Source organism: Hyalella azteca, unplaced genomic scaffold, assembly GCF_000764305.2.
Source record: "Hyalella azteca isolate HAZT.00-mixed unplaced genomic scaffold, Hazt_2.0.2 contig9964, whole genome shotgun sequence".
NCBI classification, from domain to species: domain Eukaryota; kingdom Metazoa; phylum Arthropoda; class Malacostraca; order Amphipoda; family Hyalellidae; genus Hyalella; species Hyalella azteca.
Window position 1 is genome coordinate 35441 of NW_025940020.1, and position 72089 is coordinate 107529.

At 39.1% G+C, this 72089-nt stretch overlaps 3 protein-coding genes and 1 non-coding gene across 6 annotated transcripts; 3 read left to right on the top strand and 1 right to left on the bottom strand.

Moving 5' to 3' along the window:
- The first annotated feature begins 11785 nt into the window (after window positions 1-11785).
- Window positions 11786-24465, top strand: LOC108665158 (neuropeptide F). 2 transcript variants are annotated; one of them, XM_018151883.2, is made up of 5 exons: window positions 11786-11843; window positions 12841-13046; window positions 19648-19761; window positions 22507-22555; window positions 23659-24465. In XM_018151883.2, exons 2-5 carry the CDS (start codon window positions 12862-12864, stop codon window positions 23704-23706), a joined length of 396 nt encoding a protein of 131 aa, XP_018007372.1. In that variant the 5' UTR covers window positions 11786-11843; window positions 12841-12861; the 3' UTR covers window positions 23707-24465. The 2 variants fall into 2 exon arrangements, with proteins under 2 accessions (XP_018007372.1, XP_047738188.1); XM_047882232.1 differs by lacking the exon at window positions 19648-19761.
- Window positions 16673-16778, top strand: LOC125178468. Its single transcript, XR_007156912.1, has one exon. It is a non-coding gene; the product is annotated as a U6 spliceosomal RNA (small nuclear RNA).
- A 310-nt stretch (window positions 24466-24775) lies between the features above and the next one.
- LOC108665157 (atlastin) lies at window positions 24776-46583 on the bottom strand. Of its 2 annotated transcripts, XM_018151881.2 has the most exons (9): window positions 46429-46583; window positions 45926-46018; window positions 45529-45667; window positions 31291-31475; window positions 30228-30302; window positions 29777-29929; window positions 28907-29121; window positions 28438-28504; window positions 24776-28134 (listed from the first exon to the last, which is right to left on the bottom strand). In XM_018151881.2, the coding sequence occupies exons 1-9, from the start codon at window positions 46558-46560 to the stop codon at window positions 27988-27990; spliced, it is 1206 nt and encodes a 401-aa protein (XP_018007370.2). In that variant the 5' UTR covers window positions 46561-46583; the 3' UTR covers window positions 24776-27987. The 2 variants fall into 2 exon arrangements, with proteins under 2 accessions (XP_018007370.2, XP_047738187.1); XM_047882231.1 differs by lacking the exon at window positions 30228-30302 and having other exon boundaries at window positions 29777-30004.
- Window positions 32650-37385, top strand: LOC108665160 (protein O-linked-mannose beta-1,2-N-acetylglucosaminyltransferase 1). The gene is made up of 5 exons (XM_018151885.2): window positions 32650-33133; window positions 33502-33576; window positions 34069-34129; window positions 35050-35145; window positions 35545-37385. The coding sequence occupies exons 1-5, from the start codon at window positions 33057-33059 to the stop codon at window positions 37153-37155; spliced, it is 1920 nt and encodes a 639-aa protein (XP_018007374.1). The 5' UTR covers window positions 32650-33056; the 3' UTR covers window positions 37156-37385.
- Window positions 46584-72089: the final 25506 nt, after the last annotated feature.

A 72089-nucleotide genomic window follows, 5' to 3' on the forward strand; every position in this document is an offset into this window, starting at 1 on the left:
GAAGTCCGTGCCCGAAATTTGAGAAGGTTTGATATAGCAGCAGCGTTCTTCATTGTGGCGTTAATTGTAACGCCGACGGAGGAGAGTGAGCAATCATGCATCAACACCGCCACTTATTGCTCATATTCTGCGCACCATCATTCATGTGGCATCATCACCCTCATCTCAGTCAACACTGTCAGCCGCCATCGTCAATTTAATGCCCGATTTCGGCGAATTTACCAGGAAAATTGTATGACTGCGCAAAACATTAGTTTGCTTCCTCCAGAGAAATCCATCTGTGCTGTTACTATAGATAAAATAGTAAAATCTCATATTAAAAGTTATAAAAAAAATCTCATAAGCAATGTAAGTGACTCAGGTCTAACAGGTGTTTGCTCCTTACAAGGATCGATCAGCACCATGCAGAGACGGGCCGAAATCGAATTTCATTTTCAACCAAATTTAACGCAGGATATTGGAAGAACATTTAATGCGTACGGTCACGCTCATGAATTTTTTAGACATCGTCTAGTTTTAATTTTTGCCGCAAAGGTTCGTGATTCGCATCCGGGTGCGGTGAAAATGAGTCATTTTGGGTTACGATGATGAGGGGAGCGAGGGCAACCACACGCCCCCTCTGCCCAGAGCATGCATGACCGACTATCAAACGGAGATCACGAGGGGCCAAAGAGATGTAACAGTGTGCGGCCTGGTGGGAAGCCCCCTCTCCCCCTTAAAAAGCAGAAATAGAAACATTTATTCTCAATTATTACGAAAATAAGCAACCATAATAAACCTGCATTTTAATTTTAACAGTGAACATCGAATTTGTTGTTGTCTTTGCCTATCGTTCGATTCTCTCCCGGCATTAAATACAATTTGAAAATATTCCTTGAAAGCACAACTCTAACTTAATGCTCCAACCTAAACACAAAATGAAGTAATCATGAATTGAAATTTACAACAGGATTCTCAAACTCGTTACTGGTTAATATTAGGTGCCGGTGTGCTTAGATTAAGGAAGTTCGTGAGCGAAATTAGAGAAGGTTTGATATAGAAGCAGCGTTCTTCATTGTGGCGTTAATTGTTATGTCGACGGAGGAGAGTGAGCAATCATGCACCAACACCGCCACTTATTGCTCATGATCTGCGCACCATCATTCATGTGGCATCATCACCCTCATCTCAGTCAACACTGTCAGCCGCCATCGTCAATTTAATGCCCGATTTCGGCGAATTTACCAGGAAAATTGTATGACTGCGCAAAACATTAGTTTGCTTCCTCCAGAGAAATCCATCTGTGCTGTTACTATAGATAAAATAGTAAAATCTCATATTAAAAGTTATAAAAAAAATCTCATAAGCAATGTAAGTGACTCAGGTCTAACAGGTGTTTGCTCCTTACAAGGATCGATCAGCACCATGCAGAGACGGGCCGAAATCGAATTTCATTTTCAACCAAATTTAACGCAGGATATTGGAAGAACATTTAATGCGTACGGTCACGCTCATGAATTTTTTAGACATCGTCTAGTTTTAATTTTTGCCGCAAAGGTTCGTGATTCGCATCCGGGTGCGGTGAAAATGAGTCATTTTGGGTTACGATGATGAGGGGAGCGAGGGCAACCACACGCCCCCTCTGCCCAGAGCATGCATGACCGACTATCAAACGGAGATCACGAGGGGCCAAAGTCGTTAAAAGGTCCATCACGCACTTGAAAAGCTCTCACCGCGTCAGATGAGCTGAAAAAAAGCTTCAGGCCTGTTAAATGGTTCTAGAAATTACCGCGTGCTCGACAAAAATAATCGACTAGCCAGTTTCTTTCAAAAGTACCCTTTGTGAGGGCACACTTTTAGAGCTTGTGTGGGATTTTAATTTAATTATAAATTGCAAACCACCAGTCATGACCATTCCTGCATGACGGTCGGGCTTTTCCGCCGCGGTTTCCTTTGAAAGTGATTAACAGGTATTTGTATAACTCAAATCACATCAATGAAAGACCATTACACTTTAATAAACTCAGCTGATCTCAGGTTAATAGCTAATTACGTCATCAGGAAAGCGCAGTGGCAGTAACCTAGATGTATCCTTTCCACTTCGATCCGGTACGAAGAACCGGATACCAAACTTCGCCGCCCGCTCATCATCAACTCGAAAACATGAAAGGACCCAGTATATGTTGTGCGGTATGATATTTTATCACTGTTATTGAGCCAGCCGTGAACTAAATGATCATTACATGAAAACTTCCTTTGCATTCTTCATTTATTTTTTCTAGTTCATTAAGTGAGATGTCAACGTGAAAAACGCATAGAATTCTTAAGAACATAAGGTATGATTCTTTTTGTGAGATTTTGTTTTAAAACGAGGACTAGTGAAATGATGTGATCTGGACATCGTAATAATTGAGATGGTTGAACGACGGTATTTCGGTCGAGAAACTAAGCTCACGAATTTTCGAATTTTCGGAAAAACTCCATTTGCGATTGACGGCAGCTGCCTTTTACCGGATTTTTTGGCCTGCACCAAATATTCTGAATTGCTTTGATAATCGAAGGTGGTTTAAAAAGTCGTTAGTGGGATTATACGAGTATCTTTGTCAGGACCACTTCAATCACGCCTTGAATTAACCACATGACATTTACAATAAAGATTATGTATCTGCACTGGAAACCACGCACAATTCGTCCAAAAGGAAACAAAAATCGGAAACTTTTTAAACTCAAACTTGAGCATATGCAATTTAGCACATGTACAATTTTTATTTGTTAAATAAATCAAATTTTTTCTTCGCTATCTGAACACAAATTCAACGAATAATTTCGATATGTAATAGATGGCTGCGATTGGAAAGAATGAAGTTTATACGGCCAGTTTGGTAACAAAACTTGAAGTACAGCGGCTACCAAATTTTTATTGTAATGAAACAATTAATACTGTTCAACGAAACTAATCTTTTTAACTTTGTTTTCTTACGTAAATTGAATTATAGATTTTATTGCCGTTTACTCTATCGTTCGAACAACGGAGTTAAATTATTCAAGTCGTGACTGTTACCAATGCCGTCTGTTTAATAAAAGCTTGAACACTTTAAACGATTTTATTATAAACAGTACGTAAAAAATCGTCACTTTCAGATAAAGGAGTGTGATCGTTTCACTGAAGGTTATTCGGTATTAGCGTAGAAGTTTTTAGAATGTTTAATTTCAATGGCGTTGAACAGCTTGAAATACATTAGGACCAGTTCAATATGTTGAACAGTAAACGATACATACTCAACGCGCAAAAATTTTGTTTCGGAAAAATTTGTCATTAATATATCTTCGAGTTTTTAATTAGTATTAAAAATTAATTTTAATTACTTAATATCAACATAAAATTTTTTTAATAACATTACTATTTTTTCAGTTCGACAAGAAAATCAGTCGGCTGGGAACTTTGTGCAATAGTGTTATCATAAAAGTTCCGAAGTGTGGAATTTAACTGACCACTGGACTTGAAACTCAGTGATCGCTGAACTTGAAACCCCCCGAACTCTAGTTCAAAGGAAAAACTTTTCCAATATCTTTTACTTGTTAGCTAGCAATTAAATAAAAAAAATTAGATCAGTACTCATAGCAGTGAGTGACAGAGCGCATTATCTCACGTCCGTCCGTCCGTCACGGACGGACGGACATGACGAGCACAATAGCGCCTTTTTTTAATGAGAAAATGCGCTAAAAAGTGGCGTTCTGATTTTAAACGCAACAACGTGCAATTAAATGGTCATGTCATAGTCGCCCGACGAAGAAAAAATAAAAATAATAATTATATTGGTCCCTATTGCTGGGTTTGCAAAATATTACAGGCGTGATACACCCCATAAAAATATTGTAGTGCATTGTTTACCTTATGTGTTTACTTACATAGACGTTGAGTCGATATTTACCTACTACAGCAACGATCGCTAAGGTGTGCTACACATGACATATTTCTAGCACAAACTTCCCCCCCCCCTGCCTGCTGTTAAATTTTTTCATGGGTTGTTTTTGGATTAGCTTTGAGGGAGTCTATCCTGTTGACGATGGTCAAGATGGAAGCTATATCCTTCGGCCCCACCTCCTCCTTCTCCCACGCAACTTTCCCAATTAGGCAGCAAATGATTTTTAATGCTGAAGTAGGCGCTTTGCTTCCAAATCAAACTGGGCGAATCTTCGTTAGATTTCTTTAGCTCTGCTGTTGATCACAACTTTACTTGGATGTTCCCGGAACCAAAATTCTTCTTCTGCTACAATTTCTTCACAGTTTGTGACGAGAATGAGATAAAAGTGTGAGTCGAACTTCATGCAGCAAGATGATTGGGTGTTTTCGGTTGTAAATTTTCGACCTAATTACATAGTTCATATGAACAACTTGAAGACAATTTTTTATTCCTAATATATTAGATCATTAGCCCCAACACTTGCTTGATATAATACAACATTTGTTATCGTAGAGTTTCATTGACCGTTCAATTGCACTTATCTAAGAAATTAGTTTGTCTTCGAAGTGAACAGGAACACAAACTGATGAGAAACGTTTACAGACGTTCCCATGGCAAAATCAGTTTGAGTTTTCAACCAAAATTACACAATTTCAGCTAAATGAACCTGAGGAATATTGTGCCTCATTATTTAGTTACTTTTAGGCATTAAAGAAATTGGTGTCATCAGCAGTCCTCCACTACGTATTACAGTGCAGTAGGAGTATTTTAAGTTAATTAACCTCGGTATATGCATTTATGAACAAAATCTAGAACGGATGAAATTGTAAGCATTGGTTTTATTTCATTAATGAATGGAGCTCGTTTTCTTATAGTTAGAACGTAGCTACGCATCGACAACGCTTGTGTATCGCAGGTGATGTGCAATGTTTTTGTATTATATATTTGTATTATTGGTGTTACAATAGTATATTACCGGTGTTGTAATGTCTCTATTGTTGTTGTATCAATGTTAGTGTAGTGTATTTATGTTTAATATCGTGAAGGCTGCCCATTCTATAGACTGGAAATATTATAGTGAGTGCTCTTTCTGTAGTTAAACAGATGCAGTAGTTCCTCAGCTATTGTTCCTCCGATGCAGTAATTCCCCAGCTATTGTTCCTCCGCTGCAGTAGTTCCACAGCTATTGTTCCTCCGCTGCAGTAGTTCCTCCGCTATTGGCTGGATTCTTGAAGGACACAACAGAGCGGCTTATTTGCATTTGATGCTTGTCTTCCTGACCGACTAGAGATCTGGTGATCATGTGGGCAGAGTTTACCAAAACATCGACATTGAATACAGATCAATTCAAAGGGAGTTTGGTTACATAATCTGCACACAAGTGGGTCTCTCTACACTGCCAGTTGCAGGCAATTGAATGCATTGAAGTATCCCTGGAAATCAAATTGACAACGTGATTTCCACAATTTCTGGGATACACAGAATTTTGTAATGAAATGGGTCAGATCCAAATGGTCAGATCAGAATCCGAATTCTCAATGGGCAGAAAACACTTTGCATATAAATGCGTTATGAAATTATTGCAAATAACATCTTATGGTAAAGATTTTTTGTTAATTAAGATCGGTATTACATAGTCGTTAAGATGAAAAATAAGAGTATAAATATTATTGGACATTCGAGGACCTATGATGTACGCGGTGCATTCTGTTTTCATATTTGTTTTTATAGTTTACTAAATCAAAGAGTTCAGTAAACCAATTAGTGCATCATAAAATTCAAAGCCTGCAAATGCCACTGACAAGTTTAAACTATATTGATGTAAAAGAGCTGAGTTTAAAATACTCGTCTCTAGTTCAACACAACATTCGTTGGCAAGGGGTTGAAATTACTTATTACATGTGCAATTCAAATACCTCTCATGCATTAGTCAACAGAGAGACTATTCAATTTTGTCAAAAAATCGACAGTGAGCCGCATACATTTTGCCTATTATTCTTGACAAGAAACATCACGCTTCTGTTAACATATTTTCTTATTGCGCAGAGGCCATACTTTCAAAAGTCGCTAAGTGAACGTAAGTACTTACGCTCTATTTTCTTGTCTATGATTGGTGAATTTTGCTTGAAAGGCCGTCAATGATTGGCTGATGAACTTACGATCACTTAACTTTTTTTTGAAAGTATAGGCCCAGGATCCACCAATTTTTTTTCAACGACATTTCGCGGCGACATGAAATGCTTCATCCTGCTGACATCCCTGGGACCTGGCCGGTCATGGGTTGTCCTTATCGTAGCTCTGGGGTGACTATGTCATCTTATATTCCTTTGTTCCCAGTGATGGGTCAGGCCACTACTATTATGAGTAATGCCTGTCGAGACAAAGACGAGCAACGCACCGTGGGCACAAATATTGGGTCATGTCAGTTTATTACCGTAGGATACTTAGGTCGATAGACGGAAGTTTTTCAACAGGAAGTAAAGGCTTTGTGTGTTCCATGGGGAGATATGAAAACCTAGTCTGAATTACATGTTTATTTTATATCTGCATAAAATTGTGAGATTTTCTTTTTTAGCGTTACTTCGTCAATGGTTAATATGATAACAAGACGATCATGCAGGTCACGATATTATTTATAAAAACCTTCGGTAATGAAAGGTTTTAACGATCCCTGGACGAAGCTCTATTAATGAAAGCGGAGGCCAACTGAACCGCAATCTCCAGTTCATTCCCTCCACACATCTGAGGTGGAAGAAACGCTGAATAAACGTTCTTCTAACGGAATAAACTAGTAATAAACGTTGTTTTAATGCAATTTTCCTGGACGAATGATACTTGGCCCTTGAACGTGCCTCTTCAGCGTCCCCTTTGCCATTTCAATGCATTTCCTGCGCTTTAATGCGGACTCATTGTCTCCTTCAGAAAAGGATTGGGATCATTTCTGCAATATTTTAATACTTGATAATAATAATTTTTTGTAGTTGCATCGCTTTTCAAGATTGTTCTTTCTGTACCGGAATTGCCGCCATGGCATTGCACAGACGGCCGATGCAAAGTCGTTGAATTTATAACAATCCAGTGAGGGGATTTGTCCAAAGTATGTTGTCATCCACTAAAATCTTCCGCTGTAACGCGAGTTGACCAAAGATAGAATAGAAGGCACAACAAATTTAAAAGTGAAAGCAATTTCGCCCAAATAACATTTGAATGGATCTTCAATCAAAAACTAATTCAATAGTTACGGTTAAAATAATTCATTTAATTCCAAGGCTATGAAGCAAAATATTCACAGTATTTTCATAGTTGAAGTGACTCCCGAAAAATTCCATTAAATTACGTTCCATACAATTATCGTTTCTTTAAAGCCAAGTGATCAATAAACCCATAATGGTTTATTGATTAAAAATTAATGTCACATATTATGGTCAATGCCATTAAATTATTATATTTGCTTAATTCACTTCAAGATAATTAACTTCAAAGTCATAGATGCAATCATCATTTGCAAAGTTGAGGTTGGGTTCACAACGTCTCACCCGATGGAGCGAACTGCAGTTTCAGCGTTTAAACGCTCAGATTTTTTCGTACGCGTTCTGATTCTCGGTAGCGCCATTCAGCGATCCCATACCTCGGTCGCTGCCGACGACTTGAAGCTCAGAAAGAAACGACGGCTGCGAAAAAGAAAAAATTATCACCAAGTTGGCGGGTCTCAAAAATTCTGCTTATAATGAACTTCTTGGAATTCTATCGGACGTGAAAAGAAGCTTTGTGACGTCGGCTTTCTTTACGGTTACCCTGTTGGTTTGCGGGAATTTAAACAACAATGAGAAACCTTAAATAATTTTTACGTTCGGAGTCAAAGATGGTAGCTATATGAAATTTAAAAAATTGTTAATAAAGATGCATTTTAGTTAGAAAAACAATCATTACGCCAAATTTATCGTGATAAATAGGCTCCTTCTCTCAGATTTGATTAAAATAATATGATTTTAAAGATAACACTCAAGTAGAAGACAAAGTGTAGAAGTGTTTACATCATAAATGCTGTTCCTATTTCCAAGTCAACGGTGCTGGATGCTACTTTGCATTTAAAGTCAAACTGTGTGATGGTAAATGAGTTCTAAAATTAAACGTCAAAAGTGAAGATCTAAAATTAAATACAGTTACTTTTTATAACGTTGAATTGGTATTGGTGATGACGATCCATTAATATCTTAGCCAGGGGTGATTAAGGAGACATGATACAGCGTCCAACATGAGCGGTGCGGTAGACATGATACAGCGCCCAACATGAGCGGTGTAGTAGACGATACAGCGCACAACACGAGCGGTGCGGGTAGACATGATACAGCGCTAACATGAGCGGTGCAGTAGACATGATACAGCGCTAACATGAGCGGTGCAGTAGACATGATACAGCGCCCCACATGAGCCATGCGGTATACATGTTACAGTGTCCAGCATGATCGGCATGGTTCACATGATACAAGCATGATGTTATCACGCTGGGCCAAGTTTCGTGTGCACGCTAATTAAGGTGAGTGCACGCTCTCTGAATGCCTCTATGACTCACCGGTCGGTACGAGTATCGAGTTTATGACGTGATACCAGCAAGCAAGAAACGTTTAACATGTCATCGATCCTCGTTGAAGTGACTGTAGTTCTAGGGATCTCTGCCTTACGTCACTCTTGGCTGCTCACGCACGCTTGAGGCGGACTTTCATTTTTAGTCACGACATTGTGAGGCAATTCCAGAGTTACGTGAATTTACCCGAACTCGCTGCTCATTATAGACTGTAAAGTTTCGTAAGACATTGAATTAAGGTCCATGTACATAGGATAAATGATCCTCGCCATTAAATGTAAACTTCTACAGTTTTATTGAGATTCATTTATTTGTCGATCTGCCAATTTCCTCGTCATTTGTAGATTCCTATCTCATTCGAATTAAGCTGCAGCTGACACATTACTTTGAATACATGGATAATGAAGCACGTTCAATTACTGTTAAACCATTTAATTTTGTTTGCTGTAATTGAATCATTTCGATAAACCCAAGTAAGTATTTAAACCGTGATACTTAAATTCTAGGTCCAAACTCCGTAGATTTTTTACAGAAATACAATTGATTGTTCAGAACGGATCCAGAATGAGATTGGTAGCATAGTTTATGCGGGTAATTGACAGAATTATAAATACTAAGCACATTACTCACGCTCCAGGGTTTTTGTGGTTAAAGCAGTACGTGCTGATTGAGATGCTAGCTGCTCTGGCAACCGACCGACCACAGGGCTTAAGTATAGGTTTTTTCGTTATATTATATTACTTATTTCTTTCAATATTATTATATATGAAATAATTTCATTATATTTGATTACATATAACATTATTATGATGATACAATATTATATTATTATTTTATAAAGTTTAAAATGATTATTTTGATTATGATTACGATATATTATGATTATCCCATATTTATATGACTTTCCAGTTTCGGAGCCCGCAATCATACGTGATTCCAAAATTCCAAAGGCATCACTTTAAAGTTATTTACATTAAGAAATCAGTGAGAAGTCGTTGACGGGAATCAGTTGAGGTTTCCAGTGAAGAGCCCTCAGTCCATTTCAGGCCAGACCATGCATCTTCAACAGATACATCGTTATGTAAAAACTTTTGACAATAGCTTGATTTTACAACTTATTTGGCAACAGGCAATGTTAATGGCAATATTCTTACAACAATATGAAACAAACAAATTATTGACTTTTGTTCATTCGAACTCATTTCTCCCCATTGGTTTCTTATTAGTGATTACAAGATAGTATGCGACTAAAGAGGTTCAAACTTAAATCATTTATTATTGTAAGACTCGATAGTAATTCACTTCACAATTGAGAAAGCAGCTACGAGGTAAAAAAATGAAACACAATAACTCTACATTGTTATGCATTAATATGATTCATTTGAACGATACAATTTGTGAAATCAGAGGCAATCAAATTGTCAGAGATTTTGGTATCGAAATTTCATGTTTTTACCGAAATCGAAATTTCGATTTGGTATCGAAATTTCGATACCAAAATCGAAATTTCATTGCTGACGGCGAGTTGCTGGGGTCACCCAGGTTCGGCCAGCCGTACTTATAGTACTTTAACGTGGGCCACAACAAAGGCTTGCAATAAAAGATACTTCAGAAACCACTCTCTTGAATATGTAGTTCCAAAACTCTCTTTAAGGAAAAAGAACAAAGAATAAATAACCAGAACTAACATATAAACGAACAAAAGACAAAGTATGAACAAACCTTCTCATGAATAAATTAATCTATTTTTACAGAATATAATAGAATAAAGAACATCTCGGAACAACCACTAATAATTATTGTAAAACCTAGGAAAAAACAAATAACCAAGTTTTAACACACCTTGACATTGTGGGTTCAAATGCGAAACAGGCTAGGACGGACTATAACCTACGAATCTAACTTCCGCATTTCTAAACTGAAAACTAAAATTACAAAAATACAAATTATTAAAATACTAAATTCTAATTCCCTAACATTGCCCCCCTCAAGTGCAATAACATTGCACTTTAAAACAATCGGACACTGAACAGTTGAGATACTGTAGGTACAATATATACAATTAGGTGACATTTATTTACTTCTATACAATAAAATACTCTTTATTAAGCCAGCAAATGAAATATAGACAAGAACAGGGCTAGAGATCAACGTATCACGTACAAGTATCACAAGAACGTATCACGCACAGGCAAAATACATATGTTTTATTTATTATTTGTACAAAATCCAAATATACTAAATTCTAATAACCTAACAGAGTAGAGGAGTCGAATCTTCGTAATTATTCTGTTTGGTTTTAATTTAATGAAAACCTTGCAGGTGGGAACTAAATAGTAATGTATATTTTCTGGCATTCGTTCTCTCAATTAAGAAGTTATTTCACAAGCGTCATAAGCGAGCTCCAGTATTATTGAAGCATCCAATCTAACACAACAGCTGGGATGGTTAATTTGGGATGGAAGTTAAGAGATCGTAAGTTCATCAGCCAATCATTGACGGCCTTTCAAGCAAAATCCACCAATCATAGACAAGAAAATAGAGCGTAAGTACTTACGTTCACTATACTTTCAAAAAAGTTAAGAGATCGTAAGTTCATCAGCCAATCATTGACGGCCTTTCAAGCAAAATCCACCAATCATAGACAAGAAAATAGAGCGTAAGTGTTTACGTTAACTTAGCGAGTTTTGAATGTATGGCCCCTGGTAAGTTATTGTTCACGCTATTTTATCGAGTAAGTAAAGAAAAACAGTCTTAATCGAAAAGCGGCCGTTGTGAATAATCATTTCGTGGTGAATTTAGTTTTTTATATTAATCCATTGATTTACATTTAATATTGTAGCAATACACAATGATTATGAAATTATTTTTATAAAATGTGGTGAAAAGCCTACAATATCGTTGCATGTTTTACTATCTCGGTCACGATGATTAGAAAATTTCTCCGCCAAAAAATTACGAACGTTTTTCACCTCCTCTGTACAGGTTAATCAGGTTTCTTGCAAGCTCGCGAAGAAACAGCTGCTAAAATTTAGCCTCACAGATTTCTTTGAAATCTCGATGTCTGCAATCGATGTCCGCCTGACCAATGACTTGCACAAATTCCGCTAATACTCCAGCGTCCGATGGTCAGGTCTCGCGTAGGCAGCCTACGTAGGCCGTAGGCCGGTCAACTGCAGCCGTCGATGGGGAGGAGTCTCAGGCAACCGAGTCTATATAAAGCGGTTCGTAGGAGTCAACGTCCCATTGCAGTCGTCGCTCTGGTCGTGGTCGCAAAGCAGGTGCTTGTGTCCTACCTGAACTCCTCTCTAACGGTACATGTCTAGGGAAGTACGATTACTCGAGTGTTATAGGTATAGTTTGGCCCAAGTTTTTTCTTTGTACTAGTTCGATTGTAGACCAGACAGTGGATTTTATTAGCAATCATATTGTTCGTTTTTTTAAATGAGTCGAAAGATATTTTCTTTCGCTGTCGTTTACAGATCGAAAAATTTTAGGTGCCATTGTAACCAAACCCGCGTCATATACAAAACTTGTAACACTGAGTCAGAATGGAATCAATACCAGCAGGATTTTTTAAAATAACCGATATTTTAATAATATATTCGAAGAATAAACCCATGCACCTGCATATAATTTGCCACCAATCATTATGAAAAATTACGTCAGTCATTCTTGAGTTAGACAGCATTGAATTTTAATCGGAGGAGTAAATAGAGGAAGATCTAAAAGAACCCGATAAATTTAATACGTTTCTCCGTCATAAGAAAGATTGTGCATGTCTTTGTGTCTTTCTATAGCATTTAGCAGATTCAAATTCAATGTTCTAGAAATCCTGTACTCTCATATTTGTGTGCTGATTCGAAATGTCACCTTCGTGGACCTTCTTACAAGTTATCCTCGTGCTATGGCCGTTGATTTTTTTTATGACGAGGCAGATTTTTAACATTGGCTCTCTCATATGATTTTCTTTGCTATGATTTCTGTATACCGACAAAATTGAGAATAATAAGATTGACTTTGCTAGAGCTACTGCATTGCTAGAATATTTTTTGTTGTGATATTGAGCCCCAAACAATACGTATCGTGATTATAATACGTTCTTAATTGTAATTGAAGCTACAGCAAATACATAAAAGCGTACTCTGTTCCCAAAAATTCTGCTTGAGACGTTTTCGCTTGTACTTAAACTGAAGATTTGGTATCGACGAGGCGGTCTGTCAGAGATGAGATATGGTTCAGTCAGGCATGTATATTGAATTCATGGATTTTTATTTCCGGTTTTTGAAACTTTTGCCTCTGCTGCCCCAGGATCTCGCCAACAACAGCACGATGGTGAGCGTACAGAAGGTGCCGGTGAGCGTGAGCGCAGTGTTGGTGCTGAGCGTGGTGCTCAGTCTGCTCAGCGGAACGCTCGTGGACGCTCGACCGGAGCCAGCACAGCTCGTCGCAATGGCGGATGCTCTAAAATATCTACACCAGCTGGACAAATATTACTCTCAGGTGGCACGGCCAAGGTAAGGTCAACTGCTTGCATAAAATTATAAGCCCCTGATGACCGAATGTGGAGGCGAGAGACGTAAAATTGTTAGAGAAACGTTAGTTACAATTTTAAAAATGCCGTTTGTGAGTGCATCGAAACCAGGAAAATTTCGCTGGAGCATAAAATCTTGAATAATGTTTTTAAGGTACCGGGAATATTTAGAACTTGGATTATCACGATGAAATGCTAACTTGCGTTTGCCATTAATTAAATGGGTAGTTTTATTCGCACGATGTATGTCATTAACATTGTTTATTAAATATTCATGCGTGGAAGCGTGACAGGATAAGCAGAAAAAATATTTAGTTGATTTTCCGAGTCCAGAGAAGCGCAAAATAATATTTTCAATTGAAAGGTTAAATTTTCATCCTTGCGTGACTTCGACAGTGATTTGTAAAATTTCTCACTCGATGGCGAACTAGCATTATTCTTCTTGATCATTCTTATCCTCATGAGGCTCAGAGATCACTCCTAATTAGTCGGCTCAGAGATCACTAATAAGCCAGGCTCAGAGATCATTTCGAACTAGCCAGGCTAAGAGATTGATGTTGTTTTAAACACAGTTGGTCGACCGTCGGGTTCACTAGGTTCGCTAAGTAGTTTTTTATTCCGAAGATTATTTACCAAACAATATTGCAGATGGGTGGAACGATATCGTTTTGCAAATAAATTTTGCTTTAGCAAAATTTTGTTTTGCTTGAGCTAAGATTTTTCGTATTTTTTGAACAATGAAAAAAGTCAAAAGACAAAAAGCCTTTAGCAACAGATTTAAATACTGGAAAACGTGTGCTGAGCGACAGCGCAAGCTTTGCAAGAATATTTTATCACTCAATTATAACGATAGAAATATCTCATTTTATCTAATAAATTTGCAATGTAACAGTAATAAAATCAGCTATCTGACACAGTAAACATTCACAGTTTGTTTTAGCGTTGTCTTCCGCTGACTGTAATAGCATATTTAGCTTAACTTTTTAACCTTAACCCTTAACCATTAACTAAACCTTAGCAGCCCATTTAGCTTAATTTAGATTAAACGATCACATGTTCCTATTACCGACAAAGCTGGAGCTTGAAATTTAGAATTTTGTTCATGCATACGTGATCGAATGTTTTATACGTAATTCCTGGCTCAATTCACTAATAAGTTTGCTATTAAAATGAGGGACTCCTGCTACCGGTGCCAGGTTCTGTATCTAGTGACTGCTTCTTACAGCCAACGATGCCTTCGATGCCATATTTTGCAACCACATTAATTCGTTCAATTGGCAAGAATGAAATTTAATGGCGGGCGTGCGATTTTCCTGTGGGAAATGCAATTGATTTTAACTTTCGGCACAACCGACCGCGCGAGCAACCAGCTAACTGCATCAAATTGGCTTTATTTTACTTGACGTAACGTAAGAAATAATAACCTAACACTTACTTCGTATTAAAATTCATTTCGTGGGACTGGCGAAGCCAAGCGCAACAGAAAGCCTTGACTGCTGAAAAAAAAAATTTTTTCATTAGTGAGTAGCGAATTTTCAGAGTAGTTAAGAATGTTATTTATAGTGATTAGTGGAAACGAAGCGCTGTGATTATGCGTTTTAGGATATAATATGCAAACTCATAAAATGTTTGTTCTAACGCAGCCAAAAAGAAATAGGATTTTGAAGACAATCAGCCGCGAATAGACTAATTATTATCGCACGCCAGCCTGAGAAACATGCTTTATGATGCTATTCTCGATGATTTGAACAATGCTAGGTCAATCATTTTCCCGATTTGACAACGGAATTTTAAATTTTGAGATTTTGTTATTCTAAAAGAAGCTAGGCCAATTTAAGAAACTAATCCATGAGTCATTCTTTTGAGCCTCATCGATTAACGATGGACGTCTTCGATACTTTCCTGAAAATCTATTCAAACTTTTATTTATTTTTTTTAGTTCTTTCCTATATGGTCAATCGAAGCTACTGCGCTCCACACGTCTCTGTCACAACATAAGCTTAAATATTAAGTGAGCATTAGAAGAACATACTCTGTAATTTATGTTAATTGAGCGATATAAATATCCATTTTCAGCATTCTTTTGAGTAATTGTCTTCCGAGTAATTGTCTTAAAATTTTAAACAAAATAATAATATAAGAAAATATACTGTATAATATAACATACAGTGTATATAATATATATTTCTTATATGTTATAAGAAAATGTATACTTCTCCTACTGTTAATCAAAGATGAGTACAAAAACTCGTCAGCTTTATGTGCCTACAATGTACAGTAGATGAGCGTTCTCATCCGAGCTGTTAGATCGATTTCCTCCCACGCTAATATTGCATTCTATCTCCCGTAATTTTTCAATTTTTCTCGTGAAAGACCGGACCGTCCTTTAATCATGCCTGAAGCAGCGAAGCGCACTATCACAAACTCTACGGCAACCGTTTGCCAGGGTTCGTCCCCGCGGCCACAATAGCGGTGCCTCGAAGTGACACATCAGCCAACAGAATGATGAGCTTCCGAGTAACTGGAAATATTCTCAGAATTGTGCCACGCCATTTGTGTTCTTTATGCTAAGAAGTTGAATAAAGACTATCCGAGTAATCAAACTAACAGACAATACTGGCGGCCAATACTTGTGGCTTAAAACGTGCAGCGCACAGCAGTAGATTAATTTTTAGATGATAAAAAGGTGTAAACTTTTGGAAATGTTCATATCGCTGCATTGATTCAGCGTCAATAAAAAATTATTTATCGTATATGTTCGCAAAAATCAATGTGAACAAATAGTACAATAGTGTCTTAATAACCAAACTTTGACCTTGTCAACGGTATGATGGTTTTTGTTGACATGGTATGATGGTTTGTACCAGGCTGCGTCTATATTGAATTCCATAAAGATCATCCTACGCGGCAAAGACTATTAGTTTTGGTCCCACGTACATCACATCACGACGAGGAAGAGTACGAGGGTCACGCGATTGTGGGTTCAGTAAAGGCAGGAACTTCACTTAAGATATGAAGAGCCAGCGTCGTCTTCAATGGCGTGCAGGAGCGACCGACAGCAGCACGGCAATAGTTACAGAGCAATTATAATAATTGATATTATGATTCTTCTATTAATTTATACTGAGCTTATCTTTTACCCTGAACCGCGTGGTAACACTAACGTAAAAACGTAGAAGGCAATTCTCTCCTCAATTAAAACTGGGATGGCCTTTTTACTGTAGAAAGTGTAGTAATTACTGTGGAAAATAACTCTCGCCATACTATAATGTGTACTGAACTTTCCCCGGGCACACTGCATGGCATGGACACGATTCAACAAATGAGTTCAACTTGAAAAAAACGATGTGCGTGTTTATTAGCAGCTATTTTTAGCGCATTTTCTCATTTATGAAAAAAAACGCTATTGTGCTAGTCATGTCCGTCCGTCTGTCTGTCCGTCCGTGACTTCACGTTTTCGTCGACGAGAAAATGCGCTCTCTGTCACTCACTGCAGTGATGACTGAGTTTTATTTTTTACAGTACATTGAATTGGTATAGAAATTTCGGGATTGATTTATGAAGAACTTATAATTACGATAAACAAACTGGTAAAATTGTTAACTATAAGTACCTGCTTCGGCAGTACAGATACTAAAATTGGACCGATACAGAGAAGACTATCATGGCTCCTGCGCAACGATGACACGCATATATTGACATAAACATAATGTGAGCGATTACCATGTTGACATTCGTCCATCCTTATTATGCGACGTCCTAAACATGAACCTTATTGCGCTTTGTTTACTAGACGCAATATCATCGTCAGAACTAAGTCAACAACAGAATCGGAAAATGTATCATCGTCGTCAATTATTATGAGAATTTTTCTGTTGTTCCCGACCATTTTTTCAAGCGTCATTGATACCAGCTGCTGGGAGGTTATTCAGGATAACCTGCAGAGGGAGGTATGTTCATAACATAAACATATCGATCTGTGCACCTGTAAGCAACATGCACAGTTAGAACTCCCGTCATGATCACAGCTACCAAGTATAGTTCTGCTGCTCCAATTGAACGCGGGAAATCATACGGGCGATGTCGCCATGTGCTTTCCTTGCGCCACGCGTTCATGGCGCGTTCATTGGACGCAGCAACTGCAGCTCAATATGTTATTTATCAGCCGCAGGAAAAATACACAAAGCTTTAGTAATTTCCAAAAATTACATCTACCGGATATGCTACAAAAAAGTATTAGAAGTTGTTTAGAGCTAATAATAAATATGTGAGTGATACGAACTCTGCCTCATGAGAGCGAAATGTTTGTTAATAATTCAATTTGCAACGGCGGGACAAAAAAATGATCTATTTTAATTATGACATTTTTACGCAATATGTTGTCATTAAAACTCAAAATTGAATCGGTAATATTTTCATGATATGCCAAATGACACAAACCAGTTACACAATATGGTTTAACAAATGAAATCTGCGCAAGTAGGAAATAAATTTTCGCGAAGAATGGTAATTGAATTTCTAGATCAGTCTTCACTGATCTAAATTTTAGGAAAAATTTTAAGATTGATAATTCGTGCTCTCGGAGATAGTCCGAACAAAATGAAAATATCATTTATAATGAACATATTTAATCACACACGTTAATTGACTTCCAACCACTCATGTCCAATATCTTGCCATGAGTAATGAAGCTCCTTACAAGGAACATGATCAATATTAATTATAATAATGCTAGGGATTAGGAAGCAATTGCAGGTGAATTTGCATTACAGCCACGAAAGATAAAACCCAAGGCTGTGGCGCCTGATCGATCACGTCTCCAGTTGCCTTCTCCTAACCTCGTATTTAGCAGCGACGAAGACATCTCGATTTATTGAGAATTATGTGTAACTTGTGGACAATTGCATCGCGTGAGCATTGTATAGGTGTTCTATGAGCATTATGAGTTCATAGCGTAATGAGCAATAGCAATATATACGCATTATATTTGCGTGTATAGACATATTGGCTTTGTATGAGCTCTTTATGCGCCTTGTACGTGCATAATATGCACATTTTTTATGCATTGTGAATGCATTCACGGTTGTGAGACGCATGTTCGTGAGCCCCTTGAGACGTACAGGACCATCCTTCTATTCTGTTCGTTATTTGAGTGCAAAAAAAAAACATATCAACGCGAATTTAACAATATGTAATATTATATGCAATATAATATTTCAAATCGATTATATGCAATATATAATCAATGTGCATTGATGACAAGTGACTTGAAATTGCAAACTAAAACCGGGCTGTTCGATTCTCTTCTGTTTTGTTTACCCACTTGAAATAAAGCAAATATATAATATAATATAATGGATAAAAATATTAATATTTCAAATTCTTGAAACATTATTTTCATATCCCAAAATAAAGTCTTGCGCAACCTCCTCAGCTTCGTTTCATGCTTCTTGAAGTATCGATATTATTTACTCCAAGAAATGAATACATTAAACGAGCTATAACAATCTACCGAGTACCGATTTAAAATGGTGCTCAAATTTCAATTAGGCAAAGATTTTATAAATTCTTTCACGGGTAAACTAACCGGCAACTAATGTGATCAAAATCCTGCTTTAAATTCAACCATAAATGAGGACAATGATGGAGCAGTAACCTTTTTATTTCAGGGCTTACAATCTCCGAGCAAACAATTAATAATGACGTTTACAGTAGACATTATTATAAAAAGATGAACGGTGCAAATTACCATAAAATAAACTCGACGCATTATATACGAGTTGCTGAGCCAGTATCTTCCTTACAAACGATCGCGTGTTTTTAGAAGTGACTCCTTTATGCCGTCATAACGTATCCTGGATACTGCGTCACTAAAGACGCCTGCATGCTGGCCAAATTGAAACTGGTCCAGTTCTGCAGGCGGGGCACCGATTTACTTAGAACTTAATTGCGAACAAAATGCAAGTAAAAGTCCGTCTCTTTTAATAAAATGGGATTTTCTTTACTTTTTTACCTTTGTCTGATAAATTATTAGATTATTTGAGGTGCGAGAGATTATTCAACTTTAATTATTTGATTCCAGCAAAAATATGAGTTACGGATGACAACGCGCCGGATTCTTGTGCTGAGTCCCTTCGTTTTTTTTTCGTATTTGGGCTATGAAAATTTTTTAGTTTGATGCACTGGATGGCAGAGTGGCTAAGATCACCAAGATTGGAGCACAGAGTTGCGAATTCGAAACCCGCAACTGGTTGTGAAAATTCTTATTAAAATTGGTAATGTGCCAGGGCCGGTGGATAATCAGTGACAAGGAAACGGGCCTATTCAAAGCTGACACCACCATGCTATTTTTTATGTATCAGCATTATTATCTTTACCATTTTGACACTAGTGCTAACGAACGAAAATAATTTGTTGATAACATTTTTTAAGTGGATAATTTTTTACAATGTGCTTTTTTTAATGTTCAATTTTTGGATTGCAATACAGATTTTTCTTATGGTGATTTATGATCATACGAAGCTCTTTTTCCTCGATTTTTTCAAATTTTTTTGCGTTTATGATAATTTTTGATGTCGGCGCAGCACTCGGTCCGCCCCAGGGTCTATGGTGACAGCACACGATATGGAGGAGACCCTGCGACGCTACCTCCAGTTGCAAGACCTCGGAAAATTTTATGTAAATAAGGCACGGCCTCGGTGAGTCACTACGCGTTCCATAAATGATTCAATTCATTGATATCTTGGTTTTGGCTGTTAATCTCCAGTGAACATGGAGCCGCACCTCTGGTTATCTCACGGTTGAAATGCATGGGTGATTCTACCATTTCTACTACGAGTTCTTTTGCACGAAATAGATTCTTCCTTTTAACGCAACGACTGAAAATGTTTGAAATTTTAATAAGAAATAAAAACTAATCGAACACATATTCCTGCTTACTTCTCACAACATATGACTTCTCGCCGCTTATCAATTGTCACTATAGATAAGGACGGAGATAAATAATTCATTTGTTTATTGGCAGCAACGCACTGGCCATAATAAGGGTGAAGAGCAGTAATTACTTGGGCCAGTCGTAGGACTGATTTTAAATTTTCATCTATTACAGTGTGGATGCTTTGCTGTAAAACTCAATCTCATTCTTTGATGATAATATCTTGGGTCACTCAATTCATTGATTATTTTTGTTTGACGTTCAAAAACGACTCATGGAGTTAACATTTTCATACTTCGGAACATTCCAAAATCTTCATAATTTGGATGCATGAGTAACTCTTGTTTTCTTCTTTGAGTAATTCAACTCTCCCAATGGTTAACCTTTGCCAACTGACATAAATCTTCAGATAATTTAAATCCAATTTCCGTATCATGCGCGAATGTTACTAAGCACGAATAGTATTCTAGTAGCTTAAATTAGTTTATTATATATTGTTACCAAGTAGATTTCATATTATTTTGTTTATAAAACTATTAAATAATTTAATTAGAATCGTCGATTTCATGTCAGTAGCGATTTGACGTGTTCAGCTTTTGACATTAACTGCAGTTTTGGAATACTTTGTATGCATGTTTTCTGGTTATCTGTCTTTGTATTCAAATTTTAAACCTAGATTTGGTCGAATTGCGTAACTTTAACCTATCGCCCGGTAACATTGAACTCTATCAAAATTTCGACGCATGTACTTATCCTTTGTTTCTTTTTTATTTATTATTAAAATATCTTTTAATAAATGAAATCCTTTATTTACTTTTTTCATCTTATTTCTCTGCAAAAAGTAGAAAACTCTAGAAATCTGCACGGCGTTGCTCACCTCTAGCATCACACCCTATACGAATGTTAAAGTCTTTCCGGTTTCCGAAGACGCATTTTAATGAAATTTTTCTTCTTTCTCCAACATCACTGGACCTCTCAATATCTTTGAATAGAAACAAAACAGATCTTGTCAGAATTTAATCTATTTCTAAGTAATGCCCTGGACATCATTTAGATGTTTCTATGCGTGCACATATGAGACTTGATCGCTTCATCTCAATACTCCCAAAGGCACTAATGTACCTTGCTTGCACTCTATAGCCCATATTCTCCGATCTCATCACAAAATATTTCGTCTTCTAACGGCTTCACAGGTTGCTTTCTCCTAATATTTAGGCAAATATATTGACAAAGAAAATTTTTCATGAGATTGACTTCAGAGATAACTCGTTTCTTCCCCGGCGCACTCCGTGGCGCATTCGACTTGCTCCCAACGTCTTCCTCCATATGCCAGGGATATTCATCTTAAACTGATGAAGGGATGCATGTAAAGACATGTATAAAAGTTAAATTCCGGAATATCATAATGCCAAACAATTCGCCTAACATTTATTTAATTATCTGAAATTAAGAGTCTGGATGGGACCGCTGCGTAATTCTTACCAGGACCGAGGTCCGCCAGTTGTGTCCACATGTCATGTATATGTAAATATTTCATTTGTGTAATGACATCTTTTACATAGGAATATCATATATACAGTCATGTTATATATGCAGTCATGTTATCATATATGCAGTCATGTCAACACAATCTTGCTAGCTGCCAAAAACACACCTATGTAATCGAGCCTGAAGGCTTCAAATTGCGCACTTTTCCGTTCATTTCGTTCAGTGTGAGTGAGTACTCTGAATAGTTGTGTACAAAGAGTTGTATGTTGGTGTCATTTGGCAGCACTTGTTCCTTCATACAAGTTCGATTGAAGACCTGAGGATGTAAATTATAAATAATTTTCTTGTTCGGTTTCTCAAGTAGTCGAACGCTATTTTTCGCTCGAGCGGGCATAGATCGAAAATTTCCAAAAGACATTTAAATATCTTGACGACATTTTGAATGATCACTAATCATTGTCAAATAATGTGAAGGTTTTGCAACGCTTAAATTTTGTGATTTAGAAGTAACTGAAGAGCAAAATTAGGTATTAAGAATACCACTCGAAAATTATTAACTAAAATTACGCCGAAAATAATTTCAAAATCCAGACGAATCTAGTAGTTAGTAAATTGATAGCGGGAGACCCATCCTTTAATGAGGGCTTCAGCTATCGCCAGTCTTGAAGCGTCGGAGGGCTTCAGCTATCGCCAGTCTTGAAGCGTCGGGGCATCGCATGATGATGCTGGTGCAGGCTTGGGGCATCGCATGATGATGCTGACTCCGTCATGCGGTTCGTTGGTCTTCCGGACATGGGGTGGCAAGGGACGTAGTCACTGTTAACCGAGCTCCTTTCTTCATAATGAGCAATATTACTCCAAAATATCATCATTATATTAAAAAGTCTTTTGGAAAACTGCTTCTTCATCTGTCCAGGCCAGGAAAAAATATCGTTCGACTATTTGGGAAAACGAACACACAAAATGTTGTGTGGGTTGTGTGAGAGTATATGTATTTTTAACAGTTATTTTCTTCAAACAGATTCGGCAAGAGATCGGAATCGACCCAGGGACCATCAGAACAAGCGTTGGTAAGACTTAAATACAAAACAATGTCGAACCGTAACGAAATATACGGTAACATAGGAATTGTACTCGGACTCTTCCTCCGTTCAAATAAACATTGGGTTGTTTGATTATTAACGTGTCGTCTCCTAGGCTAAATGATGTAGTTCCAAAATAAATTATTCGTAGTGTTAAAGGGGAAACAAATTATTACAAAAATCAGGATTAATCCGATTATAAAAAAATCCGATTACAAAAAAACTGAATGGGCAAAACTACAGACAAATTGAAAATTGGAGCACAGTTGGAAAGCTATGATGTGGAGAATCGAAAAACTCGTAAAAATAATTTCCGAAACAACGTATCTGCAGATCAAGCAAGAGTTTAGGATATTTTCCCTTCCGAGATCATTCCGTTAGTCCAGTTAAATGAAATTGCACCGAGGTTCCATCACTTCATGAAATAATTCAACACAGTGCAAAATTTACGTTTTAATTGTCTAAATTTTTTTTTGATAGAAAATAAATCATCTTATCATTCATTTTAAAAATCAAGAATTTGCTTGTGAAGTGTAGATAATTAAAACATTCGAAAAATTACATTTGATTGCTTGTTATATTGCTATTAAAATCAATTTTAGCAATCAATAGCAATCTATTAAATCAATTGATTTAATTAAATCAATTGATTTGGCAATCAATTAAATCAAATTTATTGGCATCGTCCCAATCGAATTGAAACATACAAAAATCATCCACATGCAACGAGGAAAGAGACACGTACCTATTCATCCGTTATAAAAGATCATGTAATTGTAAGCAATTTAAGTTTACATAGGTTCGTGGGCGTAATTCTACCTTTTTCTCTCTCAAGACTTTCTCCAATAATAACATCGAAATCTATGATGTTCCAAATTCACAGAACATCAACTTGAAGCCAGCTATATGTGTGTTTTTTTTAATTTAAATGCCATCATCTTCAACCTCTCGTGGAAAAATTAGACTATAAATGTAAAAGAAAATGCTCGTGAGCAGTAAAATCATGAACTCAAGAGATGAGCATAAACGTAAAAACATAATATATTGTTCCATGAGTAAAAACCTAATAAATTATTTTATTCCATGCGCAGTGGGAGGCGAGTGCGAGACTACTGGACTCGTACGGCGAGCAGCGCTGAGGCGGCAGATGGTGTGATGTTCCGGTGGTGCCAAAACCTTCACGACCAAAGGGCATGTGCCCTGACTCCGCACTGAAAAAACCCTTCGTTCTTCAGAGTAAACAGCGAAAATATTTATCTACATTTCGAGTATAACTTTCAAATTTAGTATTAATATAGACAAATAACATGGTGCTAGAAACCATCACAGTAATACCGGAGTCTGGAATGAGGGAATTGGAGCTGGTACAACTGAGCAATCAATTCAGCCATTATGCCCCAACGTCAATAAAGAGAATAAAGAAATAGAATTATTTGAATTCCTAGACTAGTACTAAAATTCAGCTCGCTAAAGGCAAACGAATGAGTTTTTTTTTAAAAGCGTGAAAATTCTAGCAGTGTCGAATTTAAATGGATATACACCGAGAAATTGTCAAAATACAACGAAAATTTTATAACCAATTTCAAAAAATAATTGAATTTTACAGCACGTGTATTTGTTTTATTTACTCAGTTGTATTCAAATGATATGAAACGCATTACCAACATCGCATTTACATAGTGGAGCAGCGGACTGTAAACCGAGTCTTTAGAAGCGCTGCAATACAAAATCAAACCATCGCATTGCATTCTTCACCTTGTGTTCATCAAAGAAAGAAGCAAGCAGTGATTGAATAATGTTCACATCCTAACCATAATTTCAACTAGAAATTTGCCATGAAACTGGAACCCTTGACAAAATATATTTCTTTGCCCTTTCCAAGTAAAACCGATTTGGCAGATATTTATTATTCTCCTTTGAATTGTGTTGTAACATGAGCGATAACGTCACACAAAAATACAACCCCACAACTGCCCTGCCTACACAACAACTTGACCCCACAACTGCCCTGCCCGGGGTTCTTAACCCCTCAATCCTGGGGCTCGATAGAGGGGTTAAGAACCTCGGGGTCCAGCCAAGAACCCCACGCCCCCCAGGACCACGCCTCTCGTTGGTTGAAACCTCACCAGAGACCTGCTTTTCCAAAGCACATTCTCTATAAGTTTGCTCATACAGAAACTAAAAGTAAAGATAAAAAATAATCAAGGATAAGTGGATCAACAAATTTTACTATGAAGGTCATACAATTCCAAAGAGCTTAACAATACGTACATTATACACTTTGTACAGTAATTTATAGTACAATATTATTGATATTCTCAGGAGTATGTCAAGCCAAAATACATGAAATGGACATACATAATCTCGCGCCAATATCTCATCAAATCGTTTTCCTAATCATGCGTAGTGTCAGCCACTGAGCAATTCCATCACGTGGAGTGGATGATATCACCAACATAAACATATTTTTCATCAGCAAGATCAATATAAATTCAATCAAATATATATAATAATAATAATTTTGCCCAAGACTCCCACAGCAGATAAACATAACATAGCGCAGGCCAATGCTTAACAATAAGAAAATATATTCCAGATTCTTCAAAACCTTAAAATAAAGATTGAATGGTAACCTCTATCAGGTATTAGAAATGCAATAAATATAACCTAGAAGTTCGCTTACAAAAAATACGGGAGGGTCCCACATCGAAGCTGCGTTCACAATGATGGCACTGAGGAATAATTCAAACAAACAACGTTATATTCAAAAACCCAGTAAGGAAACTTGGTGCATTAGTTGTAGCTACAGTGTAAGTACCACTAAATATGAAATCAAGTCAACCAAAATACGATATATTAGTCACATATTCGAACGTTATAACAGCTAGATTTGTATCACAAACCACCAGACGTACAGGAGAAAGTTCGACATGATGCCACTTACCACACAAAGATCATCAAAAAGTTCATTCATTGTGATATTTTATGGCTCAAAGGATCGGCGATAACCGCAAACCTTCAATATCTAATTGCAGGCAAAAATACAACTCAATAAACACACAAGGAAAAATGAAAATTTGTGGCAACAGGAACAGGAACTACAAATAAAAAAAAACGGTGCACAAAATCATTCCTGAAAAGAAACCTAAACACAAACGACTCAATAATTGGTTGAATTGGTCATGGCCGCCTCGTGCATGACGCGGCGGGTCACTCCTCCACACACGTAAATCAAAGTAACATGCAAAAACACAACACGGTTAAGCTTTAGTGCAGCAAACAACAAGTGACGGGAATTCAAATTAATTTTTGAATTACCTGTATTACAAAATACCAAAATCACATTTATTACGACAAAACACTCGAGGAGTTAAAGATCAATTTGAATTTATATCAGCTACAACACGATTTTTGGGCCGTAGCTCGAAATTGCCATTAATTCATCATTCATTTGCTTTAGAGGAAATCAGGAGGATGAAATTAAAGCAGGTAATATAACCATGGTTACTCTACGGAGAAATGGCGCGAATATTATGAGCAACAAAAAAAAAACATTACTGCAAGACGCCTGCATTCGAACCATCAGAGATGGGCGAATAGATGAAGTTCGAATATGAGAAAGAAATTCGAATCCTGCAACCACGTACGAAATATCCATCCAATCTTTTATATTAGGTGACCACGTAAAATGTGGTAATTTTACTAGTGGAAATTTACTTCGAATTTAAAGCAAGTGATACAAGCCACCAGGCGGATCTTACATGCGCCTACACGCGGGTTCGAGTATGGCAACGAATTTTTGTATTCAGAACCAAATGACATCCGGCAATTGCACTTCTCTATAGCTCCATGTTAGGAAACTTCGTAAAATATGCATGGAGAACAAACTATCTCGGATGATAATTTCAAAATTAAATCATAAATAACACGCGAGTAACCGAAAACAACAATATAATGTGTAAACTGTTATAAGAACATGTTCCTCATACATCACAAAACTACACGCGAACGGCCAGCATATTAGTTGAACAGCAAGAACACTGAGGTGGTGAATAAATGCCACACGAATCAACGAAGACATTTCGAAAACTAGTGCGGAGTAAAGTCAACAATCTTAAAGTCATCATTAGGGTAAATTGTGGGTTATATTAGGTATGTACTTATAATTACAAAAATAACAATTTCTCCTCCTGCCATTAGGAAACGGGATCCAAAAAAATTCGGTAATTAGAAATTTAGAAGGGATTCAAAAGCGGTACCGTAGGTCTTGAGCCCAATCACTAAGTGAAAAATAAAATAGTAAATTTAGTATGGATAAAATGATGGATTAATTAGAAGAGGCTGGACTTTTTTAGAACAGTGACAGTGCAGGACCACAAAATATAGTAAAGAACACCGCCTCCAACAGTAAGATGAGCAACATCAAAATAGTGAACAAGAAGAGAGATTTAATGACCATGAAATATGCAACAAGACATCGATCAATTTAATGATCGAAGCTATGCAGGACTTAGTACAAAAATATAAATGCAACTGTCTGTTATTAGTTTATGATTACATTTCACAAGAATATACATGTGACACAAGTGGTGCGCTTTTAGAAATATGTGTACAAGTTTCCAAAAACACAACACGAGAAATGGATATCAACAGGAAAGTTTTCCATTTAGCTTCCGTTCTTACCTATCGAGCAAACAAAATTAAGATCGATGATAAACTAGACATGGATATAAAATTCTAGAAGATCTTATGAGAAAGGCAACACTTAGCAACATTAATAACAGACTAACTATTATTGTAAAACATTGGGCAAGAAAAAAACGTTCTGAGGTTATGGTTTCACCGGCTACATCATTGCACCCATCACGTTTCTCATTGTTATTAGCAACTAATACAATTGTCATCTTACACTGCTCAAATTACCTACAACACGGATCTCATTTATCAAAAGCATTTATTACTGTTCTCTTTGGATCAAATATGTTCTTTTTTTATATCCAGCACAAAATTTATACTAAGTTGCTGCAACAAATAAGTGATAATAGCAAAACTTTGATACAGTTACGAAATCTGCAATAGGTATGTAAATTCACGGCAAACCACAATGAACGATTCATTTGCTTTCTAAATAAACAAAATTTCGACTATACTAATGAAAGTTGGAGCAAAGATCAAGCCGTGTATGATTGGTATATAACTGGGATAATTATGAACAGCAAATTTAGTGCTATGTCAAACATGTTCGTATAAATAAAAAGAGTGGCTTGGAGCGAAAAGGAGAAGCTGGGTCCTACGAAGCAGCCACTCCAGGAACTGGGACTCGACGAGTCAGACCCAGAGGAGCCGGGACTTCCAACGGGAGCTGCAGCAGGAGGGGCTATTTCTTGTGAGGTTTATGGACGTTGTTTTTCAGGGTTATCCTAACTCTTGTGGGGCTTATTGACATTGTTGTTGGCTGCGGTTTTGACCCCAGAATTGATGGCGGAGTTCATGGCCTGGTGGGCTGCCTGCTCTGCTGCGTCTTTCAAGGGCTTCTCCATGTACGTGCTGTATATAGGTTGCAGTAACTGCACATTACATTACAAGGTTCATTACGATGGCTAAAGTAAAAAACTAGAAGACATTCAGGAAGGTTATGAATCACTTATAAATTTCGCAGTACAACATTTAATGTTAGATGAAAATAACGAGCATGAAGGTCAGCTCAAACATAAACCCTATTAAAGGAAAGTTGCCGCAAAACAGCACGAGTTTCATCGTAGTCATAGAAGTCGTTACTAACAGCTTTCACTTAGGTGGCTAAGCTATAACTTTAGCATCTTAATTGAGAAATATATCAAAGTGAGAACATCACAATTTGAACTTCTTACATTTTCCCAAAGAAAAGTGGCGACTTCATCGATGTAAATGCCGACGTCGCGAAACTCGCCGCTGTACCTGCACAGGAAGAAAGTTATTAGTGCCTGGAATATGGGCCAGAACTTGAGCGCGGGAGAAGCAGAATTTTGCCAGCACCAAGTAGAGTCAACGGTTCAAGTAGAGACCAAGTCAACCGTTCAAGTAGAGCTCAACACCGTTGAACCGTTCAGATAGAAACCAAGTCAACGGTTCAAGTAAAGACGGATCCAACCGTTCAAGTTGAGGTAGACTGAACTGTACAAGAGTGAGCATGACTGCGCGCACCTCACGTATGCCCAGAGTGCAAGCATGACCAGGAAGGCGCCCATACACGCACCTCACGTATGCCCAGAGCGTAAGCATGACCAGGAAGGCGCCCATGCACGCACCTCACGTATGCCCAGAGTGTAAGCATGACCAGGAAGGCGCCCATGCACGCACCTCACGTATGCCCAGAGTGTAAGCATGACCAGGAAGACGCCCATGCACATGTTGCAGATGCTGGCGATGGGGTAGAGGCCGAAGACTCCGAAGAGGCCCGACAGCAAATAGAAGATCATGAGGGCCGTGAAGAGCGTCGCGGGGGTGCGCGCGGCCTTGAAGACGTTCTTCGCTTCGTTCTGCTCCATAAACTTCACGAAGAGCTTGTCAATTTCCTGCGGATAATGAGGTGTGGCTTAAGGACCAAGACCAAAATTCTCCTAGGGATGTTTTCTCCTGCTCGGTAACATCGATAAATCTGAGGAGGTTCCACAGAATTTTTCTACACAATTTAATGAAAGGCCTATTCAAATTCAACAAATGTAGAACTTACCATTTTCTCTACCTCACAAATGAAATATTTCTCTAGAGCTAATCGGAGAGAATATCTTATCTGCTGAAAGATAAGGAAAAAAATAACTCATTACTCAGTGCAGTGAGTGACAGAGAGAGCATTTTCTCGTCGACGAAAAAGCGAAGTCACGGACGGACAGACGGAAATGGTGAGCACGATAGTGCATTTTTCCATAAATGAGAAAATGCGCTAAAAAGAATAGGCCTATTTCTGCCTTTCAACGATTAATTAAACTCGACTTATGCCGAGTACATTACTCCGCAGCTAAAGTCGAAACTCAACAAATTTCAAGAAAACCTTCACGCAAAATACGAACGTAAGTTTAGAAAATTAGTGGCAGAATATTAGAAATTAGATTTACAATACAATTGTTGTCATTTTCAGACAATTATAGGCAGAATAAAAATGACAACGATTGTAACAGCCAAGAGTCAGGCAAGATGCCAGCGCTGATCCACAACAGGTTCCTAACTAACCTCTTCCAGCTGCGTTTGGTATTTCTCGACGACCCTCTGGTTCTTCCTGCCGTATTTATTCTTCTCGAGGTATGAAGCGACGGCTCGCTGCTTCTCCTTCTCGTGCTCGGCCTCCATCTGGACGGTCTTAAGGAAGGGGCGGTCGCCCCCCACCAGCGTGTCCATGGCTTCCGTGTAGAGCTCCTTGCCGGCCTCCAGCGCAGCCTGACTGCTCGCTCGCGCCGCGAACTGCGGGTGTGAACGACTAAACTGTAAATATATTCTACCTGGCGAGCTGGGGCCATACTTTCAAAACTCGCTTAGTGAACGTAAGTACTTACGCTCCATTTTCTTGTCTATGATTGGTAGATTTTGCTTGAAAGGCCGTCAATGATTGGCTGATGAACTTACGATCTCTTAACTTTTTTGAAAGTATATAGGCCAGTCAAAGGAAGGGGCGGTCGCCCCCCACCAGCGTGTCCATGGCTTCCGTGTAGAGCTCCTTGCCGGCCTCCAGCGCCGCCTGACTGCTCGCTCGCGCCGCGAACTGCGGGTGTGAACGACTAAACTGTAAATATATTCATTCTACCTGGCGAGCTGGTAAGCCACCTCTTCACCGAGCTACGTTTAATTACGTAATTAGCGCTAGCCTTGCGTCTCGAGACTGGTCGGTAACTTGAGTCTCGTACCTGGGGCCATACTTTCAAAATTCGCTATGAACGTAAGTACTTACGTTCTATTTTCTTATCTATGATTGGTGGATTTTGCTTGAAAGGCCGTCAATGAATGGCTGATGAACATACGATCTCTTAACTTTTTTGAAAGTATATAGGCCAGTCAGACTAGTTAGCAAATAAGATACGCGTAACCGCGAAGTAAGCCTCAAATGTGGCTAGTCCACGCACAGCTAGGCGCACTCATCGCCATCATGCGTGACGACGCTTATTGTTCCTGACATTCACAAGACTTGATAATTTTACTAAGCTATGTTTACAGGTAACACACCTTATAGATCAACATTGGCAAATTAGTTCCTAACAATTGCAACTGATAAGGAAAATTTCAAACGATGAACTCAAGTTCAAGAAAAAGTGAACGTTACAGTTATTTCTAGGATTCAGAGCGGAACAGAATTACCTAACTATATTACCAAACTATTTATTTAATTACCTAAATATATTTCAAAGCTATATATTTAATTATTTAAATATCTCACAACCGTTTGTTCTACTTGGCCGCTATGAGCTGAAAGAATCAGTGCCGACATTTACACATGAATAAAAATTTGACTGTATTTTCTTCATACAAGAAAGAACTAAACTTATGTTCTACTGGCGTGATGAAAGCATCACATTATCGGTTCATGATACCGAACAGCATTGGTGACAGTCCATGTAACTGTAGAAAAAGCGTTAGCTCTCCGTCTACGTACTGACCCTAACTTGTCCTATACCAGGCATACATATACGAATAGCAATGGCGACAGTACAAGCAAATGTAGACAAAGGGTTAAAGAAGTCATAAGTTTAGCTAACCTCAACTAGCGTAGTAGGCTCGGGCAGGTCGATGTCTTTGAAAACCTCCATGAAGGTCTTAAAGAAATTGAAGAGATCCCTGGCCTTGATGGGCTGTCCCCCGAACTCCTTCTTGACGAGGTTCTCAGGCGCCAGAAGCTGGGGCACCAGAATTCGAAGATGGGTCAGGAATTCCTCTTCAATATCTGCACAGAAACATCACTCAGAAAAATGGGCGAGACTTTGTAAAAAAGCGATAAACATCACTCAGAAAAATGGGCGAGACTTTGTAAAAAATAGCGATGCACTTCTTGCCATGGTGTGGGTCATAAAGATCCAATTTTACCCGGCAAAAGCGCGTATCAGTGCTGCGTGTAGAAAGTGTCACAACTTTGACAATACGGCACCTAAATTTTTCTGCGTGGTCGTCTTTTCAATTGAATTCATCAGAGGATGTAATAATACACCAAGCCCCGCATGAAATAGAGCATCACGTTTCTAGAACGGAATTTAGTAATTCGAGTAAACGAAGCAAAACCATACAATGTGGCAATGGCGTTTAATTTGCGATTTCACCAGAAGCAAATACTACTATGATATTCACGCGGAGAAGCCTTTCATCGTGAAGCACGCGTGCTAAGTTTCAAACCAATGTTCTCGCTTAAGAGTTAACATAACCCAAGTCTGGTTCTCACGTTAAATGTATTAAATATCTGTTCACACGGGGAATTTAGGGGAGTAAATGGGGGGGGGGGGGAGGGGGCCTGAAACACGAGTTGGATAACACCCTTTTGTGTATGAATATACCTGGAGAAAGTTACATATAATCTGTAAAATTGATAATGGGCTTACAGCTAAAATTATGTTGTATCATGTCATATAAATTGGTCATTTGTTGTGAGGGCCAGCATATCGCATCAAGATGTTCAGTTCCTATTCATTTTCATTGGAAATAAACATCCCTGTACAAGTAAATGATTCATGTAAACTCTAGAAAGATCTATTATGCGAGTAGTAGTGAAAGTAAATGGTCGCAAGTAGAGAAACGTATGAAAAGTACATTCCCACAAATTTGAATGAAAAGGTTCATCTCAAAAATAAGGAGAGATAATATAATCATAAAGAATCAAGAGATTATACTACTATAATCAGAAAGACTACATGGCCTCTGAAATTGGCATTCTTTTTTTAATAATAAGGTGAAGTAAGTATACTGCGTTCAGGCAACTGCTCTACAGGAAATATTAAGGTTAAGGAAATCCTCGTCAAAACCTTGGCCATGAATTGTGTTGAAAAAAAATTGAACTTTAGTAGCCACGTCTGCTTATTGCAACGACGAGGAAGAAGCGGCAGGAATATTTGGGTGGCTGTCGCCCGGCGTAGTCAAGCCACAGCGAACGCTCTAGTCCTGGCCGGCGCTTTGTGATACCGAGGCGAAACAGGTTATAGGTTCTACATCTCTATCTACGCTCATCTAATAATAGAAATGACACAAAGACCGAGAAGTTGACAAGCGTAACTTTTAAACATCATTATTTTCATTATAGCTAGAATTTATAGTGATGTTTGGTGCAACCGAACTTCGAGGGCACGTTACATATTAAGAGAACCAAGATAAGGAAGTGAGCAAAAAAAGAGAACAACACATCCGCTTGCGTAAAAATGGGTGAAGAAAAAGCGTAGATGATGTCAGTCGTGTTGCAGCAAGGAGAAGATAACAGTGAAGCATAATTCGCACAAAGAACAGGCGTGTGATAGTGAAGATTAAGTGACGGTAATGCTGGGCAATGATAACAGACATAATAGTGAGGCTGGTCATCCTGCTGTGGATGTCAGCGACAGCTTCTGGTCACGAGGATACTCCGTAAGGATGAGCAGTTCCTACCCCGAATTACTGTTAGCCCGCAGGCGGGTTTGGGGGCCATATTAGGTTATCAAACTCACCAAAGCAACTTTGGTCGTTAATATCTAAAATTTCATTTAATTATTAAACAATTCAAAGTTATTATGAACGTTTTTCCATTTAATTATTAAATATTTTAAAGTTATTATTAAAGCTTTTCCACTTAATTATTAAACATTTTAATGTTATTATTAAAGTTAAGGTTTTATTTGAACGAATTATGCATGCACGATGACAACGATAACAGTGCGAGGTGCATGTGATAACTCACGAGTTTTGTCATACATTTCGAACAATATTGGAATATATAATTTAGAACAACATTGCAGAGCTGCCGCGCGGCTTTGGTTTGAAGGCAACTCGACATCACAAAGCTTCGAGTTCACACTCAAGGAGTATGGGAGGTGAGATAACACAATTTATCTGATGCGTGTCTTACAGAAGTTCCTTGAAAAAGTGAAATACATTCACTATTTCCGTCTGCAATAGGAATAATATGATGAATGTAATCGGGAGATAATTTCGTATTTCTGTCACTACAATGTCAATGCCATGCATGACTGGTCACTACACAGTTACTGTATACAAAACTGTTCACTACAATGTCAATGCTATGCATGACTGTTCACTACACCGTCACTGTCATACACGACTGTTAACTACACCGTCACTGTCATACACGACTGTTCACTACACCGTCACTGTCATACACGACTGTTAACTACACCGTCACTGTCATACACGACTGTTCACTCCACAGTCAATGCCATACCGTGTATGTGTGCCATACAGTGTATGGCATACACTACTGTTCACCACAACGTCACTGTCACACACGACTGTTCACTACACCATCAGATAATGCACAAGCGTCAATAACAGTTGTCTGTTAACAGAGAAGGCGACAGAGTTGCGGCCCAGATGCAGCGGGTGCTGTCGCCTCACGTCGTGCTAACGGTGAGCCTCATCGTCACTCCTTCTCTTGACGTTTAGCACAATTATTTTATGTGCTTTATTTTCAGTCCAGTATCTTATTTCATCAGAATAGGTTATACAATTTCCTCTGTTATATTATCTGACTCGCTCATTCCAATCCTCTCAGTGTATTCGTCTCGGTTATTTGCTTTGTCTCGATATTACATTTGCCTCCGTTATTTATCGTCGCGGTCATTTCACTAGTGTAGGTGATAATATTTATTTTGAGACGTACGTGTCAGAGTTATTCTGTTTGAAGTTAATTCATTTTAGTGTCCTGGAGATTTTCTGTCATTTCGCTGTTTCGGCCTTAACTTTTTTCTTCGTGGTATTCTCAGTGTAGTGTGACACTCGTTGAATTTTTTTATTGCTTCAGTCATTTAATTCGTCTAAACTAAAACATTATTATCGTTGAACAGAGCAATGCCACAAGACACAAGTCGAATTGTGATCTTTACGTACAAAGAATTTACCGCGTCCTCGCCAACTATAAATTATTGGTAAAAAAATGCGTCTCAAGAAAAACACACACATTTCGGTTTGAGATTAATCGCCGATTCATGGCACTGATAAAAATCATAAAATAATGAAAAAAATAATTTATAACATGAGTTGAATCTACTAATGAATTAAATTTGTACTCGACTTTCAAACCATGAGCGAAATAAATCTGTGCCAAGAAATTTATAGGAAATAGAGCACGAGAAGTAGAGCAGTGAAATTTGAAAAAAAGTTCGGATTGATTGGACCGAACCGTCTTCAATAGGCACGCCCAATAATTCCTCAACACTAAAGCAAAGTATAATTCTATTAAATAGCGTATATTATAACAAATCATCTTATATTATATATTAAATAGAATACAATATAAGATGATTTAATAACCAACGAACCATGCACAGGACTGGCAAGTTCAAATGAGCACAGAAGCACGTGCGGGGGAGGGGCTGCAGATGACAGTCCACAACCCGCACACGGGCGTCATCACCTTCCAGAAGGTGGGTGGTCACTCTACATTATCTCTCATATATACGCGTATTGCAGTGGAGAGAAAATACTCGTGTGTCATTATGATATACTCATTAAAATGACGACTTGTTCATATCACAACATCATAATCAAACCCTAAACATTAGTTGCAAATTAATTAAAATTTCAAAATTACATGGGTATGTCGAGTGAACCTTGTTCTCTCCTTACACTAGCTATTCATGGAGTAGAGAAATTATTAATCTATCCACAGTAATTTAGGAACCCCGAATGCAATATTTCTTCGCAGATTAAGCACGCAACTCTCAAAATCCCAATAGCAATCCAAACAAAATGCATGAAAATGCAGTCTCATCAACAAGTCTGATGGCTATGATGGACAAGTTATAGAGGTTTTTGCGTTGCAGGTGTTCCGGCTCGGGTTGGTGTTCGGTCACTACCTGGACCTACAGTGGCATGTGGGGCGCATACAGGAAGGCAGCGTGATCGTCTTCATGGTCTGTGGGTCTGGCATGATAGGTCTCAGAGACGCAGCCATCACCCTGCAGGACCTGGGCTCAGTCCTGGCAGACCATCTGCCAGAGACCGCTCACTGGATCTGGGTCTTCGTCAAGGGAGGTAGAACTATCATAGAGACGGCTATGCTGGAAACTCAATTGCCGGTGACGGCACACGCTCCCTTGTTGACTTATCCACAAACCAGACAATATTTTGAAGATAGTCTGGAACAGCGAAGGTGGGAGCTGTGTGAAGTGCAGGAAGCCTTGGGGCCGTTCTGTGACGAGAGACACCCAGCATCGATACGACCGGAGCCTCAGCCGCTGCCTCACACAGATATTCTAGATCAAATTCCAGTCATTATGACGGGTGGCACGAGAATCGCGTACCTGTACACAGCCCTCTCTGCCCTGTTGAAAGCTCCAGGTCTGCGTAAACATAATTTTAAAGTGTTCTTAGGGGACACTTCACCACAAGTAATAGAACTTCTGAACTTGATGGACATACAGTACGTCGAGACTCTGGTGTACGGAGACGGAAACGTCAAACTTTTCCAGTACTACAGATCAGCCTATCAGTACGTGGCAGATTCATACCCAGAAGCTCCAGCAGCTATCTTTATGGACGAGGACGTCGAACTTTCCCCGGATTACTTCTCTCTCATGAGCCAAATGATCCCGCTGTTGAGAATAGATCCAACGATTTACTGCGTGACAGGTTTCGGAGCTGCTTCAACGCAATCATTCTACGGTGAAGATGACAAACTGAAGCGAGTGTCGTCCCAGGTGCTGTGGGGATACGCTCTAACACTTGATTTCATACGTGAGGCCTTACGTGAATGGCCAACTAGTCGGAAATACAATGTTATTTACGATCTGTGGATGTTCGACAACGTCGTTGATAATAGGGAGTGCGTGGTACCAGAAATGTCTAGAGTCCGGCACTTTGGAGCCGGCCAGAACACTCTAGGGTTTGACTTGGAGAAATTTTTTCTTACCACTCAATTAGTGAATAAAACAGGCATTAAAATCACTAACCTGGAAGAAATGCCTCATAAAAACTGGTCGAAGAAGATTATCAGAGAACTTCAAAAAGCGACCGTATTAGAAGGTAACCCATGCGAGAAAGGGTTCTTTCACAACCGGCCAAATGGAACCTACGTATTCTTCTATTACCTGGAAAGTGATGAAAATGGCATGTACCAGATCGACAACTATTTCGCGATAGGAGAATGCCAGAACTTTTGGGGCCAGTCTGACCAAGGTTGGCACGAGGCGGTGACTTCTCTTAAGCCAAAACCTGGCATCAAATTATACCTCGTGGGAGCACCTTACTCACCGTACGTGGATAAGCTGAAATTAGTCCCTAAGACCTGGGACAAAGCGAAATTGACAGAGGGCGAGAAAGCCAGAGTATTCAGGCATATGATGGCTTACTATGACGAGCGAAAGGCTAATATAAGAAAAAAATCTCAAGACAAACGCTACATGAAAGATTTGTTCCGCAACAGAGGAAGTTGAATTGTCCAGTAATAAAAGTATTTTACTTTTACTGTAAAAAATGATGACAATTCAGAGGCGGAGAGAATCTCTGCAGGCCACTGGCATCTGTTGCCAATAAGGTGCTCTATAGTTACTTGAAGTGTACGAACAGTCTCAATATATAGGGACTTTCTTGCGGAAATGACCTCAATTCAATTCTAATCTAATTAAATTTAAATTAAATATCCAATTTAAATCCTACTTGTGATAAATCTCTAACAAATTTTCATAATCAAAGTGAAAAGTAATTTATCTTTTTTTATACACATGTGGCAAAGATACGTCTATCTAGTAACGCATTGTTCAGGTCCTGCGTACAGACGTAGATAAGCAACAATAAATATAACAAAATATTCACGCACTGAGCCCAAGATTGAAGACTATTTCATGACAGAAAAACCGGGAAAATTACTTCGGGGGCAAAATCCGCCTGAACAGAACGAATTGGTCGTTCGGAGTGGATTAAAAAATACGCGAGTTAACATGCTAGATGCAAGCGTGCATCTGTATCCCGTTTGGCTGCAAGATGCGTAAGCTCAGCCAGCGCTGGTACACGATAACGCAGCACAGAGACACCACTCTAGTCTAGCTAACCTTATGAAACCTGCCCGACAAATTGCATGTCCCGACATACTTTTTTTGGTTTTACTATGATTAACGCTCTACGAATGCACGTAGTATAGTCCAAACAACAAGTTGAGCTCTTTGTTTACTTCAGATAATACGAGTTAACATGCATTCACAGACGAATAAAAGGCAATGAATCCGTGTACAATTTGGAAATGTCATTTGTATACGTATGGTAAACGAAAGGTTAAATTTGCTTCTACTGACGGTAACTCTAGTTACCATGCCTACACATAGGAATATCATTACAACAGGTAATTCATCAGCAGACAAAGTGGTAAAGGCATATCCAGACGTGTGATAGACGAAAAGTGAGACTCTCCCCAACTGGTGGTGACGGGAGTTACAAAGCCTACAGATACGAATAGCATATCGACAGGTATAGTATCAGTAGACAATGTGGTAAAGATAAATCTATGAGCGACGAATTAATCTCGCATTTTCAAGGGAGGTTGTGTTGCCGTACTTTATGCCTTTAATAATTACTTTCAGGCATCAGTACTAAAACCCTGAAAAATTAAGATATTCTTAAATTCAACGCATAGAAATTCACCATTATATATTATATTGAATAATTTGTTTTCAGATACGTATAAAATCAACAATGTCGAAAATCAACGGAAAACGAAATCATTTACACTCCATTCGTTAATGTTAAAAATTGATAAATTTAACTATGTATAGTAATTAAGAATTAATGAACCAGAGGAAAATAATGGAGTCATTGATGATGGGGGATGTATCGAGGTGAAATTACATTTTACATGACAGGGGATTGAGGCGTTGTCGCACTTCTGAGATGTGCGGATGAATTCTGTTCAGTGTTAACAATATTCCCAGATGACTGGACTATCGAAATAGAAGTTTTAAACCATCTCTGCCATCCGATGGAGATGAATTCGTAGCCATTATCAACACTGATGCATAGAACATGGAGAGTCGTGGAGAAGTTCGCAGGCACGACGCCTGTCGCAATTAAAGGCTGCACGGGAAGTCGGGCTTGTGTTCCCGCATCCTTTAAGTACTTTTTTCGTAGTCATCTTGTACAGTTTACGATTTGCATCCATAGCAGACAATCCCAGGAGAAATTGAAGGCAAATGGTGATGTTTAACAGGAACCTATGCGAATTAACAGCATGGAACTTATTGAAATATATAAAGAAATATTTTCAAAACGAGAGCATTATTTGAGGGAGGAGAATGAGAAATGTCATCCCGATAGGTATATTCTCATTGGTGCAAAGACTGGAAGATTTTTGCTGACAATAACGCTAATCTCTCGGTTTGGTTCAGTCGTTTATCAGTTCAACCTTGCAAACTGGAACGATTTCTAAGCCAGCTCGATTAATATAATACCGTAAGACAGATGGAGCACACGTCATTTCTGTCGACTTCCGAAGCGATCAAATGTTTACAGAACTGCAAGGAAAAATGTATTCCAGGCCTGTGTATCAGTAGACAATCGCGGCAGAGGCAACATTAATTTGCCTTCTGGAAGTGCACAAACATTCTACGTGGTATTTGGCAATATCGATGTCATCTTGATAGAAATGTTCAAAATATTGAGACGCTATCATTGGTAGATATAGATTGCCAGGGATCGATGAAACTATCAACAAACACGTCTACTCACAGAACAATTATATTGGACAAGAAAGTAGTCTTTAAAAAAAGTCCATTGAGGTTAAACGAGTGAATGTGCAAGATCATCGTCGTGCTGAGTTAATGTATGCTCGTTCTTCAGCCCTGGGTCCTGGTTTTGCTCGTTATACTGACAAAAATGTTATACGTTTCAATCTTTTTCAGTTCAACCTTGCCACGCTAACGGTTTCTACGCCAGCTTGATTGATATCATACCGTAAGACGGATAGAGCACACGTCATTTCTGTTGACTTCCGAAGCGATCAAATGTTCACGGAACTGTAGGAAAAAATATAGTTCAGGTCTATGTATCAGCAGACTTTCGGCGGAGGCAACATTAATCTGCCTTCTGAAAGCGCGCAAACAATTTTACGACCGCTTGGGACTTGGCAATATCGACGTCATCTCGATAGAAACGTTCAAAATGTTGATATCTTATCAATAACAAATATAAAATTCCAGGGATCGATGAAACTATCAACAAACACGTCTACTCATAGAACAATTATACTGGACAAGCCTGTAGTATTTAAGAAAAAAGTCCATGGAAGTTTAACGAGTGAAGGTGCAAGATCATCGTCGTGCTGAGCATGCTGGTTCTTCAGCCCTGGGTCCTGGTTTTGCTCGTTATTAACCATCATGAATTAGTGCACCGTTGGTTTTTCTAGGGCAAATTAGCAAGATCCGTTCAGCGCATCTTTGTCGTCAGTTTACGGTCGCGAATGAGCTCGGAATGCAAGACATCGTTGTCGCCATCTCAAGCTCGCAATTAAACTGTAAATTCATGGCATGGTTGTGGCTGAATGCAGCAAGTGAGTGCAATAGACAAAGCAATGTTGCGACAACAACACACATTGACGTGAGTTGGAAGCCAGTCTGAAGCACAATAGGCGGCATGAATCAGCGTGAGAGAAACGGAGGCGACTTTCAAAAGAAGACTTTGGCGGTGACTGAAATTTCAGATGATCAACTCGCGTTGATGGAATATAAACGATAGTTCTTACATGCCTATCGAGAATAAAAATTAAATTTCTCAGTAGCACGAACCAAAAATCACACAACATAAAGAGCCACGCGTCGTCAATAATCATAGAATAGAAAAGACGCGAATTGAATAATTTTCATCCTGAAAAAGAAACGTCTGGTTAATTTGCGAACAACGAAAAGAGAAAAGATTATTTTTGAAAATTATCATTCTGTTTGCTAACGAATTATTAGGAATTTCACTTCGCAATTGGCATTCCATCAGTATACGTTGGTCTGACGAGTAAAGAAGCTCAAATGAAACAATTGGTTATAGCGAACGGTCTGACGTGCCTCCGTATGTAATACAATCGAGAGTATAGAAATTAACTTGCGTCTACATCAGAAATTATTTAATATCAATAACATCGCCGTTTACAACGAAACAATTCCAAGCCATTCGCGAAACGAAAAGCGCGCTAAAAATTTATAGTGGAGGTTACTCAACTTAACGGTAAAAATTGCAATTGGGTGGACACTAGGATGGAATTGGGGGATGGTCTTCCCGATAGGAAGAGGCAGTGTGAGCGAGATGAGGACACAACCGCAGCGCATAGCTCGCAGCCAGCGACGTGTGGCAGACAGTTCTGGCAAACGCCGGTGCTCCAGTCACGGCTTCACTTCTACACAGTATATACTTAGTATCCTCATTGACTTAACCGCGTCGGCTCTCCAGTCACAGCTTCACTTGTACAATGTACATTGTACATAGCATCAGGCTTGACGAACCAACAGCTCTGATCTAGCGACTGCAGCCTCAACATTAAACCTGTGCGCATGCCGAGATTTCACTTTGTGTAATATCAAGTTCGGGATGGACATTTAAGCTAAAATTCATTTTATTCAAGACAATTATGACAATTATTTGCGACTGTTGATCAATATTGGAAGCCACCTAAACACGCGTCAACGAAGTATGAAATGAGAACAATATCGTAATGATGAGCGTAGGTACAGCGGATTGCTTGACAAGACAAATGATACTATTTATGTCAAATATTATCTTTCTGACACGAACAGAAAAATATATGACCACTAACCTGCAATATTATGGCGATCCAGGTAAGTGTAAATGAATATGCCTAGTTCAACACTCACAGTGGAAATCAGATGACAGTTTACGTTTCACTTCCGTGTCATTTCTAAATTAAAAAGACATGATAAAGAGTCCTCAGATTTTTCTCGCTAATTTACATTTTAGATTTTCTTTCTGGAAAATTTTGAATGTACTCAATGATCTAATTCAATCACGGGTTTATACCGTCCAGAGTGAAAAAAATGGTATTCAGCCGTCGTTTAGCTGATGCCCAGTCTTATTGTGGCTAGACTCTTCAAACTTCATTGTCAGTCAAGTTATACGATAAGAATTACACGTAAATATAACAATAAAATCAAAATTTATTTCCTGTCACTGAACGATGATGAACTTCGTAACTTCTACCTACACGCAAGGCAATACAACAGAAAAAAATCATTAAAAACGTTAGATTTAAATTTCCCTAAGTTGCACAGTCACGAACTCGCTACGGAATTTGCCAAGTGATTCAGCTCATTCTAACACCTGAAACGAAACATTAAACTATGAAAAGTTGGTAGATTTCACTAGAAAGTCACTGGAGAGGAACTGCGGCAATATTGAATAAACCTTCTTACTTCATATTCGAACACCGCACCGGCACAACTGGTGCGCCACACGAGACTCGCGCACCGGCACAACTGGTGCACCACACCAGACCCGCGCACCGGCGCAACTGGTGCACCACACCAGACCCGCGCACCGGCGCAACTGGTGCGCCACACCAGACCCACGCATCGGCACAACTGGTGCGCCACACCAGACCCGCACACCGGCACAACTGTTGCACCACACCAGACCCGCGCACCGGCACAACTGGTGCGCCACGCTAGACCCGCACACACCGCGCACCACACCGGCAAGAGCTCGACTACAGCACCTGCTGCTGCGGTGCATCGCTGCTCATCGTGTCACGTCTCAACCGCAGCACCGCTCCTCCAGCTCTAACATTCTCCTTATCATTACACATCCGTTATCGACATCCACAGTTTCCAGAATATTTATATTCCATAAAATTTTCACCTATTGTGGAATAATACGATGCAATGCATCAGATTTCTGAAGAAAATGCCTAAAAAATACTCATTGAGTAATGCTGTGGAATGATGGACTATGTTTTGCTACGAATTTTCTTAGCCGTTAAAATTTCATAGGTTATAGTCAACTGAGCGTATCGAACTTTGTAGGGAAGTTTTAACCTTGTATCTACGAGAAGAGTGACCGACGTAAGTGCTAAACACAATTAAAGTCGACGTAACGATAGTTTGAGATCATTAGACATAGGGTTAATGTTATTTTCTGAAACGACCGCCGTGAATGCGATTCATCCCTATAGTTCGGGTAACAAGTGTTACCGTCAGTAGGCAAACGAATAACTCCCGATGGTTTGTTAGGTGCAGGCAATTTTGTGTTCGGATGTGGCACGGAGAAACCGCCTTCACGCCTCTTCATCGATAAACGAAAGCTCGCAAATTGTCAAATGACACGACCCTGTTATACGTTAGTGACACGACCCTGTTAGTGACTGTTATACGCTCAACATATGCACAAATATGTATGATAATGATTGAATTCGATTAAAAAATATTCATTTAAAATCTTGAATAGTACTTTGGTCCTGATGCGCAACATACAAGTTAGTCATAATGAAAAAAGAAACACGGACGCGTTGTTAGCCGGCACAGTCACGCTCGGTGACGTTCAATAAGACGCTACTTGGCCTTCACAGAATTGAGTGCGACCGGAAACAGTTATTATTGTTTAGCAGAGACCTGCATGACGAAGCGTCTTGAATCAACACAAGTCCGTGTAATGGCTCACACCAGCACGCTGTGGTCACGCAGTTAATTGCACCTTCAGTTTGGGAGGCAGTAGCGGCGCTGTTCTTTGCACGACGACGTCTTGAGCGACCCGAGCGCAGCACAAAACTGAATTTACGCTGACTCTCGCGCGATCGTCGTTGTCGTAAGCAACCGCTTTTACGCTCGCCAGATTTACCATTATTTCTTAATGTTTTAGCACAGATTGCAATTAGCACAGTATAGTACAGTAACAGTTTCCCTAGGGCTCTATCGATTTAAAGGGTTCGATTGTATTTATTGTATTGTGAACAGGTATATCAGAACACTTAATGACGGACCTAAAGTATTGCTCAATTGTGCTTTTGAACAAAAAAATCCGTCAATTTGCCAGTAAACCTACAGACCTGACAAAAATTCTAGCAATTCATTCCTCACGAAGTTGTGTAATGAATATAATTCCTAAGCAATCAAGTGAATTAACTAAACTAATTGAAGCATCCGAAATAAAGTTTAAAAGGAATCGTTAGATTTCGTTACAATGTAGCTCCTTTTAGAAACATAATTCCTTCGGTTTTTAAGAAATCCGAAAGTCCGAAACTCGCGAAGAGAAGTCCGAAACTCGCAAAGTGAAGTCCGAAACTCGCGAAGTGAAGTCCGAAACTCGCGAAGTGAAGTCCGCAACTCGCGAAGTGAAGTCCGAAACTCGCGAAGTGAAGTCCGACCATATTTCCATTTTTTCTTAGTGTTTTAGCACAGATTGCAATTCGCGCAGTATAGTGCATCAGCAGTTACTATGAGGCTCGATCGATTTAACGGGTTCGATAATACTTCGATTGTATTTATTGTGAACAGGTACATCAAATTACTTAATGAAGGACATAAACCATTGCTCAATTGTGCTTGTGAACAAAACAATCCGTAAATTTGTCAACCTACAGGCCTGACAAAAAATTCTAGCGATTCATTCTCCACGAAGTTGTGTAATAAATATAATTAATAAACAATCAAGTCCCTCAACCCTATTTTTCAAATAGGCTTTTATAAAGTTACTTCGAGGCAAAGTGCTACAGTCTGCATACCAAGTGAATTAACTGAACTAATTGAAGTATACGATATAAAGTCTGAAAGGAATCGCCAGATTTAGTTACATACTGTCGCTCATCATAGATCATAATTTCATCGGTTTAAAAAAAATAGCGCGAAGCATAATCCGAAACTCGCTAAACGAAGACTCAAACACGCGAAGAGAAGTTCGAAACTCTCGCAGCAAAATGCGCGAAATGAAACGAAGTACGTGGAAAGAACTTTTCATGTTGCCTGTCATGGCTGCCACCTCTTCTCATAGAAACAAGCAGTCGCTGCGTTACGAGGCGCGTGGAAGTGTTTTCATGATTGTTTCTGGCCCTTAGTATTTTTTAAGTGCTTTGTTTTTTCCTTATTTTGAATTGACTTTTGCAAAGTTTGGGTCCTTTAAAGAGGAGGAGGGGGAGTTAAAAGTTTTCTGCGAATAATTGACTTGGAATCTCGATGGCAGTCATCTCCGTAACACAGTTCTGTAATCCTCGTTGCAGTCACCCCCGTAACACAGTTCTGTAATCCTCGTTGCAGTCACCCCCGTAACACAGTTCTGTAATCCTCGTTGCAGTCACCCCCGTAACACAGTTCTGTAATCCTCGTTGCAGTCACCCCCGTAACACAGTTCTGTAATCCTCGTTGCAGTCACCCCCGTAACACAGTTCTGTAATCCTCGTTGCAGTCACCCCCGTAACACAGTTCTGTAATCCTCGTTGCAGTCACCCCCGTAACACAGTTCTGTTATAAACTTGGCAACTTGATCGCCAATAACAGCTCAGATAACAAGTGACGCGTTTGCCTGTCACATACTTGATATAAGGACCAACGTTAGTCAAAAGCAATGATTAGTAACTTGAACTTTTGCGTGATTGTAGACGCCAAAATTTCAGAGGACTCTCAATTTAAAACAAACAAAAAAACCTATTTTGCTGGAACACCTAGTTTTAGGTAATCACGTAGAAACAAGACAAAAAACATAGCACAATTTTTAGTGTAATGGCTTGACCCACTAACTAACGTGAATTTAGCTAACTTTAAAATACAAACAGGTTGTGACTATGACGAGATCTTTGTCAGATGCCTTGACTTACTAACTCCCGATGTACTCACCAGCGAGTCTGCCGTCAAAGTTGGCGTACTGGATGACCTTAAAGCCAGGGTGCGGCATGAGGTAGCAGTTGATGTCCCTGAAGCATTTACGCAGGTCCCTGCGCACGTCCTGGTGCGCCGGGTGCTGCTTCGGCGTAATCTGCGCACACACAATATAATATCCGGGGTAATGCTTTGCATATTAATGAAATTTATAATAAAGTACGACAAAATATATTTTTTGGCCATATTTAGCACCAAGTAAAGCCCTGGGTCTTGGCTTGCAACTTGCTGGATTTTATTATCATATGGAGATGATGTAGGATTGAGGACTGACTGTCAGTTTTAGGACCTGGAGATGCACCTGCATTCAACAGGTTAAAAGATAGCAAGGCAACGTTACAAACTACAGACGAACCTGAAGGATCTCATCAAGCACGCCCTGGCCGCCCTTGTGGCCGTAGGGAGTCTCGTACGGGAAGCCCCAGTCCCGCACCAGGAACTGTAATCTCTGCACACACAAGACAACTTCAACTGTCTGTACTGTGCTCCTTGACATTGTTACGTCAGCTATACTATATTTGCTATGTGGAGAGTGTTAGTGAGAATATGATCATTATGCAGAGAGTGTTAGCAAGAATATTGTCATTATGCAGAGAGTGTTAGCGAGAATATGATCATTATGCAGAGAGTGTTAGCAAGAATATTGTCATTATGCAGAGCGTGTTAGCGAGAATATGATCGTTATGCGGAGAGCATTAGTGAAAATATGATCATTATGTTGAGAATATTAGCGGGAATATTGACATTATGACAACAGATTAGCAAAAATATGGTTATTATGCAAATTTAATTAAATCAAATAATAACATTACGCAGAGAAGGTAATGGATTATATGATAATTAAGTAGGGCTGGTGACCTGGAAAGCGTGCGAGGAGTCGCAGTCTTCCTGAGCCTGGATGCCATAGGACGTGAAGGTCTGCAGGTTCATGAGGTCATCCTCCTGTATGTTGTTCATGAGGTTGTACACCAGCACTGAGCTCACCATCATGGTGAGTGCGAACACCACTGTCGAGTCCTGCGGCACAAACACCATTACTGAACACCATCACACGGATTTGTGTCTAACTTATGAATTAGTAAATCTTGAAAGGTTGAATGTGATTTTTGATAATATGTTGCCCACATCAATATTTTTCATAGACGAGGATAGAGGAACCTTTTGAGGTGATAAAATACTTGAGATTTTAAAGTCACAATGCAGGACAAAAAAGAGTCAATCTCCAGAAAATTATATTATATAAATGTACACTTTGTGAGATGGATTAAACATGTGTGGCGAAGGAATTCATTGTTTCAGTTTGTACTCACCCTAAACACAAAGTCAGAAAATCCGTATTTATTGCTGGGTAGCAGATTCTCAGGAGCGATATGGATTGGTGAACAGTGATTCCACAAGCCCAAGCTGTAGGTATGAATACCAGCAATATTATTATGCAATCCACAATAATTTAATAACCAAAATCCTTCAGATTCACTCATTTTACACCGAATACTCCCAGATCCCTGCAAAACAAACCACACAACACTATGTAATGATGGGAACAGAATTGCTGTGCAATCAAGGCACTATGCCCTAGTCCACAGAAGCTGTTAATAACATTAGCAAATTAATCATTTAAACATCAAATGCAAACAAAATGTCCTAGCAGAAAGATGCTATAGAAATTGAACTATAATATAAACGTAGCTGCAAAATTGAGTTTCTATATTGAGTGCAAGGCTCACTACATTTAACAAAAATTTTCATGTCTAGCGAGAAAAAAATTGTAGGTCTATTTCACAAAATATTACACTAAATTTGAACAAGCATTGAACTCACAATGACACCATTTATCTACCAGGGCATTTGGTAGATCAATTATTAGTCAAGTTCCATCAATCACTACCACCTAATTGTTATTCTGAAAATGTTTTCTTATGGTTCAGTTGGACTGACTTAATTCAATTGTTTATTGTGCAACTTTAATAAACAAAATCTGATCATCATTCAACAATGACAATTTTGCTCAACATTGGAAGAAGTTCAACAAATCTTATCAGAGCATACTCAACTTATTTTGTGCTCAGTCAATTTTGTGGCTCTAGCTATGTGTAAAATAAACTCCAGGACATGAATAAAATTATCATGGAGCTTCATCAAAAATCTGAATTAAAGATGACTAAAAAAGTAGCAGCTGCTCAGGAAAGTATTGGAAAACAGGTAACCTTAAGCACCTGCTTCGTAATACCAATAGTTGCAGGTGCTCAATACTAAATTAAGAGACAGGAGGTGTCCTTGGGCACCTGCTTCATTATACCAATGGTAGCAAGTGCTCAAGAATGTATTAGAAAACAGGTAACCTTGGGCACCTGCTTCATGTTACTCCTAGAAGCTAGTGCTCAAAATGCAAAAAAAAATATTCTGACCCTTTAGTGATAGGCTGCTGTCAACATAACCTGACTATTTCCAATGCATGTATTCATAACATTAGTTCATTTATCAACAAGTCCCTGTACATAGAAATTTGTTCATCAATAACATGAAAAATAATCATACAATATTATAAAGCTTTCATTGCTATTGAACAGAATGAAACAAGTCGACATACTATATTGCATAGAAGCCCAAATTATGTTCATTTTCTTAATATCTTCAACATATCCAATGACCATCAATTTGTAACTAACTTTTAAAATTATAATTTTTGAGGGGTTTACTGTAACAATCAATAAAATGGCACATGCATCAATATGTTGAATGAAAAGAGATAAAATTTTCATGTGTGTGATAGGACAATTGGATATTTGTATTTAAAAGTTCATGTGTTCAAAGAAGTGTGTATACCTATATAGGTATATTCCATGCAGTATCAGAAAATATTCACTGAAAGGTTGGGTTTTGGAAGCCAAGAAAACCTTGCTTTAATTCACGAATGAATATTAAATTTTAATGTTATAGTTTATAATTCACACAAGGACATTTTGAAAGGAACTTATCTCAACTTACATCCAATGATGACCTGCAAAAATATACAGATCTCATTGTATACAACCATATTGATTCATGGTTGGATATCATTTACTATAGCCAATTAATATTTTTGCCAACAAAATTTGTAAAAAAATAGTAATTGCTATGTTCTCATGTGGTATTTACACGGGTCTGAATAAGCCAAAAAGTCAGATATTAATATACGAATGAAAAAACCTCTTTAATTTTGTAACAATTTACCAATTAGAACTTTATAATATTGCAATATTACTTTCCAGAAATTGAATACATGCTAGGATTTATCTGGACTGTGATTTTTGACACCAGCTTTTTATTGTAAACCAGAAAGCCTTCAATGAGAACACTCTAATTGGTTAGAGATCAATATCTTGCTATATAATATCTTGGGTAGCTATATCAGAACCTGTAAAATTCTTTTTCACTGAAAAAGTGTTTGAAATTGCAAATCTTTACATTGCTGCTTTGCTGTTCTGTGAATGATAGATGCTGGACATTAATCATCAGGCTGAAATGTCATATGCTATTAATTTTGAAGCATTTCTTGCACAGGAAGGTGTAATGCTAAGAAGAATCATTGTCCTGTGGCTTGGGCTTTCGTTGAAGTGCTGTGCTGGTCAGAAAGCAATAGGAAGTAATGTCAAAACTTGACTCTCACTTTTAAATGATATGCACTTCAACAACAGCCAATAACAACAGCCAATACCACAGGACAATGATTCATCTTAGCATAACACCTTCCTGTGCAAGAAGTGCTTCAAAATGTATACCAAATAATACCATTATAGCATTTCAGCCTGATGATTAATTTCCAACATCTAGCATTCACAGAACAGCAAAGCAGCAATGTAAAGATTTGCAATTTCAAACACTTTTTCAGTGAAAAAGAGTTTTATAGGTCCTGATATAGCTACCCAAAATATTATATAGCAAGATATTCATCTCTAACCAATTAGAGTGTTATCATTGAAGGCTTTCTGATTTACAATAAAATGCTGGTGTGAAAAATCACGGTTCAGATAAATTCCAGCATGTCAATAATGATGATAGTGCAGACGAGGGCATTAATTCCAAATTGTAGCAAGAAAAGGAGCCATATCTGCAACCCATACAATACAAACTTGATTTTTATCTATAAAAAGCCCACTGAAACAATTGTATAAATGTGAACAATTTTTTGCACATTCCATCTGAACTTGCAAATCAGGATAAAAAGTAAGAATTTAAATCTGATCTCAGGCAGTCAAATACGGAAGCCTCAATTGACCAGAGTTGGACATTGTGAAGATCTCATAATCATGTGTTGAAATTTCCGTACCACAACTAAAGCTTGAACAGGATTTTTGGCACAGTGACCAACAAATCAACGACAACTGTCAATTCTGCATGACAATAGCCAATCATGCCAAAACACCTCTGCTATCATCTCAGGAACTGCAACCAAATAGTTAAAAACAACAGCCAATGGTGCATAACAATGGTCAATCAGTCCATAAAGCTTCCTTGCAGAAAATGGGCAAGCTTAATAATTTGATTTACACTTTCATTGTGGTGCAATTATTATTGTTTTTGGAAAGCTTTCATTCATAGACATTCGACAGACAAGCTTTAGTTTTTAGATTTTTTAATATTTAAATATTTAATGAACATAAGTAGTTTATATAAACAATTTTAATATAACTTAAAATATATATTTAAATAAAATTTTTTAAGTAATTTCATTGAATTCAACAGAAAAAAAATAACCTGGAGGATACAATATAAGATATATCAGTATGACCAAATCATCAGTGAAAAATCTTATCCCTCTGAGTGAATGCAAATTACTTCAGTGCTGGCAAAACACTTTAACCAAAAAAAAAAAAGAGAAAGAAATGCAAGATTATAAGCAGAAGAGTTTATTCTTCACCTGGTGAGCCCAAATAAACACTTGCATCATCTCATTTCTTTGACTTCCTTATATAGCAATAGTAACAAAAAAATTTCTACATATGAAAATAAACCCAGAACAGATATTAAAAACTATTCTTCACATAAAAACAGTTCTAACCTGATTTAATTATTTATCCACCCACTGATAATTTACTACAGCTGAATGCTGTGCAGGTCAGAAAGCAATAGGAAGTAATGTCAAAACTTGAATCTCACTTTTAAATCAAATTTACTTCAACAACAGCCAATATCACAGGACAATGATTCATCTTAGCATAACACCTTCCTGTGCAAGAAGTGCTTCAAAATGTATACCAAATAATACCATTATAGCATTTCAGCCTGATGATTAATTTCCAACATCTATCATTCACAGAACAGCAAAGCAGCAATGTAAAGTTTTGCAATTTCAAACACTTTATCAGTGGAGGACTTTATAGGTTCTGATATAGCTACCCAAAATATTATACAGCAAGATATTCATCTCTTGCTATCTTAGCAAGAGATGAATATTTTATATTTTTTATATTTTATCAAGAGATATATTTTATATTTTATCATGAGATATATTTTATATTTTATCAAGAAATATTCATCTCTTGCATCTCTTGCTCTTGCTATTCATCTACATTCCAATTGGAATGTTATCATAGAAGGCTTTCTGGTTTACAATAAAATGCTGGTGTCAAAAATTACAGTACAAATAAATCCTAGCATGTCAATAATGAAGATAGTGCAGATGAGGGCATTAATTCCAAATTGTAGCAAGAAATGTAGCCATATCTGCAACCCATACACTACACACTTGATTTTTATCTATAGAAAGCCTTTAAGAACCCAGACATACCATAAGAACTGAGACATTTTGCACATACCATCTAAACTTGCTCATCAGGATAAAAATTAAGGATTAAAATTCCAATTCATGCAGTAAAATACGCAAGCCTCAATTGATCAGAGTCAGACATTGTGAAGATCTCATAATCGTGCATTGATTTTTTTGCACCACAATTAGGGCTTAACCAGCATTTTTGGCGCAGCGACCAACAAATCAACAACAACTGTCAATTCTGCATGATAATAGCCTAGGCTAGTCCATCATGCCAAAACACCTATGCTATCATTTTAGAAGCTATGACCAAATAGTTAAAAACAACAGCCAATGGAATATAACAATGGTCCATCAATACCATATAACACAAAAATCAGGGTCACAGATTTTCAATAAAGTTTTCATAAGGTCTTGAACTATAATCTGAATAATGCAGATTGCAGCTAGCATGTCAATGATGATTACAATGGGCAATTAGCTAGGTGCCTATTTGTAGAATTGAGCAATTCGAATTTATAGAATTGAGCAATTTTTCAACAGGTGCACCCAGCACAAGAAATTTATTCCTAAAAGTCTTTTACTTCTGTGACAACTCAGCCTCTTTGTAGCTAACTTACCTTAAGTCGTACTGTCGTCGCCTTACCTCAGGCTCAAGGCTAGTCAAGTCACGAGTCACGACCTAATCTTAAGACTAGCCACGACCCACGGTAAACGGTTTACTATAATGAATAAGTTATTTACTTACCAAAGAACGCTGAGAATTAATATATTACTTAATTATCACAAATTAAATCTCAAATTAACACTTCTAATAGAACGACTTACAGCTATAGGTACTAAACGTCAAGAACGCGCACAGAATAACGTTCCAGAAAATAAATTCTCTTTTCCTTCGTCGTCGGTCGAAGAGATGCAGAAACAAACTTTAATTATATTTAAATTAGAATTAAGTTAAATTGAAAAGCTAACTTGTAACGTTTAAGCATTGATTTTTTAAGTCGACTCTTTTTTCAATAACCATGTAAGCGTAATAAGCCGTAAACTACATTTTATTTCTAATAAACTAAAGCACACAAGTCACATCCGAATCAAGGTTTGCATTTTTTGTACGCATGAATTCGCTGCCTTCGCATGATGATACATTGAAATCCCGAAAGACTATCAACCATTGCTTGATAGACATTCCGATGACACTAACGAACCAACCAAACACCCTTCTCCAGTGTAACGAACTATATACAGATACCTGGCTAGAATATCGGAAATTTTAACGAAAAATAAATAGATAGCGCTCTCCTTGACCCTAACTCCTGTTTTCAGATAACCTCTTGCATACCTGGACGCCAGCTCATTTTTCACACATCTATTCTTATTTCTTTTGTTGGCAATACACTTTCATCATCGTATTTATCATAAATACCTACATTAAGAAATGTGACTACGCCACTTAATGGACTTACAATTACCCACACGTTTCGAGCCAACAAAGTGAGCACAGAAATTGGGAAAACTAATTTAGAAATTCACAAATTGCAATAAATCCATGGTGCATACCACTGAAATTATCTTAAAATGCGATATTAAAAAACAATATGGGAACTCAAATTCTTGAATGAATGCATATAAATGAAAAGAACAAAAGGCAAAGTGGTAACATTCCAAATATGGTGCTTAAATGCAATTTTTTCTCGAAAAATACAACGGATTCCTTTGGCGAATGAGCAAAATCTAGAGGCACAAATTATTCTATATAAATACAAGAATATAACTATAAATCAATTTACCTGCATGCCTGCCAGAAGTCTCGACACTCAAAATGCCCTCACTCACAAATGAGATCCACGTACGATATTGACTACTCAGTTCTGGTCCTGATGAACAGAAATTTCCAGATCTTACGTAAGATCACAAATCAAGGAATCGTTCATATTGAGTTGGTCGAGTGGTGAACATATGTGGGTGAAATGAATGGTTTCAATTCCCTGTCGCCACATACATGTTTTAAAAAAGCCCTTCGATTTCCAGAGCATACATGCTAGATATAGAATTCTAATGTTATCATGTTCTTTTCTATTGAAAAACGATGAAACCAGATAAGCGCTATGTATTTGCCGAATTTAACTTTATTGACCTTCCTCTGCCTGCCATCACCGCAATATATCTACCTATATATGCACTGCCATGCACCTGAAGCTCTATCACAGTGTTATTCTCTGCATTAACTTCCTTTGCCATCCACCTAGTGTTCTTTCATGATAATAACTCTACCTCGATTGCTCTGCCGTGAACCTAGTGCACAATGAACGTGTAAGCTCTACATTGCGTTACTCTGCCATACACCTAAACCTCTGTCATCATGCAAGCTCTACCTTAATTTTCTCTGCCGTGAACCTAGTGCTCTATCAGAATGCAAGCTCTACTGTGATTTGCTCTGCCATGTGCATTCGTTCTATCCTCGTGCATTCTACTCATTCGTCCTGCAAGCTCTACTCTGATTTTTCCCGGTCTTGCACCTAAAGCAATATCAGCGTTAAAGCTCCAACTCGATTTTCTCTGCCGTGCACTTAATGTTTTATCAGCGTACATGATCTAAAGTGATTTACTCAGCCTACACCTAAGGCTCTTTCACTGCGCAAGCTCTATCTTCATTTCCTCTGCCATGCACCTAAAGCCCATTTTCCACTACGGGACTAATCCTGAAAGATTGACACTGACCTGAGACCAATACAACTCATGGCTGGGCCTCGAGACTGGCATGCGCGTTTCCACTGCGCGCCTGTGCAGGGATCGAGACCATGAGTTCCGTCTGGGTTACCGCACTCGTTGGCCTTTGAAAATAAATTATGCTGCCGCTCTTGCTTCAGCTATATGCACTATGCTCAGGCGAAGGCAACAAAGGCCTATTTACCTAATAGCAGTTATGGAACACAAGAATGGTTTGAAACTTTTTAATAAGCTAATTTATCTGGGTAATAAAGGTATTATTTAAAATATTCTATGATCATAATTTCTCCATTTATTTACTTATTTTCTCTAATTCTTAAGATTCTTTTTACTTGCTATAGGCAATGTGCCTTTCTATATAAATAGATAAATCTTTCACTGAAATCAGTGCTTCAGTCTGCGTCGTCCTAGAGCAGAGACGCGTGCAATGGACCGCCAGCCTACCATACAACCTACTTCGACGGTAGTCGCAGCGACACTGCCGAGTGCCGAGTGCATAGCTGAAACACCACTCTACTCTCGCTTTCACCGTGCATCTTCTGTTTTGATTTTCTCGCCCTTGCACATACATCTCAATCCCCGTGCAACTCTACATTTATTTGCTCTGCCTAAAGAAGAAAATCGGCGAGGTAAAACCCTAAAATTCGTAAATAAGTCAATAGACACGATGCTCACCACTGAAATATTCCAAGAAAAATTCCGAATATTCAAAATATGCAACGAATTCATGCGGTAAATGAACAAATTCTAGAGTTATGAATCACCCCATACAGCTATATATATATTTCCATCAATCGGCATTCAGCGTACCTCCTATAAGCCAGGATAATCGAAATTCCCTCACCCACAAGTTTAGTCTCAGAACGATGGTGAGTACTCAAAGAGTTTTGGTGCCATTACGCTAAAATTTGCAGAGCAAACCTATGATAATGCTAGACATGTGTGTTAAAACTGGCAACTATGGATTTGGCCTTGGCCGAGAAAACGAATTTTAAGAATTTATTCGTCGTGGCTCTTCTCCCAAAGGAAGATCAATTCTGTTGGAGCCTCGACTGAGTGGAGCACGGTTCCACTACAAAATTTTATGACTATTCCAATTTTGTGGGAAAAATTGCTAAGCGATCCCAATGAAAATTACAGCGTATGTACAGGGAGTCATGACCGACACGTGTGTAAAGTTTCGAGTAATTCCATTACTTTTTCGCGGAGTAATTGGGTAGGGAGTGAAAGAGACCATCCACTAAGACTATTCACGCACCTGACTGTTCACTCACCAGCGTGAGTGAATAGTCGCGCTGCAGATATTATTGGTCTCAAATACGCAGAAATTTTTGATCTCAAGGGCTATAAGTACGCAGATATTTTTGGTCTCTAGGGCTAAGATTTGAACAAGTTTCCAGATGGAACACGTTCGAAGTGGAACAAGTTTACAGATGGAACAAGTTTCCAGATGGAACAAGCTTATAGATGGAACAAGTTTCCAGATGGAGCAAGTTTCCAGATGGAACAAGTTTCCAGGTGGAACAAGTTCTAGGTGGAACAAGTTTCCACATGGAACAAGTTAACAAATGGAACAAGTTTCCAGATGAAACAAGTTTCCAGATGGAACAAGTTCCAGGTGGAACAAGTTCCAAGTGGAACAAGTTTCTAGATGGAACAAGTGCCAGGTGGAACAAGTTTCCAAATGGAACAAGTTTCCAGATGCAACAAGTTAATCTTCGTTCTTTCAAATTCATTACGGTCAATATGGAACAGCCTACGGCTGGAACAAGTTTCCAGATGCAACAAGTTAATCTTCGTTCTTTCAAATTCATTACGGTCAATATGGAACAGCCTACGGCCAGACTGACCGTGAACATCTTCTACATCAGTGAGACACAACAGTTCTGAGAAACAGCGTCCGCAGGGACGATCGGCTACACAGCTGCGACACGGCCGCTATAGAGATATACGGCTGCGAAAATGCGATTGAAGTACGGTCGCTGCGAAAGTCGTACCATTCTACGGCAACGCTATAATTGCGACAATCCTGGTGAAAGTTTGTGATTTTAATGAAGGTAACTGATCGATTTTGAACTTTAATAGTGTTCAAGGTGACGGAACTCCGCGAAGGAGAGGGCTTCGGTTCCACAAAAAAATGTACGATTATTTCGATTTTGTGGAAAAAAGTACTAAGCGATGACCAAATGAAAATTTAACCGCATGTACAGGAAGTCATGCCCTAAACATGTGCGAAGTTTCGAGTCAATTCATTGCTTTGTCGCCGAGTAATTGGGTGGGGAGGGGGAGGGGTTTTAATTTTTTTATAACCGTAAAATTGATGCTAGAGGTCTGTAAATTCACAGGGACATACTTCTCATCATGGTTGACATGTGTACCGGGTTTGAGACGTGTGGCTTTTTTCATGACTGAGAAAAAAAAAATTGAAAAATTTTCATATATTCCGGTTTTGAATTTTTTTCTCGAAAAAATTCATAATGATGACCCCCTCAAAAACGTTTACATAAGACACGCCGATGGTCCCTATATGCGTGTCAAAATTGGTGACGATCGACTGCGCAGTTCTCACAAAAAACTCATTTGAAGAAAATTAGATTTTAATTCGTTGTCGCCACAAAAACGACCCTGGATGACCCAAAAAAGTTTATGGAATACCTGCAATCATGCCCAACAAGTGTGCCAAGTTTGGCGCCTGTGGTTTTAATCCCGGCTGAGAATAACTCGTTTGAAATTTTCCCCTCCCCTGGGGTGGGAAAAACTTGGAAAAAATCCGGCAAAAATCGCGAAAAATTTTTTTTTTCGAATTTCGAAATTTTTTCAACGGCATATCATGAAACAAGTCTGGGGATGATTTTTTATCGAAATAAATGCTCCTGTGAGATGCACGGATTTCGAGTTATTTCGCCTTGAATTTTTGCCAAAAAGTCAAAAAATCGATTTTTTTCGAATATCTTGCGAGCCAAGCAGTTTATTGAGAAATTGTTCGATATAAACCTTAATTAACTTTTATTTTGAGATAATTTGACGTAAAAATTTCCTTTCTAGCTTCAACCGTTTGGCCTCCACAGAAAACTGCTAAAAATTTAAAACGACTTTTTCTCGTCGGAAAAAAATTCCAGAATTTTTTCAATTTTTTCTGTGAAAGATCTCACTATTTTCTATCGTTTCCTCAGAGGGCAACGTCCAAAAAAATTTCTGCGATTTTTAAAAAATTGTCAAATTTTTGATAATTTTTTTGCTTTTCCCCCCCTGGGGGGCGTTTTTTTGAGCGGATCTGGCCAAGAATTTCCGGAAACTTGCCCCAACCAAGGAAAAGAAAAGGAGCCAAGATAAAGGCGCGTTCAAGCAACGGCTGATTTTTGGTGAATTTTTGAAAAAATTTGTCGTTTTTGGGGATTTGTGTCTTCCCCATGGGGAATTTTGGGGATCCGACTTTTGATTCGTCAATCTAAAATCAGGCTCTATTATGGGCCAAAATTTCATCTTCGTAGCAGGGCTGGAAGTACGAAAGTGGGTCTAAAAGTGTCGATTTCACGTAGGTACCAATACGACGAGGACAAGGACGTAAAGTCAAAATCAAAATCTGAATGCGGATCTGAATCTAAGTGTTTCTTCGAAATTCTTTCGGGGTCCCTGCGCCATTAAAGCCGTAAATTTATCCAAGACGTTGTGATGAGCCTCTTGGAGCTATTCATATTTTATTAATGTTTGTTGTTAGTATATTTACTTAACCTTCAAAGTTGCAAAAAATGAGAACTGATAATTTTAAAAAAAGTGCAGTGCCTGTATTTTTGTTTTCAATGGGCTTGCACCGCACAAACCCATTTCTCCAGCTGGAAGGATGTCAGGAATGTAATGTATTCCTGACATTGACATTCGGGTTTGTTCTATTTGCCAAAGTCAGTCCTTTGTTAGAAGGAGCCAATCTCAACTATTCTCAAGCCATGTGGAGTGTCACCTTCTACTATTCAGTTTTGTAATTAATTTCTAACCGAATTGTTATCTATAAATAAGAAATAAATATTCATAACATTGCCGACTCGTAGAAACTGAGTTAACACGTTAGAAATCTAGTCAATGTGATGCAGATATTTGTTTGTGTGTGATAGTGTTGCCGTGCATTCATCTTCAAACAACTTTATGAGCACGGCGCAGGCTGGCGCACGGTGCCCTTTTTTACTGGCATATTACGGTGCATGGCGCAAATTGATGCAATGATAATAAAAATTCCCGTGCACCTGGCACATCTTCCTGACCGTGGCCTGCATCTAAGTTTATGGAGGCTGTTAGCCTGTTAGGGACTTGTTTTTAGTCCAACATAATGGAACATATTAAGAAACGCCAACCCACCATAGAGCTGAAGCCTGAACAGATGCCACATGTGTTAAATTTGATTTTTACTAGTGAGGAAGCAATGATAGAAGATGTCAGACATCAGGCACCACTGGGCAAGAGTCATCCCAGCTTCCCAGGGTGCAGAGGGTGGACGTGGAAGCAGCATTGCCAATAGGGTAAATGCGGTATATTCCGACATCGTGGGTAATTCCGACACCTCTCTAGTTTTTCCTTTATATTTAGTTTTGTCTTAGTTCCACGCATTTGTTGATGGTTGAAATAGTGACGTCATACCTTTGCGCGCCAAACTATTGCCGAAACACTAGGTTTGGGTCGTCTGGCGGGAAAATGTTGAGATCAAAAGAGAGACAGTGCCCTGCATGCCACCAAGTGACATCATCGAAAAACGTTTCAAAGTTGATAGTTGACCTTGCTACCAAATAGTGACAAACTGTTTGTGTAGAAAGAATATTATGGTTTGAGACTTTTAAATACATCAGTGAATATATTAGGAATCCTTTAAGTATACTTGTATTTGCTGATTTCAAGTGGTAAATAAATTAATAGATGATTAAGTTAAGAAACGGATTTAGACACATAAAAACTAATTCCGACACAACTTTAATTGGACATGCACAGCTTGTTCCAAGCTGTGTGCAAAAATTAAAATTTTCTTGATTAAACGCCTAATAGCTGTTAATTAAAAGCTTAATTAAATAGTGTTCAATATTCAATAGTGTTCTAATTCAAAGCTGTGTTGTATTCCAATACAGCTCACACAGCAAACGGAATTCGAACACAAGGATGTCGGTACGTATTAGTAGAGTTTGAAGCGCGGCTGGAATTCGTCTCACAATGTGCCGAATTTAGTCACACACAGCGTCATAACGACAAACCACAGATTTTTTAGCATCAGTTCATTTTTAATTTCCTCATTAACCCAAGATTTAAACCAATTTCTTATGCATGAGAATGCTGGTATCCAGTATACTTTACTGGTCTACTTATATGACTCAAAAATGAACTTGAGGGAGAGTCTAAAAAACTCTGCTTTGCCACTATGCACAGCGTCGGAATACAGGGATTTGGTAGGTTTGCATTCTAAAGGCTTTTAAACCAGCATACATGGGACCATCACAACCGCAACATCCCTCTTCAAAATACACACACATACAACAAACATATACAAACCGTACAACTAAAACAACCAAAAATAATATCATAAACAATATATACCAAATTCATCAATCACTTTGGCACAATCTTTCCTCTCGACAAACACATCATCACCAATTCACTCACTTCAAACAACCCCACACACTCTCTATCATTCACATAATACAATATATTCGCACACTCCCATGTCTTATCATTTATCAAAATAATCAATCTAAAATTGCCATCACAACAATCACAACACTCGAATCTTCATCATTCATCAGTCATGCCACTATATCTCAAGAACAATGGCTTGCGTTTTTCCAATACTAAACACTGTAATAACCCTCAATAGTCCAACAAAATATCGCCCACAAAAACCATATTCCAACACCCACAGGCATAATTTAAATCTATCCAATTGCAGCATCACGCACATTATCAGTAATCATCAGTTCACTCTGCAACTGTCGTATTTTAACTCAAACACAACTCCAAAAACGTAGAAAGAATTGAGCCTTCTTAAATAGTTTGAAACCGTCCTTAATATCTCTCATTATCACATTGGCCATCTTTACCTAAACTGGCCTAGCTTATCCTAACCTACCTTAACCTATGTAACCTTAATTATTCATACATAACCTTTACAACCTAACCTAACCTAACCTATCCTAACCTATCCTAACCTATCCTAACCTATCCTAACCAAACCTATCCTAACCTAACCTAATCAAATAACCAGTCCATACCAAACCTATACAAATATAATCTAACCTAGCTTCACCTGACCTAACCTAACCTAACCTTATCTGTCCATGAACCACACTTTTTCTAACGTAATCCTACATAGGCTAGCCTATATTAACCTTCCCAAGCCTTACATAGCCTGATAAGCAATCCTTTATCTGACTTCATCCTCCATCGAACTTTACTTCATCTCACCAAACATTGTTTGACATATGGAATCCTAAGTAATTTAATCTAGCTTGGATTAACCTATGAAAGCCTATTCTAACTTGAAACATAACCAAATCAAACCCTAGCTAACATATCCAAAGCATCTTTTCTTAGCCAATCTCACAAAACTTTCCCAAAAATAGCACTTTCTCAACCTAGCCTCAAACCTGTTTGAGAACTACTGCCACTATATGAAATCAGCCTTTGCTTCAATGCTAATCAACATGATTAAATGCAAAATATTTTCCTCTGTAAGCTATTCTGAACTGGGCCTCGAAAATAAAAGAGCCAGGAAAGTTCTGGCGAAAAATTGTTTTGTTTGTCACTACAATATCGTAATTTTGCTTGATGTCACTTACATGCTGAGACCAGCTATATACTACGTATAATTCATCCACACTTATGTACATTCTATTGTAGAATTCTGTTATCTCAACCATTGCTGGTACGTCAAAATACCGATTTAAATTAATAAAAGCACGATAAATACACTTATTGCGACTCGGCCTTTCGGCCGAGCATTTCAATCAAGCGGCTTTGATAGAAGAATTTGGGAGCCTGAGACGCGTCCTAAGGAACTCGTCTCGGGCTCACCGAGTAAAGAAAAGAATCTTTGAAAAATACCCTAAAATTTGTAAGCAAGGCAATAGGCATAATGCTCAACACTGAAATATACCAAAAAAATATTCCGAAAAAAATATCGCAATTAAAAATTCAGCGTATGTACAGGGAGTCATGACCGACGCGTGTGCAAAGTTTCGAGACATTTCATTACTTCTTCGCGGAGTAATTTGGATTTAGCGAGTATGAAAGACTATTCACTAACACTGTCCACTCACTCACCTGACTATTCTATCACCTGCCTGAGTGAATAGTCAATTGTTACGCAGCAACAATAACCTATTATAGTTTCACATGAAAAAGTTGCTAGTTTTCTTATAAGAATGTTTTCAATGAAGTTATTTTGAGGGCAGACTCTTGCAAAGGAAAGTGATAGAATATCGATCTCGATGACAGAGAAGATTATAGATGGAACAAGTTAATCTTCGCTCTTTCTAATTCATTACGGTCAATATGGAACAACCTACGACCAGACTGACCGTGAGACAATCTATATCAGGGAAACATGACAGTTCTGAGAAACAGCCTCCAGCGGTGGGCGATTGGCTATATACAGCTGCGACCTGGCCGCTTGGAACAAGTTAATCTTCGCTCTTTCTAATTCATTACGGTCAATATGGAACAACCTACGGCCAGACTGACCGTGAGACAATCTATATCAGGGAAACATGACAGTTCTGAGAAACTGCCTCCAGCGGTGGACGATCGGCTATATACAGCTGCAACCTGGCCGCTGGTGGTACGGCTGCAGAAGTACGGTCGTTGCAGCAGTCGTACCATTCACACCTACGCTATACGGGAGCGCTATATACGGTTCATCATTCCTGGTCAATTGTAAATGATTTTAATGAAGTTAACTGATAGATTTTGAACTTTAAAAGTGCTCAAGATGACGGAGCTCCGCGAAGGCGCGGACGTCGGTTCCACGACAAAACTTAACGATTATTTTGATTTTGTGGAAAAAATTACTAAGCGATGACCAAATGAAAATTTAACCGCATGTACAGGAAGTCATGCCCTAGACGTGTGCAAAGTTTCGAGTCAATTAATTGCTTTGTCGCCGAGTAATTGGATGGGGAGGGGGAGGGGTTTTAATTTTTTGTAGCCGTAAAAATTATGCTAGAGGGCTGTAAATTTACAGGCACATACTTCTCATCATGGTCGACATGTGTACCGAGTTTGAGACGTTTCGCTTTTTTCCTGACTGAGAAAAAAAATGTTCAAAAATTTTGATTTCGAATTTTTTTCTCGAAAAAATTCATAATGAAGACCCCCTCAAAAAAGTTTACACAAGACACGCCGATGGTCCCTATATGCGTGTCAAAATTGGTGACGATCAACTGCGCAGTTATCTCTAAAGCGGACATTTCTGCTCTATCGCTGCTCTGTCGCGTCTCTACGCCGGCTCTGCAGCCGGCGACGGCCTGCTCTATTCCCTGCCCTAAATTTTAACTGGGTATACATGTTCTGGGAAGGCCGAACAAAAACTTTTGGATACTTCTAATCATGCCCGACATGCGTACAAAGTTTGACACCTGTGCCTTTTGCCTTTCTCGAGATCTAAATTTTTGAAGTTTTCCCCACCCCGCGGGTGGGTAGAAACTTGAGAAAAATCCGGCAAAAATCGCGAACATTTTTTTTCGAATTTTACTATTTTTCCAACGGCATATCATAAAACAAGTCTGGGGATGATTTTTCATCCAAATAAATGTTCCCGTGAGATGCACGGAAGACGAGTTATTTTGCCTTTGATTTTGCCCGGAAAGTCGAAAATGGATTTTTTTCATATATCTCGCGAACCAAGAATTTTAGAGAAAAACGATGAAATAAACCCATAGTTTTATACGAATTGGGATGTTTTGACATGCGAAATTTTCTTTTAGCTCCAACCGTTTGGCCTCCACAGAAAACTGTCAAAAAATTCAATCGGCTCTAACTCCGCGGAAAAAATCCAAGATGAAAAAAATCCCAGATTTTTTTTATTTTTTTCTAAGAAAGAACTCATTATTTTCTACAATATATCAAAAGCGGAAGTTCGAAAAAAAATTCCTCCGATTTTTAAAAAATAGTAAAATATTTGGTAATTTTTTTTTTGTTTCCCCCCCCTGGGGGCGTCGTTTTTTAGCAGATCTGGCCAAGAATTTCAGGAAACTTGCCCCACCCAATGGGAAGAAAAGGAGCCAAGATTGAGGCGCATGCAAGCAACGGTTGATTTTTGGTGAATTTTTAAAAAAAATCCGTTTTTGGGGATTTGTCGCTTCCCCACGGGGAATTTTGGGGATCCGACTTTTGATTCGTCAATCTAAAATCAGGCTCTACTATGGGCCAAAGTTTCATCTTCGGGGCAGGGCTGGAAGTATGAAAGTGGCGCCAGAAGTGTACATTTCACAAAAAAGTGCCAAAAGTGACAAGGATATATAAGGACGAAAAGACAAAAGTCAAAAATCTGAATTTAAATGTTTCTTCGAAATTCTTCCGGGGTCCTTGCGCGATTAACTAGTTGGGTGTGATGGGTGACGTGCTGGGTGTGGTGGATGACGTGATGGGTGACATGTTGAGTGTGATGGGTGACGTGTTGGGTGCGATGGGTGACTAGTTGGGTGTGATGGGTTACGTGTTGGGTGGGATGGGTGTCGTGTTGCGAGTGATGAGTGACGTGTTGGGTGTAATGGGTGACTAGTTGGGTGTGATGGGTGACGTGCTGGGTGTGATGAGTGGCGTGTTGGGTGTAATGGGTGACATGTTGGGTGTGTTTGGTGACGTGTTGGGTGTGGCGGGGGGGAACGCTGCGAAAGTTGCGTTAGTCAGGCACCGAGTAGCGCTGATTGTCGCGGATGAAAGCGTAGCGCAGTTCTGACCAAATGAAAACTCTTGATTTTTTGCCTTTTTTTGCTTGTTGTGGTCACGTTGTGGTCACGTTGTGGTTGCCCGCAGGTCGCCATGTTGCTGTTGTACCAGTCATGCTGCGACATGGTCGTCCATCTCATGTGTACGTGGACATGGAGGCCGCGGCCCTGAGGAGAGCGCCGTGGGGGGCGCTCGTGGCGGCGGCGGGGGGCGTGGAGGTCAGCCTGACGCTTCGCCCCTTCGCCGGCTACCAGCCTCACGACGACCTCCTCCAGCCGCTGCACGACAGCGGGTAAGAACCTATAGGTGCATGTAAGAACCTGCAGGAGCATGTAAGAACCTGCAGGTGCAGGTGATGCCGTAGGCGGTTCTCAGGTTCAACCCTCAGGCGACGGAAGGAATACAGGAGGGGAGGGGGTAGAGGGGAGAAGCAGAGCAGTTGACTAGTGGCACAGCAGTTGACTAGTGGCACAGCAGTTGGGTAGATGCACTAGCTGACTCCCCTGAAGAAGTAAGTGACAAAGTTGAAGTTGAAGGTAAGTAAGAAAACACTTTTATGCAAATATACGACATGAAATTCTATGAATAAATTTGGTACGTAAAGGAAATTCATACTTCAAATTCATCTAAGCACTTCGATCAAAATAATGTTCAAATAATACTAAGAAATAGAAAAAAAACATCAAGTAATGCTGATTTCAAATTGATAGAAATATCTCATCATTTGCCCTAAATAAGATTTCTATAAATGAAATATTGTATCTTTGATTCGTCCTCACATCCATATTGCCATTCATTGACATAAAATTTGACAAGAGCAGACAAAGACCTTAGACGAACTTGTGCCTCACAAAATGCTACCTGCGATAAATCGTTCTCTGACATCTGTATAGTTAGTGCCTTGAAGATATCGCCGTCTTTGAACATGTGCGAGTAAGAAGCACCTTGGTTAGGTCGGGTATCAATGTGACAGCGTTCCCACGCTGCGCGTACCGAAACTGTCTAGTAGAGCTGAAAAAGTTCCTTCATCATGAAGTAGAGAAGCAAACTTGGGCGTCCATTTGATATCTCACCTTTATAACCAATCCTCGTGTAGTGCAAAAAGCAGAAATTTAACAGCATATCAGGTCACCCGTTATCACTCCTGCACCCGATATCACTGCAGTAAGTGCCGTGGAACTTGTGTAGGTATTTGACTGTCCACCCGATTCCTCCGCGAATGTCGACAGCTTTGCGGGCAAAGTTAGTCGCGTTTAGCTGCATTCAACATTTGTCTGCAACAAAATGGATTTCATCAGTTTTGATCAGTGAACCTGTGACCAGTAATACGAGCTCACAGACGTCCTCAAGTTCTACCTACCGTAGTACCGACTCTGTCATCTCGATTAGTTCCGAAATATCAGCTAATTATATTAATATAGAAGTAAAATGAAAATTTTTACGGGGGCACATTTACAAATAACTTCGAGACAGAAAGTTAATTTTAGATCATAATCATAACGTTTAACTAGAGTCGAGTGGATTGGCCCAACAGAAGCAAAAGGCAAGCCGCAAGCGTGCCTTTCGACAGCAATGCAGTAAGTTAAGCTGGAGATGAATCCTTAACGAAAAGCAGTGTTTCATGACTTGCAGACGTTGCAGTAACCAAAATTTCCCCTTGACAGTTGCGCATGAGACCTTAAACCGTATGAAAATGTAAATACATTAAATTCTGACGTTTTTCTGTTCCTTACCTCCAATATTTATCCACAATTAACCGAATTCTTTCGTGTTCACTGCACCACACAGAACAGGTACTTTCTGCACCAGTATAGTATAGACGCTAGAGCGTAGACTGTCCGGCGCATGCGCACTGCGCAGCGCCGCCCGCGCAGGCGCAGGGCAGTTACTTGTATTTGAGAAGCATGTGAGTTCTGCAATACGTTCAGTCGTAATCGTTACCGTTTGGCGTTCATTTGGTATTTCTATTGTTTTGTGCATTTACTTTTATTTTTACTATCAGATCATTCACTTATTTCGCGTTTTTCATCGAATTTATGTCAATTAACTGAATACACATGATACTGGATGGAACTAGTTTCACAAATACTGGCGACTTGGATTCGCTGTAGTATAGAATAGAACTGTCCAAAATAAAAATATGTAGAAAATAAAGAATCATGAGAACCTCATAATTTTAGAGAAATCAAATAAGTGAATATTTCAATCTGTTTCTTCTGGTATAAGCTCCACGCGAATATTCATGCCTAGAAGGTTCTTTCAATATTCCTCCGCCTTTATCACCCTTCACCCCCTTGCTCTCCCTGCCTCCTCAACGCTTGAAGCCTTGAACCGTTACCGCCGGCATATTCGACGTAGGCCGCGGTAGAGGTGCGGCCAGATGCCTGCCGCAGCTTTTGCCGACGGAGGCCTCGCGCTGTTTGAGGCAGATGAGGCCATATCGTCGCTAGACTGCTAGGACGCGAGGTGAAGTCGGCAAAAACGGCCTAGATTTGCGCGTCTGCGAACGTCTCTGCGGCGAACGGCCGCAATGACTGCGAGAATTTCGAACTGGGCAGTGAGTGTCAGAGAGCGCATTTTCTCGTCGACGAAAACGTGAAGTCACGGACGGACAGACGGACGGACAGACAGACGGACGGACATGGCGAGCACAATAGTGCATTTTTTCCATAAATGAGAAAATGCGCTAAAAACAGATCTGGGTGAAAAAACCATGGATGGGCGTCATGTGCTGCACGTGTTGTGTACAAATCGTCAAACAAACGTTCGAACTTCTGACTTCGGCTTCGGACTGCCGCCCCCTTCATCGCCCCCCTATCGCCCTCTTCTTCTTTACCGCCCCCAAAATCTTTCCATCGCCCCTAGGGGGGCGATATCGCCCACTTTGGGAACCACTGCTCAAGATCGAGCGTGGCTAGTGTGAAGAGTGGAGTACCACAGGGAACGGTATTCGGCCCAATCCTCTTCCTCATCCACATTGCCGACATAGATGTGGCAGGGAACCACGCCACTGCATCGTCATTCGTGGACGACACCAGTATATTAATGACCATCACGGACAGGACGGACTGTGAGAGGTTGCAAGAAGACCTCACTGTAATATATGACTGGGTCCTATATTGAACAACATGCAGTTCAACGGGACCAAGTTTGAGGTCCTGCATGAGGTACAGAGGAACCGAAAGAGCTGGAATGGAGCACCGCTACATGGCACCTGACAACTTGGAAATCAAAGAGAAGCGACTCGTTCGCGATCTAGGAGTGTTGATGAACAATCAGGTCAATTTTGGTGATCACATAGCGGCAATAACCGCAAGAGGTAGGCGACAGATAGGGTGGATCTTGTGGACGTTCAGAACGAGAGAAGCGGAACCGATGATCACACTCTTCAGAGCCCTTGTAATATCTATCCTTGAATACTGCTTCCAGCTGTGGACTCCGTTCACACTAGGCGCAATACGGCAACTGGAAGGAGTCCAATGAACCTTCACTTCCAGGATCAGAGGGATGGAGGAGTTTAACTACTGGGAGAGGTTACAGCGACTGCGGTCTGTACTCATTGCAGAGGAGACGGCAGAGGTATGTCATTCTGTACACATGGAAAATGATAACCGGAATGGCACCAAACTTCGGAAGCGAGACCTTCAGGATAGACACACCATAACGAAAGAAGGGGGAGACTGCGCAGGGTACCCCCACTACGTAACAGATCGGCGGTCAGACTTCAATCCCTGCGGGAAGGCCGGGCCGAGGTTGTTTTCCGTGGCCGGGCCGAGGTTGTTTAACGTCCTACCAAGGGATCTAAGAGAAGGGGATTTCACCCTGGAGACCTTCAAGAGAGTACTGGACGTGTTCCTGGGCACAATCCTAGATCGACCTCCCCTGCAACACTACCAGCGGCGAGAAGCAAGCAACAGCATCGTGCATCAGCTGGCCCAAATTAGGGCGGATGAGCGATAATCAGAGGCGGCGATCCATCGTGGCCTGGGACTGCTACGTCCCAAACAAATATTAAGGAAACTCAGAAAACCTGCACATCAGGGACAACATGCCGCTACAGTCCCTTTTCACACATTTAATTTCAAATTACTTACATAAAAACAGCTCAAAATTACTTTAATAATAATATAAATCGCATCAATAACACACCTAGTCAATTCAATCACCAGCGCACTCTTTTCACATCATAACCAACAATTCACTCACAACAAACAACTCCCAACACACTATACACAATACAGGCAATTACAATATATTCCCAAACTCTTATCACTTTTCAAAATAATCATTCTCAAAAAGCCATCATTAAAATCGCAACACTCAATAATTTATCACTCATCATACACGCCAACAAAATTTAACAACAACACCCTGCATTTTGCGAATAAAACTCTAAGCTCCACACTCGGTAGTCCACCAAAGCAACTCATGTAAAGAATTTCAATGCTCACAGTCACAATCCAAACCAATTGCAACATTAGACAGCGCTCGAGCAATCATCAGCTCACTCTGCCACTATCGTATTTTAACTCAAACGCAATTCCGAAAACATCAAAACAATTGAGCACTTCCATATATTTTAAAACCTTGCCTACTCTCTCTGTATTTCACCTTGGCTATATTTGCCTAAACTTGCCTAGCTTTCCTTCATCTACCACAACCTATGTAACCTTAATTATTCATACCTAACCTTGCCCAACCTTACCAAACCTGAACGGCTCAAAACAATTCTTACTCATAATAAACTTACATTATTGAAATAAATGTAAACATACCGATCCTAACCTTACATTACCAATGATTCGAAACCCTGCGCAACCTCACCCAATCTTACTCAACTTTATTTAATCGTGCCTAATCTAACCTAACCTAATCTAACCTAACTTAACCTAAAATGATCTGCCCAACAATACCTAACCTAACCTAAACAAATCTAATCTAACCTAACCTAACCTAACATAACCTAACTTAACCTAACCTAACCTAACCTAACCCAACGTAATCAGCATTTGTTTCAATGCTAATCAACATGATTAAACGAAACACATTTTTCTCAGTTAGCTATCTGGCGCTGGTCCTCGAAAATGAGAGAGCTACGAATGTTATGGCCTAAAATCATTTTTAGAGCACTCGATATCATAATTTCGTTTTATTTCGCTCAAATGTTGAAACAAACTTACTTGTAATTCAACCCCATCGGCTTATTTTTAACCTATTGTGAACTTCTGTTAACTAAGCCACTGCTCATACAGCAAACGCCTAAGATCAATCAATAAAAACACAATAAACACATATACTGTATAACGACTCGGCCTATCGGCCCAGCATTTTCAATCAAGCGGCTTTGATTTTAGAATTTGGGAGCCCTCGCGTGTCCGACGACAAGCCTCGGGCTCGCAGAGTGAGGAAAAGAATCGGGTAGAAATGCCCTGAAATTCATAAATAGGACAAGAGACATAATGCTCACCACTGAATAATTTAAAAAAATCAGAATATTCGAAATATGCAAATAATTAATGTGGCGAATGATCACGATTTAGGGTTACAAACTGTCCTATACAGATACAAGAATATAACCATCAACCAATATTCAGCGTGCCTGCTAGAAGTATGGATAATCAAAATTCCCTCACTCACCAGTGGCGTCTCAGAACGATGGTTAGTACTCGGACAGTTTTGGTCCCATCAGACTAAGATTTGCAGAGCAAACCCATGATAATACTTGACATGTATGCTAAAATTAGTGTCTGTGACTTTTTCCTTGGCCGGGAAAACGAATTTTGAAAATTCATTTGTCGTTGCTCTTCTCCAAAAGGAAGAACAATTCCGTTAAAGCGGCGACTGAGGGCACCTCGGTTCCATGACAAAATTTTACGATTATTTCGATTTTATTTAAAAAATTGCAAAGCTATCCCAATAAAATTTTCAGCGTATGTACAAAGAAATCATGACCACGACGTGTGTACGGTTTCGAGTCATTTCTTCTTCTTCTTCTGTTTGTAGTTGAAGGAGCTCTGGAGACGCGTCCAAGGTAGCCCCTCGACAGGACGGTGATTTACGGGGGTTGCGTAACTGTGGACAAAAATTCAGAGATAAGACACTTCAGAGTGCAGAGTTGCTAAGAGAATGTTGCTACTGGAAAGGGCAAATGCTACATTTAAATCAATGAGGTTTGAATATATGATCATATTACATCCCGGGTTAGTGTTCACTGACATGCCCTGCACTCAGCCTCACATGAGCTTGTAGGCTCTACCGAAGGTCCAGCCTCGGCGGCACAGCCTGGAGCTTCTTCCGACCAAAACGGTCTTATCAATATGGGAGAGTGAGTTGCTACCTCACAACAAACAAAACTCCTGTGGTCATGTGTCTGAAGGATCAAAAATTAAGAGCAATATTGAGGTGAGCAGCAACAATCTTTACGAAAGGCAGTCACATCGAGTCATTTCATAACTTTGTCGCGGAGTAATTGGGTGGGGAGGGGGAGAGGGTTTGATTTTTTCCTCACCGTACAGATGATGCTAGAAGGCTGTAAATTTACGGAGACATACTTCTTATCATGCCCGACATCTGTACATCTGTACCGAGTTTGAGACTTGTGGTTTTTCGCTTGGCTGAGAAAAAAATTGTTAAAAATTTTTCAAAAAGACTGGTTTTTAATTTTTTCATTTTCAAATTCATAATGAAGACCCCGTCAAAAATTTTACTATTTCACATGTTCATGGTCCCTATATGATTGCCAAATTTCAGGGTGGCGAGTTGAGAATTTCTATCCTAACCCTCGGGGGGAAGGTGAGGGGTTTTCAGTTGAGTGTCGCCATATACATGTTCCCGGGAAGGCCAAACAAAAACATTTGTCTTCCTGTAATCATGCCCGATATGTGTGACAAGTTTGGTGCCAGTGGCTTTTTCCCTGGCCGAGTAAACCAATTTTGAAAATTCATTCGTCGTGGCTCCTCTCCCGAGGGAAGATCAACTCGGTTGGAGCCGTGACTGAGCGGAGCGCGGTTCCGCGACAAAGTTTTACGATTATTTCAATCTTATGGAAAAAATTGCAAAGCAATCCAAATGAAAATTACAGCGTATGTACAGGGGGTCATGACCGAGACGTGTGCAACATTTCGAGTCATTTCATTACTTTGTCGCCGAGTAATTGGGTGGGGAGGGGGAGGGGTTTTTATTCCTTTCTCGCCGTAAAAATTATGCTAGACGGCTGTAAATTCACAGGGACAAACTTCCTATAATGCCCGACTTGTGTACCGAGTTTGATACATTTGGCATTTAGCTTGCCTGAGAAAATAATTTTCAAAAATTTTCTCAAAAATAGATTTTTAATTTTTTTCTCGAAAAAATTCATAATGAAGACCTCCTCAGCGAGCAGCATCCCCTAGAACAGGGTCATGCATGGTCTCTATATTCTCGCAAAAATTCGAGGCGATCAGGATTGCAGTTCTCCCATAACAGTGAGGAGTAGGGGGAGAGGGTTTCAATGAGTGTCGCCATATACATGTCCCGGAAAGGCTGAGCAAGAACTTTTGGACAACTATAATCATGCCCGACATGTGTACCGAGTTTGAGACTTAACATAACATAGTGATGTCGGCGCTGAAGCGTAGGCCTGATGTGGCCTGTCGCCGATTTTCCTTTTTTCGTGCCTTGTTCACAGAAGATCTAAAATCGTGTCATTGGACCGCATCTTTCCATGACTGACGATAGTTTGAAGTAGCTACTGGACTTCCACCGGGTTCGATAAGGAGCTAGGCATTTCAAATCTGAACATATATTTTTCCATAGCTTTATCTAGTCTGTTCTTGAACGCGTTCATACTTGGAGCGCCAACGATGTCATTGGGGAGGCTGTTCCACATATCGGTGATTCGAAGCGAGAAGAAATTTGGGTATAGACCATGAGTATACTTGTATACTTCAATGAGGTCCCCACGCAGACGTCGATAACAGTGGCTTGGAAGCTTCATAATCTTCAATCTTTCTTCATAGGACTTGCCCTTCAAGCCTGGAATTATCCTTGTAGTACGTCTTTGAACATTCTCTATTAAATTTCTGTCCTTTTCAAATCTCGGTGACCACACATCGTTTCCAAACTCCAGACTCGGGCGCACGAC

Bases quoted from the DNA above. Each gene is read 5' to 3' on its own strand.
- LOC108665158 (XM_018151883.2), top strand. From the start codon at position 12,862: ATGGTGAGCGTACAGAAGGTGCCGGTGAGCGTGAGCGCAGTGTTGGTG. The intron at 13,047-19,647 runs GTAAGGTCAACT...ATGTCGGCGCAG, and splicing joins TCTCAGGTGGCACGGCCAAG to CACTCGGTCCGCCCCAGGGT. The intron at 19,762-22,506 runs GTGAGTCACTAC...TTCTTCAAACAG, and splicing joins GTAAATAAGGCACGGCCTCG to ATTCGGCAAGAGATCGGAAT.
- LOC108665160 (XM_018151885.2), top strand. From the start codon at position 33,057: ATGATAACAGACATAATAGTGAGGCTGGTCATCCTGCTGTGGATGTCA. The intron at 33,134-33,501 runs GTAAGGATGAGC...ACAACATTGCAG, and splicing joins TCTGGTCACGAGGATACTCC to AGCTGCCGCGCGGCTTTGGT. The intron at 33,577-34,068 runs GTGAGATAACAC...GTCTGTTAACAG, and splicing joins ACACTCAAGGAGTATGGGAG to AGAAGGCGACAGAGTTGCGG.
- LOC108665157 (XM_047882231.1), bottom strand. From the start codon at position 46,560: ATGATGGTGAGCTCAGTGCTGGTGTACAACCTCATGAACAACATACAG. The intron at 31,476-45,528 runs GTGAGTACATCG...GTTTCTGTGCAG, and splicing joins CTTTGACGGCAGACTCGCTG to ATATTGAAGAGGAATTCCTG. The intron at 30,005-31,290 runs GTTAGCTAAACT...TCACACCCGCAG, and splicing joins AGCCTACTACGCTAGTTGAG to TTCGCGGCGCGAGCGAGCAG.